A 63,458-nucleotide genomic window follows, 5' to 3' on the forward strand; every position below is an offset into this window, starting at 1 on the left:
AATGGCTTTGCATGGTTCGTGGCATATAATGAGGGCTCACATGCCAAGAGCTATTATTATTGTGGTGTGTGGATGGGGTAGGAGAAGATTGCATTGAATGAGAGCAATGATCCCCAACCAGGGAAGGGTCAATAAATAAAGCAAGAAAACTAAATGTAGTTAATCTCTCCAATTGTGCTGCCCAAATTCCGATCTTCCAAAATGGGTCACGAATAACCATCAAAATTTTAACACTTTTAGGAAGCTGACTTGCAGATGCTTGCCTAACTAGGTAAAGGGTAATGTACAATATCAATCGTCATCCACATTTGTCAAGTGCTTGCTTTGGGCCAGGCACCATCCTAAGGGCTTTACATCGATTATCTTGAGGAAACCTGGAAATAATTCTATGAGGCAAGTGCTATTATTATCCCCATTTGACAGATGAGGAAAGATGCACAGAGAGGTTAAGTGATTTGCCATAAGTTTACCCAGTTGGGATTAAATCCAGCAGAGCTCGTATTCTTAACCACTCTGCATACTAACTCTGTCTGGAGGTCTTTTCCAGCCTTGTGTAGAAAGGGGAAAATTGGATCCCACCCGTATGTCCACCAACAGGGGAAGGCTACATATTAAGCACAACCCTGCAATGGAATATTATATAGTCAGGAAAAAGCAGGAGGCAGATAGGTATGTTCAGGGCATGAAATGATGCCCACAATGAATTATTAGAAAACCCAGAAGAGACTGGGCATGGTGGCTCACACCTGTAATCCAGCACTTTGGGAGGCCGAGGTGGGTGGATCACTTGAGGTCAGGAGTTTGAGACCAGCCTGGCCAATGTGGTGAAACCCCGTCTCTACTAAAAATACAAAAAAATTAACTGGGCTTGGTGGCGCGTGCCTGTAGTCCCAGCTTGAACAGGAGAATTGCTTGAACCCAGGAGGCAGAGGTTGCTATGAGCCAAGATCACACCACTGCACTCCAGCCTGGGAGGCAGAGTCAGATTCTGTCTCAAAAAAGAAAAGAAAAGAAAAGAAAAGAAAACCTGGAAGAGCAATGTGCATCAATATATTCCCATGTTTGTATAAAACACAATTTAGCCTTTCAGCCCTTATGCTCAGGCCCACTCCAACACTGCGGAGTGTACTTTATTTTCAATAAATCCCTTCATTTCTTCGTTGCTTTGTTTCTGCCTTTTGTCCAATTCTTTGTTCAAGATGCCAAGAACCTGGACACCCCCCACCAGTGACATATTTTGGCGAGCCAGCCCGGAGGAAGGGCCGCTCAGGGAAAGAGAGCCCAGAAACCTGGCATACCAGCAAAAGGAGGCCATCAAGCTTCACATGATCATGCAACAAAGGCTCCAGCCAGTCCAGGCGAAGACACCACCCCTGGCCATAAAGAAGCTACCCTGCCTCCACTAGACAGAACAAGGTGAGGGTTCCATGATCCCCAATAGGTAGGGACTACGCCCCATGCCAGCATGAAGCAGTCGCAGGAAAAAGACCATCGGTCCCTCTGCCTCCCATGAAGATTTACGGGGACCACGATCACATCTCTTAGCGGGGAGATGAGGCAGGAAAATAGGGGCTGGAGGCAGGAAACATAAGGCCAATTCACACTTCAGCTCTGACAGGAAATAGCTTCTCCCTGAGTACATGACTTTGTAACTTTACTTCATTCTCTTCATTTACATAGGGCGTACCACAAGCAGAAGGTATTTAAACTCTCAAAAACTCTGTAATGGGGCCTTTGAGCCCCTATGCTCAGGCCTGCTCCCACACTGCAGAGTGTACTTTCATTTTCAATAAGTCACTTCATTCCTTAGGGAAAAAAAAAGCAATTAAAAAAATCAATTTACCTGTTTGTTGGTTCATAGAAAAATGTCTGGAAGGGTAAACACTAAACAATTCACATCGACCACTGGGAAATTGCGAAGGAGGAGGAGCTTCCATTTTTCGTTTTTACATTTTCTGTTGTTTGAAATGTTTACCACTAGTATGTATTATTTTGCAACTAACGAAAGGAAGAAGAAAGTGTGCAGTGAGCACCCGGAGCCCAAGGACCCAGCCCCTCCAGCTCTTGTCCCCTAATGTGGAGGCACCTCCTCTTCAGAGGCCTCCCGAATGTGCCCCTTGCACCTGGAGTCAGCTCCCTACTTCCCCTCTGTCCGCACTTCCCAAACCCACTCTGGTGATCACGGGCTTTCCTTGGCTTGGGTCTCTGGTCTGGGTCAAGGCATCTGCTCAGGTTCCTCAGTTAGAAGACCATGGTCCTCCCTTTGTGCTACCTCCCCAGGGCATGTGGGACAAAGTGACATCACATTTAGGCCTGTGACATCACAGGGCATGGATGACACAAGACAGATGATCTGGGAGATGACAGCAAGGAAGGGCTTGGCAGGCAGAGGCTGCTCCACGTGGGAACCTGAGGGAGTCTGTCCTCAGCCCACCTCCTAGGGCATTTCCTAGCCAAGCCAGGGAGCTTTCAGGATTGGAGACCTGGAAATCTCCAAGGCCATTTCCTTTTTTATTTTTTTCTAACAGAGAGGTTGTGCAAAGTGTTCTGAGAGCTGGGAGCAGAGTGTGATGCCAGGAGGGGGCACAGCTGGCAGATGGAAGCCAAAGGTGTGTGGGGAAGTGCCTTGGAGGGGAGGAAACTTCACTCGGTGCCCCTCACTTCCCTGTGATTCCCAGCAAGACAGCAGGGGAGGCGGGCTTGTGGCCTGGGGGTCTGAGAGGGCTCTTGCTTTTAGGGAGTAGAGTTTTGGTGAACTAAGCCCCTCCACTACGCTGAAGGATACTGAGGGGGCCACTGAGGAGTTGGGGGAAGGACTGGGAACAGCATGTGGGAAGAGAGAGCAAGAAAGAAAGAAATGAGGGGGTGGCTGTCGTAGTGGGGGAAGCTGACATGGCCAAGAGATGGCAGAGTCTGAGGTTTACCACTAAAGAGCTCTTGGCTACCTGTTGTGTGACTCTGGATGAGTTGCTAATAATAAAATCCACCACACAGGCTTATTGTGAAGACTAAATGAGATAAAGTTTATGAAGCCCCTAGCACAGTGCCAGACACAGCAAGAAAGCTGTTTGTAAAGGTGGCTATTTACTCTGTTCCTTGGACAATTCCAGCTGGAACCCTGTTACTTTATCTTCTATTCTGGGCATGTACAATGCAGAATTATCAGTTGTAAGCTACAAAAACCATTTCAGGAGGAGTTAAGCAGAAGGAATTTGTTTAAAAGATGTTAGAAAAGCTCGCAGGAGGTCTGAGAAGGCTGGAGAGCAAGGCTTGGAGAATAGGATGGATCAAGGGAGGCTGGAAGTAGACAGGACCATGGCCAAATATCACACCCCAGGACCAGCCCTGCACAGATTCTGCAGCCTCCCCTGAACCCCCTTCTTTCCTTCACTGCCCTGGAAGCCGGATGTGGTACCACAGCCTTTGTTGTAGAGAGGAGTTTCCACAGACCTGCCACCTCAGGACCAGTGGCTTTTTTTATTGTATTTTATTTTATTTTGAGATGGAGCCTCACTCTGTTGCCCAGCCTGGAGTGTAGCAGAGCCATCTCGGCTCACTGCAACCTCTGCCTCCCGGGTTCAAGCAATTCTCCTGCCTCAGTCTCCCAAGTAGCTGGAAATACAGGCACGTGCCACCACACTTGGCTAATTTTTGTATTTTTGTAGAGATGGGGTTCCACCATGTTGGCCAGGCTGGTCTTGAACTCCTGACCTCAAGTGATCTGCCTGCCTCGGCCTCCCAAAGTCCTGGGATTACAGGCGTGAGCCACTGCGCTCAGCCAGTGGCACTAGCTTCTGACCTGCTAGTCTACTGGGCTGCGGTGGAGATTAATGGCTGCTTGGGGCTTTTGTACCCTGGGCCAGACTCACGCACACCAGAATTTGTGTGAGGCCACAGGGGTTATGCCTCTTCTCATGCTCACAAGACCCGGCTTGGCAAGGAAATGTCCCAGGAGGTGGGCTAAGACAGACTCCCTCAGGTTCCCACGTGGAGCAGCCTCTGCCTGCCAAGCCCTTCCTTGCTGTCATCTCCCAGATCATCTGTCTTGTGTCATCCATGCCCTGTGATGTCACAGGCCTAAATGTGATGTCACTTTGTCCCACATGCCCTGGGGAGGTAGCACAAAGGGAGGACCACGGTCTTCTAACTGAGGAACCTGAGCAGATGCCTTGACCCAGACCAGAGACCCAAGCCAAGGAAAGCCCGTGATCACCAGAGTGGGTTTGGGAAGTGCGGATAGAGGGGAAGTAGTTTTTATTTTTTTCTAACAGAGAGGTTGTGCAAAGTGTTCTGAGAGTTGGGAGCAGAGTGTGATGCCAGGAGGGGGCAGAGCTGGCAGATAGAAGCCAAAGGTGTGCGGGTCACCCCTTCTGGGTGGGGACATCTGATCGACCTAGTCCATGTATGCCTGCATGAAGTGCTGGTGAGGGAGGTTGGAACTAAGTATTTGCCCATTTTGGCTTTTATAATGGGAGGTACCTTTTGCCTCCCTCAAGACTCATGTAGGGGAAAAGTTTCAGAGGCTGGGCATCCAAAAAAACCTGACAGATGTCTACATGGAAAACCAAAGTGAGTAGACAGAGGTCCCTGTCCCTGAGATGCTCACAAACATGTTGGGATCAGTTATGTGGAGGATGAGTCACAGCCCTAGGGGCTGAACTGGCAGAGAAACCCCAGGAACATGCCCCAGCCCATGGTGCACAGCCTGAGATGTCCCTGTATGTTCTGGGACACCAGGGTGGCGTGGCTGGGGTGGAGATTGATGGCTGGTTGGGGCTTTTGCACCCTGGGCCAGACTCACACACACCAGAATTTGTGTACGGCCGCAGGGGTGATGCCTCTTCTCATGCTCACAAGAATAATGACATTGCTCAGGCTAAAAAGCCACTTTCTGGCCTATGAGGCCTCCCTTTTTGTATATAGACATGTCTTTTCCTTATTTATTAATTTTTTTTAAGACAGGGTCTCGCTCTGTCACCCAGGCTGGAGTGCAGTGGCATGATCTCAGCTCACTGCAGTCTAGACCTCCCTGGCTCAAGTGATCCTCCCACCTCAGCCTCCTGAGTAGCTGGAACAACAGGCATGCGCCACCATGCCTGGCTAATTTTTGTATTTTTTGTAGAGATGGTGTTTCACCATGTTGCTCATGCTGGTCTTGAACTCCTGGGCTCAAGCAGTTGGCCCACCTCAGCCTCCCAAAGTGCTGGGATTACAGATGTAAGCCACCACACCTGGCCTAGTCATGCCTTACACCCATTTTGCTATGTCTATTTTTTTTTTTTTTTTAAAGAGACAGGTTCTTTCTCTGTCACCCAGGCTAGAGTGCAGTGGCGATATCCTAGTTCACTGCAGCCTTATATTCCTGGGCTCAAGTGATCCTCATGCCTCAGCCTCCTGAGTAGCTGGGACCAGAGGTGCAAGTCACCACGCCCAGCTAAGTTTTGTATTTTTTGTAGAGATGAGGTCTTGCTTTGTTGCCCAGGCTGATCTCAAACTCCTGGGCTCAAGAGATGGGTCTGCCTTGGTCTCCTGAAGTGCTGGGATTACAGATGTGAGCCACTTCACCTGGCCATGTGCTTGAATTATCTTTTGCCTCTTGGGGCCTCTAGATTAGAGGATAGAACTTTCCAGGGTCAGGAGATCTGAGATGGGACTTGGAGGAGGAAAACGTGTTTGCTGTATCTCTGTGAGATCAGCTGCCTGCTCTGTCCTCTGTCTCATTCCGTATCCTTCTATGTTGCCTGTTCTTGTCTCTGCCTGTTCCTGTCCCTACCTGTCACCATCACTGTCTCCCTGTCATCATCAATGCCTGTCTTCATCTCAGCTTGGCTCCCCTCCACAGAAGGCTCCCCTGTTCAGCCTTTGAGCCCTACTCTGTCCTCCCGTCCAGCCATCTGGGTACTTTGAGAACAGAAATAACAGCCCACCCCCGTCACACACACATCCTAAAATTCCAGTAGCCCCAGTTCACTGCAATCCACACCAGCAGATTGTCCTCCAGAGTTGCCACAGGTAGGCAAAGCTGAGTGGATAGTGCCCCCTTGTCAGACCTTGCAGGGCCCCCAAGCCTGCCTGCCCCCACTTCCTATCTGTGGCAACTTCAAATGTAACACCTTCCTGCCATCTCTCACTCCCACTGGGGCCTCAGCCACAGGCAGCTGTGGCCTGGCTGCCCACCTCCTTCCTTCCCAGCCAGGAGCACTGCTGCAGCACCGAGTGGAGAGCCCCACAGCCAGCAGCCCTTCGGGGGGCCACGGTATTTTCTTTGAGACCTGAAGCAGCGTTGGGAGGAGTGAGGAAAGAGGGAAAGGAGAAGGGGTTTTAGAGGGCTGAGACACTCACTGGAGTGAGGGTCTTAGGGTCTGAGGGGCATTTGGGATTCAAAGAGTGGTCCCTGAGGGGACGGGGAAGGGGTCTTGGGGCATTCACTGGGCTGAAGTGATCCCTGTGCTGTGTGGCCTGAGGTGGAAGATGGCAGAGAAGCCTGGTGCTGGGTGAGCAGACAGCTGGGCACTCGCGTCTCTCTCTGTCAGGCCAGTCAGGGGCATCCGGGGGCTTGGTCCACTCATTCAGGCTTTATTCCTGGTGAGAGCGCTGAGCTGGGCAGCCTGGGTGACACAACACTGAGGTGTCCTCAGCTGTCCAGAAGAGCTGTCTGGGTGAGCTAGGATGCAGGATTCCCCTTGGTGGGGGGCCTCTGGTTGGTAGAGTCAGGGACCCTTCTCAGCACAGAAGGGGGTGGCTTCTCTGTAGCCCTGAAGAATCTGGAATGTTCCCTCAGATCTCTGCACTTACTTGGAAGTAAGCTCCGTGAGGGCCTTCCTCTCCTCTCAAGAGAGCTCCGCTCTTCACTTCTGATTGGCTAATCTCCATTGATTGATTGATTGATTGAGACAGGGTCTTGCTCTATCCTCGCCCAGGCTAGAGTGTAGTGGTGTGATCTCAGCTCACTGCAGCCACAACCTTCCAGGCTCAAGCAATCTTCCCACCTCAGCCTCCCAAGTAGCTGGGACCACAGGCACAGGCTACTACACCCAGCTAATTTATTTATTTATTTTTGAACCGAGTCTCACTCTGTTGCTCAGACTGGAGTGCAGTGACGTGATCTCGGCTACTGCAACCTCCGCCTCTTGGGTTCAAGCGATTCTCTTGCCTCAGCCTCCCTAGTAGCTGGGACTACAGGCGTGAGCCACCACACTCAGCAAATTTTTTTTTTTTTTTTTTTTTTTTGGAGACAAAGTCTTGCTCTGTCACCCAGGCTAGAATGTAGTGGTGCTATCTTGGCTCACTGCAACCTCTGCCTCCCGGGTTCAAGCGATTCTCCTGCCTCAGCCTCCCTAGTAGCTGGGACTACAGGCGTGAGCCATCACACTCAGCTAATTTTTTTTTTTTTTTGGAGACAAAGTCTTGCTCTGTCACCCAGGCTAGAATGCAGTGGTGCTATCTTGGCTCACTGCAACCTCTGCCTCCCAGGTTCAAGCGATTCTCCTGCCTCAGCCTCCTGAGTAGCTGGGATTATAGGCGTGAGCCACCACACCCGGCTAATTTATGTAGTTTTAGCAGAGACGAGGTTTCACCATGTTCATCAGGCTGGTCTTGAATTCCCAACCTCAGGTGATCCGCCCGCCTCGGCCTCCCAAAGTGCTGGGATTACAGGCATGAGCCACCGCACCTGGTCTAATTTTAATTTTTGGATTTTTAGTAGAGATGGGGTTTCACCATGTTAGCCAGGCTGGTCTCGAACTCCTGACCTCAGGTGATCCACCTGCCTGGGTCTCCCTTTTATTTTTTATTTTATTTTTTTAATTTATTTTATTTTTTTTTAGAAGGAGTCTCATTCTGTTGCCCAGGCTTGAATGCAGTGGCACGATCTTGGCTCACTGCAACCTCCACCTCCCAGGTTCAAGTGATTCTTGTGCCTTGGCCTCCTGAGTAGCTGGGATTATAGGCATGCACCACCATGCCTGGCTAATTTTTGTATTTTTAGTAGAGATAGGGTTTCACCATGTTGCCGAGGTTAGTCTTGAACTCCTGACATCAGGTGATCTAACCGCCTTGGACTCCCAAAGTGCTGGGATTACAGGCCTGAGCCACCCCGCCCACCATATTTTTTATTTTGTAGAGATGGGGGTCTCACTATGTTGCCCAGGCTGGTCTAGAACTCCTGGCCTCAAAAGATCCTTCCTTCTCAGCCTCCCAAAGTGCTGGAATTACAGGCTTGAGCCACGGCACCTGGCCAATCTCTATTTAATCTTCCCACACCTACCAGGAGAGCATCACTGGCTTCTAAATGTCAACATTGAGAGAATCCTTACGCATCAACTAGACCAACCTTCCCATTTTGCGGATAGGGAAACTGAGTCCAGGAAGGGACATGAATAACTTGTGGTCATGCAGCATGTTAATGGGAGAGCCAGTCCTAGAACTCAGACTCCTATTTGGAGGACCTTCACAGCTTACCTCTAACTCTCCTGTTTCCCAGCAGGTAATGGGGATATGAAGGAAGAACCAGCTGCACAATTAGGTTGTTGTCATAGGCCCATGGCCCTGGGAGGTACAGGGGGCTCCCTGTCCCCTAGCCTGGACTTCCAGCTCTTCCGAGGTGACCAGGTAAGGTAGAACCCCAGCCTTACCTTTGTGGGTAGTCTGCTTATAGTAGGAGGTGACATTAGGAGGAAAAAGGGGAACGTCTGAAGGGACCTAGACCTCCTTCCCAGTCCGAGCACCCCCTAGCCCAGGCACATCATAGGGATGTTTCTTTGAGGAGCCAGACACCCTCTCCCCATGCCTCAGGGGCCCAGACTCTCCCGTGGGGAATAAGAAGCGGAAGCCTCGTGCAGTAGGCTTGGCTGCTATGACCATGGCCTTGGGCCTTAGTGAGCAGGGGCTCAGGGCCATCTTGTGGAGTTTATAGTCTTTGATGGGGATTTTCTTTGTGCTCAACTTGGTGCCATTCAAATTACAGTGATGGTCTGAGATACACTGGGGACCAGGGTGGTCAGAGGTACATGGGTTCGGGGCAGGGAGGGAGAACAGGGCTAGAGAGGGCTCTGGGGACAGGAGGAGGGCAATCTTGCGGTGGGTGGGAAAATCCTGGGGGAAAGAGATCTTTGGATGAGGGAAGAGATGCCATTTGAGTGACAGATATGGAGTGTGGTGGCTGTTTTAGCTTATTCTCCCCTTTGGAAAACAAAATAGGGGTGGGGTCCATCTAAGGGACCCATGGAGTCCCAGTAACCAGCCCCCAAGCCCCTTGCCCCTGCCCTCCAGGTCTTCTCAGCCTGCAGACCACTTCCAGACATGGTGAATGCTCATGGCCCATCCTGTGCCAGCTGGCTGTGTCCCTTGCCCCTGGCACCGGGCAGGTCTGCGCTGCTGGCCTGCCTACAGGACCTGGACCTGAACCTGTGCACCCCACAGCCGGCACCCCTGGGCACAGACCTGCAGGGCCTCCAAGAGGACGCCTTGAGCATGAGTAAGCCCAGGGCACCGGGCTGCACCTGCGCCTGGCAGAGGCTGGAGGGTGGGGGGCACTGCTAGTTTTGGGGATGCGTGGTGGAGAGGACGCAGTGTCACTGATGAAGACAGAGCTTAGGCACACTTTACTTCCACATTTTGGCCTTGGAGTTCTGGCCTGAGGGTGCAGGGGGCTTTCGAGTGGTGATACCTAAGCCAGAGAAGCTGGGCACTGGCTTCTCAGGCATGTGTGTGGGAGCTGATGTAGGTATAGCCAAGGTCATGGGGGTTGGGGATGGTGCTTTGTCTGCTTAGAGAGGTGTTTTTTGTTTGTTTGTTTGTTTGTTTTTGAGATGGAGTCTCGTTCTGTTGCCCAGGCTGGAGTGCAATGGCATGATCTCCAGTCACTGCAACCTCTGCCTCCCAGGTTCAAGCAATTCTCCTGCCTCAGCCTCTCGGAGTAGCTGGGATTACAGGTGTGCGCCACCACCCCCGGCTAATTTTTGTATTTTTAGTAAAGACAGGGTTTTGCCATGTTGGCCAGGCTGGTCTCGAACTCCTGACCTCAGGTGATCCACCTGCCTCGGTGACCCAAAGTGCTGGAATTATAGATGTGAGCCACTGCGCCCAGCCCTAGAGGGATCTTATAAAAGTACTGGAGGCCGGGCACGGTGGCTCATGCCTGTAATCCCAGCACTTTGGGAGGCTGAGGCGGGCGCATCACGAGGTCAGGAGATCGAGACCATCCTGGCTAACACGGTGAAACCCCATCTCTACTAAAAACACAAAAAATTAGCTGGGGGAGGTGGCAGGCACCTGTAGTCCCAGCTACTCGGGAGGCTGAGGCAGGAGAATGGCATGAACCTGGGAGGCAGAGCTTGCAGTGAGCCGAGATGGCACCACTGCACTCAGCCTGGGCGACTGAGCGAGACTCCATCTCAAAAAAAAAGCACTGGGCTGGGAGTCAGGGAATTGGGGTTGGAGTCTCGGTTCTGCCCTTTCTATTTCTATGGACTTGGACACAACACCGAGGTCTGGTTTCTTCATCCACAAAAGTGTGATCTCATCTCTGCCTGGGTTCTAGGTTTGTTGTAACACACCATTTCCTTATGTGACGATGACCCCCTGAAGGCAAGGACTCTCTTGCTGTGTCCTTTATTTCTAGGACCCCAGCACAGAGCACAGAGTGAAACAGCTCAGTGAGATTGATTGAGTAAATAAATAAGGATCCAACCAGAAGACAACTTGCTTTTTTTTTTTTTTTTGAGATAGGCTGGAGTGCAGGGACACAATCATGGCTCACTGCAGCCTCCAACTCCTGGGCTCAAGCAATCCTCTCCTCAGCCTCCTGGGTAGTTGGGACTACTACAGACACATGCCAGAAACACCCAGCTAATTTTCTTTCTTTCTTTCTTTCTTTTTTTTGAAACAGAGTTTCGCTTTTGTTGCCCAGGCTGGAGTGCAATGGCATGATCTCGGCTCACCGCAATCTCTGCCTCCCAGGTTCAAGCGAATCTTCTGCCTCAGCCTCCCAAGTAGCTGGGATTACAGGCATGTGCCACCATGCCCAGCTAATTTTGCATTTTTAGTAGAGACGGGGTTTCTCCATGTTGGTCAGGCTGGTCTTGAACTCCCAACCTCAGGTGATCTTCCCGCCTCGGCCTCCCAAAGTGCTGGGATTACAGGTGTGAGCCACCGTGCCCAGCCTTAATTTTCTTATTGTTTTGTAGAGATGGGGTTTTGCTTTGTTGCCCAGGCTGGTCTCAAATTCCTGGGCTTAAGCAATCCTCCTGCCTCGGCCTCCCAAAGCACTGGGATTATAGGCATGAGCCACTGCACCTGGCTGACAGTTTACTTTTTAACAGGTTTTTTATTTTAGTACTCTTTATCTAGAATAGCACTGTTTGGTAGAACTCCCTGCAATAATGGGAACATTCTATACCTGTGCTGTCCAATACTATACCTGCTGAGCACTGTAAATGTGACTGGTGCAACTGAGAATTTCATTTTTTATTAGAATCATTGTAATTAATGTAAATCTAGTCACGTGTCCAGTGGCTGCCATTTTGGACATAGCAGATCTAGCTTCACCCTTATGTGATCTTATCTGTGCCCATGGCACCTGGATTTATGTCTCCAGTTCAGACCTCTCCTTTAAACTCCAACCCAGTTTATCCATCTGCCCACTTGGCTTCTCAACCTGGGTGTCTAATAGGGACCTTGAACTGCTTTCTCCCCCTGAAATTGTTCAGCACTACAGAAATGCTAGCAGGCTCGCAGGCTGGAGGTCTTTCTCAGCCCCGAGCGGGGCAGGTTTGATGGAGGACAGAACTTCACCCCAGACTGTGGGGATCTGACCGCCTTCCTTTTCCTGCTTAGAGCATGAGCCACCAGGGCTGCACGCCAGCTCCACCGATGACAAGAAATTCACAGTCAAGTACCCACAGAACAAGGACAAGCTGGGAAAACAGCCAGAAAGAGCTGGCAAGGGGGCCCCCTGCCCAGCCTTCTCCTCTCATAACAGCTCTTCCCCACCACTGCTGCAGAACAGAAAGAGCCCCAGCCCCTTGGCTTTCTGCCCCTGTCCCCCTGTCAACTCCATCTCCAAGGAGCTCCCATTTCTCCTCCACACCTTCTACCCTGGATACCCACTTCTCCTGCCTCCACCCCACCTGTTCACCTATGGGTCCCTACCTTCTGACCAATGTCCCCACCTCCTCGTGCTGCCCCAAGACCCCTCCTACCCCACCATGGCTATGCCTAGCCTGCTGATGATGGTCAATGAGCTGGGGCACCCCAGCGCTCGGTGGGAGACCCTGCTTCCCTACCCAGGGGCCTTCCAAGCCTCTGGCCAAGCCCTGCCTTCCCAGGCCCGAAATCCAGGTGCTGGAGCTGCCCCAACCGACTCCCCAGGCCTGGAGCGTGGTGGCATGGCATCTCCAGCAAAGCGGGTCCCACTGAGTTCCCAGACAGGCACCGCAGCCTTGCCTTACCCGCTGAAAAAGAAGAATGGCAAAATCCTGTACGAGTGCAACATATGTGGCAAGAGCTTTGGGCAGCTCTCCAATCTCAAGGTATCTGCCTCCTGGGCTCTGCTTCTCCCCTCAACATCCTTCAGGGCCCCCCATGCATCCGAGTCTGCTTCTAGAAGCAAGGACCTCAAAGCTAGAAGGCACTCCTGGGCAACCTCTAGGGCCAAGTGACCTTGGATGGTTCATTTGGGTGGAGATATAGGATAAGACGGCCACCAAAGTCCTCGCCACCCTAGAGGACTGCCTATGAGATCATCTCATTTAGGTTAAAATGGGGAGACTGAGGCTTTTAATGGGCAGCGTTTGCCTAAGATTACTCTGATTTAACGGTAGTGTTAGGTTTAGTCTCTCAACATTTGCTCTGGACAAAGAAAGCCCTTTCCTGGACAATCATCCTTTCTGGACTCCCAGTTAAGCTTCTTATTTATTTTTTGGGGCAGTCAGATGAGGGAATGGGTAGATTTTGGTGAGTCTAGACCGCAGTCCGATGACCAACCTTTTTCAAGTGGGAGCCCACAAATCTGCGCGACCGCCGATGCGATTGGCCTCACCATCCGCACTGCCCAGCAGGGGGCGCCCAGGGGGCGCATCTCAGTGCTTTAGCAAATGCCGGAAACTGTGGGCTCGCTGGCTAGTTCTGAAGTTGAGGGCACATTGTGGTTATGGGGAGAAGCCCTACTGGATCCTGCAGGGCAGGAGTTCTTAAACTTTCATGAGCCTCAGACCACCTGGAGAGCTAGTAAACATGCAGATTCCTAGAGTTTTTGCGATCCTCCCACCTCAGCCTCCAGAGTAGCTCCCAGCCCCAGAGTTATCTTTTTTTTTTTTTTCCATATGGAGTATCATTCTGTCGCCCACGCTGGTCTCAAACTCCTGGGCTTAAGGGATTCTCCCACTTCATCTTCCCCAGTAGCTGGGACCAAGGGTGCACGCCACCACACCTCGTTAACTTTCAAATGTTTTGTGCATACGGGGTCCCAATGTGTTTCTCAGGCTGGTATTGAACTCCTGGGCTCCATTGATCCTCCCTCCTCGGCCTCCCAAAATGCTGGGATTACAGTCATGAGAGTGTGCCCAGCCCTCCCAGAGTTTTTGATTCAGCAGGTCTGGGGCCGGACTTGAGAACCTGCATTTCTAACATGCTCCCAAAGTGTGATACCAGCGCTGCTGGTCTGTGAACCACATTTTGAATAGCAGTGCTCCACAATATACCTGGGGTACCTCTTACCCCTGGCCTTCTGACCACTGCCATCTCCCCTACAGCGCAGCAGAAAGAGTAGAGTATCCTGGGGATGATGGGCCCTGAGGGAGATGACAGGGAGGGAGAGAGAAGTGGGCAGAGATTTGGAGAGGACCTCAGGCCCTGCTGGGGGTGCTGAGCAGTTGGCAGCATTTATCCCGCATCTGACTCAGGTCCACCTGCGTGTGCACAGTGGAGAGCGTCCATTCCAGTGTGCCTTGTGCCAGAAGAGCTTCACCCAACTTGCCCACCTGCAGAAGCACCACCTGGTGCACACTGGGGAGCGGCCCCACAAGTGCTCGGTGAGATCCTCCTCCCCCTACTATGTACTCCTATAGGCTGGAGAGGAGTTTTAGGCCCTTGGAGGGCTGGCACCTGCAGCCTTCATTCCCCAGTCCTCCTGAGCAAGTGGAGATGGGAAGGGGGAGTGAAAATTGAAAATGACTCCTCTCAGCCTGGAATGGGTAATACTGAAGGTCACTCCAAAGGCCTGCAGGAGGGAGAGAACAATGAAGTTGGAGGTCATGGAGAGTGTATGTATACCCATTATCTACCTCCCTGAGTTATTGGAGGAATTAATGACATAGTGTACCCAGAGTATCCAAATAGGAAAACTATTAGCTTGATGTCAGCTCCCTCATTCTGGGAGCCTGGCCACATCCCTCAGGAAATCAGAAGGGCAGGGGTTCTTTCCCATTTTACAGGGGCAGAAATGAAAGCAGTGCCATGATATGAGTCTGGGCTGCAAAGCCGGGCCACCTGTGTTCAAATCCTAGCTCTGCCTTCAACCTGCTGTGTGACCTTTGGCTAGTGGCTTCACTCCTCTGAGACTCTGCTTTCTTACTATAATGTAGGACTTGTACTAGTACTTAGTCATGCTTCCCTAGGGTCCTGGGGAAGACTAGATGAAACCAACTGCAGGCATGTGGCAGCCCCCTGTAAATGTTCATTACAATCCACTGAAGCTGCAGCTTCATACTTAAGAGTTCTATGTGATTATCTCATTCAGTCCACCATATCTATGAAGCTAGGTATTAATAACCAATGTTACCAATGAGGAGAGGAAGGCTCAGAGAGGAGAAGTTACTTTTACAAGGTCACACATGGAGTAAAGGACACTAACCCAAGTTGGCCTGGTTCTAATGTGCTAGATACCGTGGGTCCCAGGGAGAAATCACTGGAAAAGCTTCCAGGCCTGGAGGGAAAGAGAGGTGGGTCATGGGTATTTCCAAGATGAGGAGAGGGAGTAGAACGCCTGAGCCAGCCCAGAGGACAAAGCTGATGCCAGTGCTCGTTCCCGTCAGGTGTGCCACAAGCGCTTCAGCAGCTCCAGTAACCTCAAGACCCACCTGCGCCTGCACTCCGGGGCCCGACCCTTCCAGTGCAGTGTCTGCCGGAGTCGCTTCACCCAGCACATCCACCTGAAGCTGCACCATCGGCTGCATGCTCCACAGCCCTGTGGCCTGGTGCACACCCAGCTGCCCCTGGCCTCTCTGGCCTGCCTTGCCCAATGGCACCAGGGGGCACTAGATCTTATGGCGGTGGCATCTGAGAAACACATGGGCTATGACACAGATGAGGTCAAAGTGTCCTCGACATCCCAGGGGAAAGCAAGAGCAGTGAGCCTGAGCAGTGCCAGGACTCCCCTGGTGATGGGGCAGGACCAGAACAATTAAAAATGTTTCTTCTCTTCTGCTTTGAGGCTTTCTGAGCTTCAACAGTTTAGGTGTGGGGTGGGGGTAATGGGGGAAAGCCACTGTGTGTTTGCCAGACCTCACACTTCACCCGGGAGCAGCTCAGGGGACTCAGCCAGGAAGAGCCTGTGCTGCCTGTGTGTGCGGTGCGTGCCTGCAGCCATCTGCTTCAGCAAGGCTTGAGTTCCACTCCCCGTCTAGGACCAGGCTCTCCTCGTCTACTCACCGACGGACAGTCCAGCCCTCCAGCGCGCTGCAGGGTGCCGACCGTGCTGTCCAGCCTGGGCACATTGTCCTGTTCCCAACACCTGTGCAGAGGGTCCCGCTGCCCCCACTGCCTGGGTCTTACCGTTCCTACTGGCCACTTGCACCTCTGCCGGCACTCCCTGCACGGTCGTTGCGAGGTGGAGGGGGAGGGTGCCCCTCATTGTGGGTCTATTGAAGAAGGAGACTCGAGATATCAGGGTCCACTCACGACCCAGAAGCATGATGTCTTCTGTCAACCGGGTCTAGTTACCACAACACTGTGGGCTAACAGGGTGCCAGGCTCAGGGAAGGCGTGGAGGCTGCAGCCAGATGAGGGCTACAGGCAGAGAAGAACTGGCAGAGACCCTGGGGAGCTGAGGCCTGATGGCCCTTCTCCCTGTAGGCCCGCAGGATCCTCTGAAATGTACAAGGTGCTCCCCATCCCCACTCGAGTCAGAGAGGCCGCGCCAGGCGGAAAAGGGTATTGCCTGGGAGGCAGGAGGCCCAGGTTAGGATCACAATCGATGATAGTTGTTATTAAATAAGAGCGATTTGCGGACAGAGTGGGGTTCTCTGGCCAACTTCCAGGAGGTGGCACCGTCCGCACCCCATGGATTTCTGTGCGGCTTCCCCACCGCGGCGGTGACGGGATTCCCGCTCCCGGCCGTAAGTGCTTCCCACAGGGAGGAGCAAGCCCCACTGACCGTGGCAGAACAATGGCAGGGTGGGCTTCGGCCCCACCAGTAGCTAAGGTCCGGGTTCCAAGCCCACCCGTGTCACACTTTGGGCCCCGCGCGGGACGCCAACCACTCGCGTTAGACCCTCCCATTCGGCAAGACCACGCCCATTCCGAACCATCCACCCCTCCCCGCAACCGCCCCCCTTGTCCAGCTCCTCCTGCTCCTGGGGGATCCCCCTCGCTCGCTCAGCCCCGCCTCCCCGCCTCTGTTCGCCCCAGGCCACTTTCCCTGTCCGGCCTCCTGCAGGTCTTGCTCTCGGGCTAGCTCACCTGGGGCTGCGGGGGGCCCTGGCGCCTCCAGGGGCTTGAAGATGTAGCGCGGACCGGGCGGAGAACCACGCCCCCGGGTCGGGGGCAAGGGCTCTTGCCGAACGTCTGGGGTCTGCGGTCCGAGGAGAACAATGAGGTTGGGGGTCCTGGGGAGTGCCCCAGGGCACGGGCAGCATCTGGATCGGGTCACCGCCCGCATGGGCTGCGGGTGGGGCCGCTGTTTGCTAGGGGGGCGGGCCGGAGGAGGCATTTCTCCGCAAATGCAGCGGATGCGGGTAGCCCCGGCGGTCAGGTGCTCTGACGGCCGGAGCCCCGTGTCTTTCACTCGCCATGGCCGAGCGGTGCGGAGGCCCGGGGGCCTGCCTGGCCCGCCTTTTGGCTGGGTTAGGGGTCCAGAGGGAGCACAGAGGGAAAGAGATCTCGGAGGCCACATCCCGAGATAGGTGAGGAGAGATGGAGAAAGGCCGCGTGAGGAGCCTCTTGGCCCTAGACCGAGTGTGTGTGTGTGTGTGTGTGTGTGTGTGTGTGTGTGTGAGAGAGAGAGAGAGAGAGTAGTGATCAAATAAGCGTGTATGTGTATCTCTCGAAGTATAAAAATATATGTGTCTTGGGAGTCCGAGGCGGGCGGATCACGAGGTCAAGAGATTGAGACCATCCTGGGCAAACAACATGGTGAAACCCCGCCTCTACTAAAAATACAAAAATTAGCTGGGTGTGGTGGCGCACTCCTGTAGTCCCAGCTACTCCGGAGGCAGAGGCAGGAGAACCGCTTGAGCCCGGGAGGCAGAGGTTGCAGTGAGCCGAGATCGAGCCACCGCACTCCAGCCTGGCGACAGAGCGAGACACCGTCTCCAAGAAAAAAAAAAAAAATATATATATATATATATATATATATATGTATACACACACACACATATGTGTGTTTGTGTGTGTGTGTGTTAATGTACCACGATTTTGGATGTGAATGTGGAATGGTCCCTGTGCTCTTTTAAAACTTTACAACTTATGTGGACAATTTCCTAAGTCAGGCAGGTAGCCTGCAGACGACAGAGACAGTTTAAGGGCAAAGGCAGTAGTTCTTCCCTCCCCTATGGACTTTGATTCTCGCATCACAGCTGATGTCTTCATATCCCTTTGTCATGAACCTGACAGGTTCCGTCTGAGACTGTACTGCATTTGCACTTAGATGCCACGGAGAGGTTTTCCCTGTCGTCCCCACCCCTGGAGATAGTTCTAGATTGTAATAACAATAAGCCTTTATTTGCCACATGCTTCATACTTCACCTGGATTATCTCACATAATCCTCACAGCAGCCCTATGAAGCAGGTATCCCACATGATTCAGATAAGGAAATGGAGGTTCAGAGAGGTGACGTCACCTGCCCAAAGCCACACAGCTGGGGCGTGGTGTAGCTGGGACACAGGCTTTGGCAGTCTGACTTCAGAGCCCACATTTCTGAAGCTTTGTTGCCTGCAGGGACTGCCAGACTGCAAGACCCAGCTCCTAGCTGTAGGTGCCACTGGTTATATGACCCTGAGCAGATTGCTTCACCTCTCTGAGCCCGTGCACTGGTAGCTGATGTCTGAGGGGTTGTGTGTGTGTGTTAGAGTGTTGTGGTTGATCAAATAAGTGTGTATGAGGATCTTGAAGCATAAAAATATGTGTATCAATGTACCACGATTTTGGATGTTAATGTGGAATGCTCGCTGTGCTCTTATATCCTTTATGTATTTACTTATTTGTTTTTTAAGATGGAATCTTGCTCTGTTGCCCAGGATAGAGTGCAGTGGCACTATCGCATCTTGCTGCAGCCTTGACCTCCCCAGGCTCAGGTGATCCTCCCATCTCAGCCTTCTGAGTAGCTGGGATTACAGGCACATGCCACCACGCTGGGCTGATTTTTTGCAGAGAAAAGGTTTCACCATGTTCCCCAGGCTGATCTCGAACTCCTGGACTCAAGCAGTCTGCCCACCTCAGCCTCCCAAAGTGCCAGGATTACAGGTGTGAGCCACTGCACCTGGCTCTCTTTTCTTTTGATTTTTAAAAATTTTTTTTAAAAATAGAATCAGGGTCTTGCTCTGTCACCCAGGCTAGAATGCAGTGTCACTATCATAGGACACTGCATCCTCAAACTCCTCCTGCCTCAGCCTCCCAAGTAGCTAGGAACATGCGAACATGTCCACCCAATCTTTTTAATTTTTGTAGAGTTGGAATTTGGCTATGTTGCTCAGCCTGGTCTCAAACTCCTGAGCTCTACTGATTTGGCTTGGCCTCCCATCGTGCTGGGATTATGGGTTTGAGCTACCAGGCCCAGTCCCTTGTGCTCTTTTTTTGTTTTGCTTTGTTTTGTTTTGTTTCGTTTTTGAGATGGAGTCTCACTCTGTTGCCCAGGCTGGGGTACAGTGGCATGATCTCGGCTCACTGCAACCTCTGCCTCCCAGGTTCAAGCGATCCTCCTGCCTCAGCCTCCTGAGTAGCTGGGACTACAAGCACGTGCCTCCACGCCCAGCTAATTTTTGTATTTTTAGTAGAGATGGGGTTTCACCATATTGACCAGGCTGGTCTTGAACTCTTGACCTCGTGATCCGCCCGCCTCGGTTTCCCAAAGTGCTGGGATTACAGGCGTGAGCCACCGCGCCTGGCCCCTTGTGCTCTTTTAAAACTTTAAAATGTTTTAAACAGAAGGAAAAACATCCTGTGGAAGGCCAAGTCAAAAGGCAGGGAAGGCAGTATTGAGAATCCGAGAGCCCCACAGCTCCCCGGTCCTACATCCGTGAAGAGCATAGGGTGTGCTCTCATGCGTGGGTGTTTGTGTGTCTGCCCAGTTACCTGGCAATTTGTTCTGATCTTATCATGGCACAGGTGTCTTCAGCCTGCGCCACGGGGAGTGGGGGTGTGGTGGGGGCAAAATGAGGGCAGGGGTTTGTGCTGCTCTGTCACCCTAAAGAGAGAGGAGAGGAAGGTCCAGTCACCCTATGCCTGGAAGCCTGGGTGCCCTGGGGTGTCCACACCCTGCCAGTGCCCTGCCCGCCCCCGCCTGGAAGACACGCCCTCCCCCTTTACCCTGTCTGGCAGAAGCCTGCCCTATAGGCCCAGGCGGCACTGCCCCTCCCTCTCTGGACTTGGAGGTGCAAATGAGTCAGGGGTGGGGAGGGCCGGGAGGGGTTGCTCAGGCAATCCGCAGGGCCGGAGTGATGATTCTTGGCCATGCTACACTTGCTCTCCATTCTCACCCGCCCTGGGAATGGGACCCCGGTACCGAGGCGGGGGCCTCTGACCCCTGCTGATTGCTGGGGGTATGGAGTGTGCAGAGGAGGATCCGAGGCACTTTCCTACCTGGCCCCCATTCATGCCGTGGTGTCCAGCCAACCTTTGGAGTGGAGTCTAAGCAAGTCATTTCCCCTCTCTGGGCCTCAGTTTCTGTATCCGAGAAACAGGGGGCACTAATATCCACCTTCTAGGATTACTGTGAGGCTTAGGGGAGATCATGTAGGTATAATGCCTAGTGCCAAGCCTGGCACACAGGAGGGCCTCAGCAAACGGCCAACTTTTGCATTATCAGGGCACTGTCTTTCTCTGTATTCCAGCCCCATAACAGGTCCAGCCCCCATTTTGCAATCAAGCCCATTCCTGTCTCTTTCTTTGCCTCTGGGGGTGAAGTGGACAGCTGGGAGAGGGAACAGAGAGGAGGCTGCCACATAGACCTTCCCCAAAATGTGTTAGGAGTTCATCCTGCTGGGCTGTGGGCCCTGAAAAAAGGTTGGGGGAGAGGACTTCCGGGTCCAGACTGGGGGTGATGGTGTTGGCACAGGAGGAGGCTACTTCATTCTCTTCCCCCTGTGCTTCCTTCCCAGGCCTCGGGATGGCCGGAGCTGCTCTGACCTAGCCCAGGGTACCACCTGCAACGTCAGCCTCAAGGTAGGAGAAAATCCAAAGGGGAGTGGGGAGGGCAGGAGCTCTGGGAGGGCTGAGCAGGTTGTGAAAACCCGGACCAACAAGTCAGACAACCGGAGCTCCAGTCCTCCCTCTGCCACTGATCCACCATGTGACCCTGGGCAGATCATTCCCCTCCTTGAAACCTCAGTGTTCCCTTCTGCAAAATGGGGACAATAATGCTCCACTCTCAAGGCTGTTGTGGGAGATAAAGTAATGGATATGGGACATCCCGCATGGTTGGGGCCCGGACTTTCAGGAAATGTGACTTCCTAAAGCTGGGATCTTCTGGGGAGGGATGTAGGGGCAGAGGGGCCTCGCTTCTCTCCATTCTCTTCTTTGGCCTGACCGCCTTCCATCTTTGGTCCCTCTTCCCCACTTCCTGGCATGACCCCTCAGGGGTGAGGCTGGGCTAGTGGCTTAACCTCCTGCCCCAGTTTCCTCATCTGCAGTAAGGGCCTGAGCCCTGAATTGAACAGTGAAAAAGTGTTCTTCCCTTGGAGGAGTGAGGGCAGCCTCCTCTGGAGGTGGCTTAAGCAGCCATGTGTCTCTCTTGGGTCTTGAATACCATGAGTAATTGCCAGTGTTTAATTGCCTACTTGTCATGTGTTGGGTCCTCTGCATGGACTATTTTGTACCATCTGTACCACATTCTCAGGAGGCAGGTACTGTTATTATCACACCCATTTTCCACATGAGGAAACTGAAATGCAAACGGTACTGCAGCTATTATAGGAAGCAGCAGGGCGGGGATTCAAGCCCAGGTTGCCTCGATCCAAGCCTCCAGGTTCATCACTGTACTCTTGTCTCTTGAGGTGGTCAGCCCCTGGGGAATGAGAGGCTGCATCTGTTTCATAGACGAGTAAATTAAGGCATTTGGCAGCAAGGATCCCTGCTAGGCGGAATTTTGACCTCCTCTGTTGCCAAGGAAACAGCCCACCTTTTAAAACGGGTGGTTTTGGGGGCAGTGTCCATCTGGGTCTGGGGTGCTGAGCCCTCTCCTCTTATCCCCACAGCCAGGCTGGACCCCAGGGGAAGACAGCAGAAGAGGTCAGGTGTTGTCCCATTTCAGGGGAACCCTCTTCTCTGGCTCCCTTATATCCCAGGTACATCCTCCCAGGTGTTCTGTCTCAAGCTGGGAGGGTACAAGAGAGGTGGCCGCAGTCTCTCTGTTAGCTTGGAATGGGCAGAGGCCAAGGGCACTTGAGGCAGGCCTTCCCACCCAGCCCTCAGCCCCAGGGCGGGGAAGCACCTCAGGACTGCAAGGAAGCTGAGATCTCCAGCCTTTGGGGGGCATGGCCGACCAGGCCCTGGGTGCCTTGTCACCTGGGAGGGAGTGCGGCACCTGAGAGTTGGGAGCCCTCGCTGGCTTGCTGTGTGATCTCAGTCATGTCGCCGTCTTCTTTGGGCCCCACTTTCCTCTTATATAGAATGGGAAGGGGTGAGTTAAATGCTGAAGGGCCTTCCCAGAGCTCTGTCCCTTTGTCCAGCTCTGGTGGCCTTAGCAGCCTCTCCCTAGGGCAGCTTACCTTGGTGTCAGAGCCCTGTTCAGCTTCCTTGTGACAGGGAAGGTACCAGGTACCAGGGGTGCCTGGAGGGCAGGGGGAGCTGTCACTATGCCCCTGCCTCTCTCAGTGTCTGTCTCTGTTTTCACCCAGGCCCAAGGCCAGAGCTGCTCAGAATGGGACATCCATGTAGGGGACCATGATGATTTCTGGATTTGGAAGCAACAAGGAATCTCGGGGGGTCCTGCTCAGTCCCTGGGGCGCCTACAGAGGCCAGCGGTGGGCAGCGCCTTCGACCTGGCCAGCCATGCCTCCCTGGGGCCTGAGAGCCTGGCCCTGGAAGTGGCCTCAGGAGAGTCTGCTCGTGCCAGGCTCCCCCCATACCCAGGGCCTGCTCCTGGACATGGGGAGCAGGGATCCTCAGGCTGCACCTGTCAGCAGTCTCCACCCACAGCTTCAGAGGTCCCTCTGAGGCCTGAGCCACCCAGCAACCTGGAAGACGCACCCCTGCTGCTCCGCCCTGCATCCTTCCCCAGGGCAGAGGGGACAAAGGGCAAGCCCGCCGCCCCAGGGACTGCCTTGCCAGAGCCTGCCCAGACCCTACACACGCGTCCCTCTTCCAGGAGGACCCGCTACTACATCACTGTCACCCTGCTGGGGCACAGGCAAGCACCAGGGGAGGAGGGTGAAGAACCGGCCCAACCAGCTCCACACCCCTGCGGCCCTGAGGAATCCGAGGGCTGGTGGGAGCCTCCCCAGGGGCCACGCCCCATCACAGGGTGCCGGACGGCCCCGCCTCAGGAACCCCAGCTGAGAGCCCAATCGCATCAGGGGAGCACGGCCCAGCAGCAGGAACTCCAGGCTGGCTGGACACCTGGGTCCCCACGCAGACTGTGAGTAGAGGTCGGTCTCTGTGTGGAGATGGGAGGGGAGACTGGCCTGGCTGCCCTGTCTTGAGACTTTGCCTATTCCCTGGGCCTCTCCAGCTGTAGGCCCATTCATTCAGGACCCTGAGCCGACTCTGCCTTCCCTCCCTGCTCCAACCCTGCCTTCCTCTCCCTCCCTTTGCCCACAGGCTACCTCCTGGAACCCACTGCTTCTCACCCCCACTGTCCATCTGAGAAAGGGGAAAGCCTGTCAGGGAGTGGATGGGCAGGAAGGGGGGTTGCCTTCTTCACAGCACACACCACTCCCCAGTTCTGTTCAGGAGGCCACAGACTCAGCCTGGGAATTGGCACCCAGCCTAGGTGCTGGGTGTCCTGAGGCGAGTTGCTTAACCTCTCTGGGCCTTGAGTTGTTGAGAGGATTTGGTAGCTGAAAATGAGGAAGGAGGAGGTGGCTACAGGAATATATTTTGAACTCCAGAGACTGGGGGTGCCAAAATAGCAGGGATGCTTATTAATTATGTCTCAGTGACAGCAATAATTACCCCACCTGGCTCTGAGCTGGAAGCCAAAGGAGCAGGTGTCGAGTTTCCCAAGCCTAGTTTTATTTGTGTTGAAATGACTCTCCTAAATCTGCCTGGGGGGCACAGAGGTAGAAGGATATGTCCCCCAAAGCTCGTCAAGGAGGGATGAACATGGAACCTCCCAGGAATGACCCTGAAGAGGAAATGAGCCTGGGGTGGGGTTTTGAAGGGTGCTTAAGGATGATGGGGTGGCTGTCATTTGCAATTTGTTTTCTAAGCATGATTTTATTTAATCTTCCCAACCATCCCATGAGTAGGGACTGATCCCAACCCCTGCCACCTAATTCTAGGAGGCTCTGAAAGTCACTTGCTCAAAGTCAACTAGAAAGTGAAGGGGCTAGAATCTGAACTTAGTTTTCTATAACTCCAGTGCCTGTGCTCTAACCACTGCACCATCCTGCCTGGAAGAAACCTCTTTGGCCCTGTGCAGAGAGTGGAGGGTTGGGTGAGGTTGCTGCGTGGGCTCCAGGGTTTTCTAGGCTCCCATGGCGGTGGATTGGGCAGCATTGTAGTAGCAGAGGCAGAATCAGGGATGCCGGGGTCCTCCAAGCAGGGGTCAATGTGACTGCTTCCATGCCAAGAAGGAGATGCAGGACCCAGGCTGGCTCTGAGACTGCTTGGATGCCCCAGAAGTCAGGGGCTGGGGGACAAGGGCTACAGAGAGAGGGAAGAGGGGTGGAGGAGGCTACCTTGGAGAGGGGGACGGGAAAGAGAAGTAGGGTTAGCTGGGGAGAGGTGGTTTCTATCTGCCACTACCTGGGTATTTTGGGCCCAGGTGGATAATGACAGACTCAGGTGGGAGGCTAGGGCTCACTTAGAGCAGGGGGCAGGTGACCTCCAGAAACATCATCCTTCTATGTCCCCTTCCTGGGAGAAGGTTCTCTGGGCCAAGATTGGCAAATATGGGAGTCGAGAAGTGAGACATAGCTGGGACTGCCAGTGGGAATGTGTAAGATACGTGTGCGCCAAGCGTGTGTGTCCACGTTCAGGGGTAGGTGAATTTCAAGGGGAAGAGAGCTTGGGGCTGTGAATTGACTGCGTGTGTATTGTGAATGTGTGCATGTGTGTGTCACTGTGTCTGTGTTTCTGTCTGTATGTGATTTGTGTGTCTGTTGTGGCTCTGAGTGCCTGTGCGTGTTTGTATTTCTTGGGTGAGTGTATATTTGTGTGTGTGTCCCTGGTTGTGTATGTTTTTATAGGCGTCTAGGTGTATCTTTGTGCCTGTGTGATTGTGGGTCTGTGTCGGTATCTGTCTGTGTGTCTGTGCCTGCGTCTGTGTGACACAGCATGTGTTTGCCTGCATGTGGGCCTGTGGACTGGTTTGGCCTAGTTTGGGGGTGACTCACAGGTAAGTGGAGAGAATCCAGGACTTGTTGGGTTAGACAAGGCTCTTTCCCACACTCCCCCCGCCCCCTCCTCAGCCTCTCCCTTCCCAGCTCCACACGCCTTGTTTGGAGGTCACAGGTCACGCGTGCCAACAAATCCACTTCTGGTCTGGGGCCCTGCAGAAGAAAGGGCTCTGGGAATGGCCCCTTCTGCTGGCCCAGGAGAGGCATCCTGGGTCATTGTATTGGGGTATGTCTTCAGAGCAAGGACAAAAGGGGGCATCTATAGGCAGGCACATTCCAGCAGAGTCTGAAGGACATTCTAGCAGTCGTGACTGTTCAGGGACGGGGCAGGTGAACTGTCAAGTGGTGACCTCCCTGTCCCTGGAAGTATGCAGGCAGAAGCCAATGACCACATGCTTGTGGAATGACTGGCTATCAGGGGTGTTGTCCAGGGGTTGGGCTGGTTGAGAAAGACGTTAAATTCTGATTGGTAGGAGGTCATCGACAATATCTGATCTGATGATCGGCCGCTTCCTTTAACATTGCTCTCCTGTCGCTTTCCTGATGCCTATGGCGCTTTCCAAATGTCCCTGTTTTTATGTCTAATTCCTTGGCCCTTGGTTTCTTAATATGCCACCTTTCATGAGAAAGTTGGCTCTGGTTCTGGTTGAGTCTAGCCAAGGCCTAGCATATCCCTTGATACAATTAGCACTGAATGAGTGAGTAATTGAATGAATGAATGAATGAATGAGTTAGAGCTCAAGCTTTGCCACTTACTATAAGCAACATCAGAGACAAGGAAGCTCGGAGAGTGGAAGGCATGTGGACACGGGCTTAGGAGGTGCTCAGCGAGGGCGTCAAACTTCATTTGGGCGGAGTCCCAGCGAGGAGGGCAGGGGTTGCATGAGGAAAAAGGGAGCTCCCTAATGGGGACAGGGGAGTGGGCTGGGGCCTCAGTGAGAGGCTAAAATCCAGAGCCTTTGGTGTCTGGCTGTGTACTGCTCTCAGGAAGCCCTGGCCTGGGAAAACGACCAGGGCTCTACCTAACCCCTCCACCTTCCAGTCCCCCTTGGACCCTGTCCCTGACACTGTCATAGCCACCAGCAGTCCTGGAGTCAGGTCAGGCTTCCCGGGGCCTCAGTCTCTTTCATCTCTGCCCCTCATAAAGCCTGAGTCACTGCTGTGGCCACAGGGAAGGGTCAAAGTTCTGAATTCCACCAGCTTCTCAGGAAGGAGGACAATGGGAAATGGGGGAGGGGAGTGGGGGCAGTGGGTCCATTTCCTGCCCAGAGTCAGGTCTCTTGGGGAGGGGGGGGTACCTCATGGAGAAGGCCCAAAGACTGGGGCTGAACAGGCTGGCCTCTCTGGGGTTCGTGGGGTCTAAGAATAGGATTGCCCTGGTCAGTGTAGCTTGGAAGTCAGGGAGTGGGGGTGGAGATGCCCTCCAGGACGGACGTGGCTCCCTGTAAATGTAAACCCCCAAACCAGAGACTCAGTTATAGGATACATATATTAGGGAGTTTGGTATGGTGAGTGAGCACTTAGGGTTGGGGTTCAAGTCTTGTTTCGGTTACTCTGTGACTTTGGACAAGTTTCTTAACCTCTCTGAGCATTTAAAAAATCTCATCTGCAAAATGGGAAGGTATGATCTAATTTATTAATAATTTATTCTTTATGAGGTCTCAAGCTCCTGGGATTCTTCTGAGGCTTCAATGGGACAATGAATCTAAAGCACTTAGCAAGGTGTTTGGCAGAGTCAGCCCTCCCCAAATGGCTGTTGTTGTTGTTGTTGCAACTATTAAAACAGAGAAATTCACCTGAGAGTTCCTAGGGAGCTTAGTCTATTTTCTGTTGCTTATAATGGAATACCTGAACCTGGAAGCCCAAGGTCAAGGGGGTGCATCTGGTAAGAACCTTGTTGGTGATTCTCTGCAGAGTCCCGAGGGGGCTCAGAGCATCACATGGCAGTGGGGCTGAGGTGCTAGTTCAGGTGTCCCTTCCTCTTCCTATAAAACCACTGGTCCGGTCAGGCACAATGGCTCACACCTGTAATCCCAGCACTGTGGGAGGCGGAGGTGGGCAGATCTCTTAGGCTCAGGAGTTTGAGACCAGCCTGGGCAACATAGTGAAACCCCAACTCTACAAAAAATACAAAAATTAGCCAGGAATAGCGGTGCAGGCTTGTAGTCCCAGCTACTCGGTGGGCTGAGGTGGGAGGACTGTTTGCGCCCAGGAGGCAGAGATTGCAGTAAGCTGAGATTGTGCCACTGCACTCCAGCCTGGGCAACAGAGCAAAACCCTGTCTCAAAAAAAAAAAAAAAAAAAAAAAAAAAAAAAAGCCTCTAGTCCTACTCCCATGATCACTCATTAATCCATTAAACCATTAATCTATTAATCCATGAGTATATTAATCCATTCATGAGGCATAGCCCTCATAACCCAGTCACTGCATAGAGGCCCCACCTCTCAATATTACCACATTGGGGATTAAGTTTCAACATGAGTTTTGGAGGGGACAAATATTCAAGCCATAGCAGAAGCTTAGAAGGTCTTCTTTGGCAGGTGTTAATATTATCCTACATTTAGTAAGGGAGGCTATGGAGACCCAGAGAGATCAAGGAAGAGTCAGAAAAGAAACAAGACCCAGGCCCCACCCCTCCAGGACGGAGGGTGAGACATGCTCTGCTGAGGATGATCACAGGAGCAGCTGGACATGCCCTAGAGCCGTGGCCTGGGGGTAGGAGGGAGGATGCCTGGATATGAAATCAGAAGATGGGAATTTAAATCCCTGCTTGACAACCTCATAGCCGTGTCATCCTGGGCCAGTCACTCCTCTTCTCTGACCCTTGGTTTCTTAACCTTCAGTAGGGAAAAAATCACAGAGGACAGAATCGAGGGAAGAGTGCCTTGTAAAGCCCAAGTGCCCTAACGGAGCCAAGGGGCTCCATTTATTTACTTTTTTTTTTAATTTTAATTTTGAGACAGAGTCTCGCTCTGTTGCCCAGGCTGGAGTGCAGTGGCGCGATCTCAGCTCACTGCAACCTCCGCCCCCCAGGTTCAAGCGATTCTCCTACCTCAGCTTCCCAAGTAGCTGGGATTACAGGTGCCCACCACCATGCCTGGATAATATTTTTATTTTTAGTAGAGACTAGGTTTCATCAGGTTAGTCAGGCTGGTCTCAAACTCCTGACCTCAGGTGATCGGCCTGCCTCGGCCTCCCAAAGTGCTGGGATTACAGGCGTGAGCCACCGCACCCAGCCTTATTTTTGTTTTTATTAAAAACTTTTTTTAGGCCGGACGCAGTGGCTCACGTCTGTAATCCCAGCACTTTGGGAGGCCAAGGCGGGTGGATCACTTGAGGTCAGGAGTTTGAGACTAGCCTGGGCAACATAGTGAAACCCCGTCTCTACTAAAAATACAAAAATTAGCTGGGCATGGTGGCACATGCCTGTAATCCCAGCTACTCGGGAGGCTGAGGCAGGAGAATCACTTGAACCTGGGAGGAGGAGGTTGCAGTGGGCTGAGATCGTGCCACTGCACTCCAGCCTGGGCGACAGAGCGAGACTCTGTCTCAAAAAATAATAACTTTTCTTAGCGATAAGATCTCTCTGTCACTCAGGCTGGAGTGCAGTGACACGATCATAGCTCATTGCAGCCTGGGCTCAAGTGATCCTCCCACCTCAGCCTCCAGGGTAGCTAGGGCTACAGGCACACACCACCATGCTGGCTAATTCTTTTAATTTTTTGTAGAGACTTGTAGAGTCTTTTTATGTCACCTAGGCTGGTCTAGAACTGCTGGCCTCCAGCAATCCTCCCATCTCTGCCTCTCAAAGTTCTGGGATTACAGGTGTGAGCCACTGTATCCAGCTCTGAGAGGCTCCATTTAGACCTACACTTGCACACAGACCTGCCCCTGTGCTCTGGAGACCATCAGCAGGTGCTCATGCCCGTACACACGTGTGCACACCTGCTAACATTTGGTCACAAATCTCCAAGGTGACAGCAGAAAGTTGATGAGCCAGCAATTTAGGTTATAAGGCGAGCATTTTGGGTGTGGTGGCATGTGCCTGTAGTCCCAATTACTTGGAGAGTTAACACAGAAGGATCACTTCAGCCCAGGAGTTCAAGGCTACAGTGAGCTACTGCACTTCAACCTGGGCAATAGAGCAAGACTCAGTCTTATAAAATAAATTAAAATAAAAAGATAAAAAGTTAGGCCAGGCACAGTAGTGGCATATATCCGTAATCCCAACATTTTGGAAGGCCAAGGTGGGAGGATCACTTCAGTCCAGGAGTTCGAGACCAGCTTGGGCAACATAACAAGACCTCAAAATACAAAATAAAAACTAGCTGGAGCTGGGCACGGTGGCTCACACCTGTAATCCGAGCACTTTGGGAGGCCAAGACGGGTGGATCATGAGGTCAGGAGATCAAGACCATCCTGGCTAACACGGCGAAACCCCGTCTCTACTAAAAATACAAAAAAATTATCTGAGCATGGTGGCGGGCACCTGTAGTCCCAGCTACTTGGGGAGGCTGAGGCAGGACAATGGCGTGAACCAGGGATGTGGAGCTTGCAGTGAGCCGAGATCATGCCACTGCACTCCAGCCTAGGTGACAGAGCGAGACTCTGTCTCAAAAAAAATAAATAAATAAAAATATAAATAAATAAATAAATAAAAACTAGCTGGGTGTGGCGGCATGTGCCTGTGGTCCCAGCTACTTGGGAGGCTGAGGCAGGAGGATCACTTGAGCCCAGGAGTTCAAGGCTGCAGTGAGCTAAGATCATACCACTGCACTCCAGCCTGGGTAACAGAGTGAGATCCTGTCTCAAAAAAAAAAAACAAAAAAAAAACGCAGGGGTAGGTTTCATTGTTTCTCTTACTGGACTCTGGAAAGACTCCAGTTTTGTGGCTGAGGACCCTGATGCTTGAACAGAAGAAATGGCCAGTTAGTGAGCAGCTAAGGAACCCAGCTCTGCTTGAGGCCAAAGCCCATCTTCCCTGAACAGAGTTAGAAAAATGCTTGCCCAGTTTTCGGCTTTCTAGTTTTCAGCTCCTGGGGGACTAGACCTAGGGCTCTGTGGGCAGAGTCCCAGCCCCCCTATAGACCTGTGGGTCAGCTGCATCTTCCCTTCTGCCTTCTTCCTTTTCTTTCCTTCTGGGCTCAGTCCTCAGCTTCACCTTTGAAGGACCCTGACCTAGGAGATCACCTGAAAGTCAGGGAGAGGGATGGATGAGGGGCTCTGATCAACCAAATCAGAGCTGAGACTACCATGCCCATTTCACAGATGAGAAAGCAATGGCCCAAAAAGGCCAAGCGATTTGCCTGAGGTTCCCAGCCTGACTTGGGTAGGGGTGGTTATTCTGCACTTTAGGAAGCCACTCTCACCACCCTCTGACCCTCATCTCTCTTATTCCTCTGCAGGGAGCTGGACCACAGTGGGACAAGGACACCTCCAGACAGGTTGCCAGGGCCCCACATGGAGGAGGCAGGTGGGCCTATGGCCCGGGCCAAGGCCCGAGTGGTAAGTGCCACATTGACATGGCGGCAGCGGCCCCCCACCCAGGAAGAGATCAAACATGGTTTTCACAAGGTGTCCCTGGTGTCAGGGGCCCAGATGGAAGCCCCGCAGAAGGAGATGTTTGAGTTCAGCCGTCGAGAGGAAGTGGAAGTCAATGGCTTTGCAACACAGGAAGAAGAGACTGTGAATTGCCAGGGCCCTCAGGATACAGCTGGCTCCAAGAACTTCCAGAGCCATGGACCCATCTTTTCCAAGAAGTACATACCACCTCCCAAGGAGAAAAGGCCTGAGGGGAGGCTGAAGGAGGCTGTGGACCAGAGTGATGGCAGCCGCCAAGCTCCCAGGACTGAGCCCCCATGTGTGGGAGCTATGGCCAGGACTGAGCTTTTGGTTCCCCTGCCTGGGCCCCGAGAGCCAAGTCCCCACCCAGGTGTAGGTCTCACCAGTGGTAGCTCCCGGAGCCTTGAGGAATACCGAGTGACACGCACTGTGCGGACCACCACAGTGGTGGGAGGTCATGTGGACCGGCGGGTGAGCAGCTCTGTGACTGTGAGGCCAGTGTCCTCAGGCGAGGCCCTGCCACGCGGCCGTCAGGTCGCCCGCATGGTGCCGCCAGTGGTGGTGGGCTCCCCACCAGGCTCGCCCAGCCGCAGCCAGGCTGTGAAAGTGCTAAGTAACCTCGTGCCTGCTGGGCACAGCCCCCCTGCCAGTCACCTGCCCAGGCCCACGGCTGGCGGGCCAAGGAGCACAGGTCTGGGCAGCACAGTGGGGGCAGCCTTGAGGCAGCTGCCTGAGACCGGGACAGCAGAGCTTAAAAACAGCTCTGCCCTGGCCTCTACAGGCATCCCAGCCAGTGCTCACCTGCCTAAGAATCAGGATGCCCCTGCAGCCTGTCCGGACAGAGACCAGGGCAGAGCCCCGGATGCCAGGGCCTGTGAGCTCCGGCAGGTGCTGGGAGCCCCCAGTTCCACTGAGCTCCCTCTCCAGACTTCTCAGGGTCAAGCATCAGTCCCCTCCTCTCCCAGACTCGAGACCCATGTCCCCTCTCCTGGCCTAACTCACCCTGCAAAGCAGCCTGTGGTGCCCACTCACCCCAGGGCCCAGCTTACTCCCCTTGTTCTGCCCCCTAAAAAAAAGGAAGGGCCCGTGGACCCCCCTGCTGCCACCATCCTGCCCATGGTGAGGAGCGAGCATGTGACAGTCCCTGGACAACCTCCTGCTCCATCCACTACAAGAAGGAAGGATGTCCCCAGCCCAGGAGGTCTTTCTGCTCCATCGTCCCCAAGGAATAAGTTTGTTCAGAACTCTGAAAATGTCCCTGTCCTCCCCTTTACCCAGAGGGAGGTGGTGCGGGGCCCCGGTGCTCCTGCTGCCTCATCCCCCACCCGGAAAGAGGTCGTGAAGGGCCCTGGTGCTCCTGCTGCCTCATCTCCCACCCGGAAGGAGGTGGTGCAGGGGTCCAGTGCTTCTGCTGCCTCGTCCCCCACCTGGAAAGAGGTTGTGAAGGGCCCCGGTGCTCCTGCTGCCTCATCTCCCACCCGGAAGGAGGTGGTGCAGGGGTCCAGTGCTCCTGCTGCCTTGTTCCCCACCCGGAAAGAGGTCGTGAAGGGCCCCAGTGCTCCTGATGCCTCATTTCCCACCTGGAAAGAGGTTGTGAAGGGCCCTGGTGCTCCTGCTGCCTCATCGCCCACCCAGAAGGAGGTGGTGCAGGGGCCTGGTGCTCCTGCTGCCTTGTCCCCCAAGTCAACTGAGGTTGTCCAGGGCCCAAAAGGCAGCACTAGCATCCAAAAAGAGGCTGTCCAGGGTATTGCAGGCAGCCTTGCCCCGCCCCTCACCAAGGAAGAGACTCTTCAAGGCCCAATTGCTCCTGCCACCTCACTCCCCAAACAGGATAAGGGGGTCCAGGACTCTGAAGGGAGCCCCATCTCATCTCTCACCCAGAAAGAGGTTGTGCAGGACCCTGCTGCTCTCCCTGCCCCATCTTCCTCAGTGGACAGGGTGTCCCCCAGCCCAGGAGGCACCCCTGCCCCAGTGCCAACAGGAGCAGAGGCCAGCACGGAGTCCCACCTTGTCTCTGATCCCACTGAGGGCAAGACGTGCACAGAGACATCAAGGGAGGAGGATGAGGTGGCCCTGGCCGCTGACCTGGAGATATTCCTGGATACCCTGCGGAGCATGGAGCCCCCTGAGATCCTCCGCACTCACCGGCTGCCACGAGCCCCTCGCTCCTCCTACCTGTCCATGTACGCCACACTGCCTGCCATTGAGGAGGACCAGCTGGGGCCATGGGTGCTGGGCCCCGGCCCCCAGGAGGTGCCTTCACTGGAAGAGAAAGAGGAGGAGGAGGAGGAGGAACCAGAGAACCCCTATCTGAGTGACGATGAGAAGCTCCAGCGCAGGCAGGAGAAAGCTGGGCCCAGCCCCTCCAGGGACCTCCACCCTGCCAGACCCACCCAGGTCTCCTGCTCTCCTCTGGAGATGATGAAGAAGCACGTAGCAGGAACCAAGGGCCCCCACTCAGAGCTGGGATTGGAACTGCAGGGAGGCAGCAGGCCCACTTCCCGTCTCGGAGGCAGCCTTCTGTTCGGCAGTCTGGTGCCTGCCACCAAGGAGGCCTCCACCCCGGAACCGCTGGGCACAAAACTATCTGCTCTGCTGCCCCATGGGGCACCAGGGCTCAGGAAGGTGGCAGGACAGTTGCCCCTGCTTTGCAGTGAAAGATCATCCCCAACGGAGAAGCTTGCCTGTTCCCTGCCCCTGGAGGGGTGGGTAAGTGAGGCCTCGGGTGGGCAAGGGAGATGCCTGGCCTCACCTGGGTCAAGGCTTGAGTGGTGTGAAGAGAGTGGTGCTGGGAGTCAGAGTCTGGGGGCAGAGGCTTCTGTCTGAAGTCTGGTTCAGTTGACCTGTGCAAGCCACATCTCTCTGGGCCTCAATCTCCCTATCCCTACTGTGGGAGGTTTGTACTGTGGATTCCAAAGGGTGTGGGGGCTCCAAGATCCTGGGAGCTGAGGAAGGCGGGTGATGAGCACCAAGCTCCTGGGACAGGGTGATGAGGCCCCTGGGGGTTGGGAACAAGTGTGAGCATCTTCTATGCGCCAGCTCCTTGGGGGTGGAGGTTAATAGGGAGGATGTGGGATCCTTGGAATGGCAGGTTGTGGGGAGGCAGAAAAGAGGTGACCCCACAGGACTTCTTTATCACCTGCCTCCGTTTCAGAGCCCAGCCTTAAAGACCCAGGGCAAGCCGAACACCAGGCCTGGAAAGGTAGGGTTGTGGGGGCAAGTGGGTGGGGGCAGCAGGAGGCAGGGGCCTGGGGTCAGGGCCTGACGACCCCTTCTGTGCCTTCTCAGGTGATCTTCTTCTCAGAGTCTGGCTGCCAAGGCAGTAGCAGGGAGGTCTGGGGAGACATCGTTGATGCCTCAGGCTGGGCCCCCGTAGCCTCCATAAGGGTAGTTCGAGGCTGGTGAGTGGGGAGTGCCCAGCAAGGCACTTGGCTGTGAACCTGGGGGGATGCAGAGGGGAGTGAGGAGTGACCAGTCCAGCCTGGGAGAAACCCCATCAGCTACCCAGCAGCCCTGGGCACATCCTCCTCCCCATCTGTGACCCTGGAATCTCTGTGCCCACAGCTGGGTGCTGTACGAAGAGCCAGAGTTCCGGGGTCAGAAGCTGGTCCTGCCTGAAGGAGACATGGAACTCAGAACCCCAGGGACAAAGTGGAGTCCCCAAGGCATCGGCTCCCTAAGGAGGGTTGTCTGGGTGAGTGAGTTGGAGGTGGGAGACGGCCTTGAATGCCTAGAGTTGAAATCCCCGAGGCCAGGAGCAGTGACTCACGCCTGTAATGCCAGCACTTTGGGAAGCCAAGGCAGGTGGATCGGCTGAGGACAGGAGTTGGAGACCAGCCTGGCCAACATGTGAAACCCCGTCTCTACTAAAAATACAAAAATTAGCCGAGTGTGGTGGCATGCGCCTGTAATCCCAGCTTCTCAGGAGGCTAAGGCAGGAGAATTACTTGAACCCGGGAGGCAGAGGTTGCAGTAAGCCTGGATTGCACCACTGCACTCCAATCTGGGCAACAGAGTGAGACTCCGTTTCAAAAGAAATTCCTGGCAGAGATCTTATGGGATAGTGGGCAGAGGGGCTTAATGTGGACTGGTCCGTAGATTCCTGACCGTGGAGCTGACTGGGGAAGAAAGAGATTCTGGGGAATGGGCAGCCTGGCTTGAGGAGTCAGGGCCCAGGCAGAGGCCAAGCTCAGCTTGGGAAAGCAGCCTGGGGAAGTTTGGGTGGATGCTCAAGCAGGAACGGGACAGAGCAGCAGAGACAAGGTGGGAGTGGACGTGGGGGTTACCTGCCCCCCAGGGGCCAGCATGCAAGCCCCCAGTCAGACCCGAGGTGCCAGGCATGTTTGCTCATTCATTTGCTCACAGATGCTCACTCATGTCTAATATGTGCCAGGCACCGGTGCCAGGCAATAGGCAGTGGGGGGAGATCTCCTCTTTGCCCTTCAGGACTTACAGTCAAGCTAGGCTGTGAGGATTGGGTTTGGAGCAGGGACGCCATATAGCCAGACTAGGGATTTATAAACATCCCACTGGCTGCCAGGTGGAAAAAAGAGGGATCCTGGAGGCAGGGAGACCACGAAGGGCTGTGATTTCCAGCCAGGGGTACCTCTAATTTTTGAGGAAGGGCTGTGTGGTTTGAAAAGTTAACATTACAATTTCAAAGGCCAGGCGCAGTGGCTCACGCCTATAATCCCAGCACTTTGGGAGGCCAAGTTGGGGGATCACCTGAGGTCAGGAGTTCAAGACCAGCCCAGCCAACATGGTGAAACCCTGTCTACTAAAAATACAAAAATTAGCCAGGTTTGATGGTGGGGGCCTATAATCCCAGCTACTCAGGAGGCTGGAAAATCGCTTGAACTCGGGAGGCGGAGGTTGCGGTGAGCTGAGATCATGCCATTGCACTCCAGCCTGGGCAACAAGAGTAAAAAAAAAATTATAATTTCATGTGCTGTGCTGTGAAAACAACAACATTGTTTTCACGGCACAGTAATAAACTACTGAAATTAAGCTTGACACGAGAAGGAAGAGCAATGACTGTAAAAGCAGTGTCTATCAGGCATTTTGGTTCTTTTGGTTTGTTTGATTTTTTGATTTTTTTATTATTTATTTATTTTTTGAGACAGAGTCTCGCTCTGTCTCCCAGGCTGGAGTGCAGTGGCACGATCTCGGCTCACAGCAGGCTCCGCCTCCTGGGTTCACGCGATTCTCCTGCCTCAGCCTCCCAAGTAGCTGGGACCACAGGCACCTGCCACTATGCCCGACTAATTTTTTTTGTATTTTTAGCAGAGACGGGGTTTCACCGTGTTAGCCAGGATGGTCTTGATCTCCTGACCTCGTGATCTGCCCATCTCGGCCTCTCAAAGTGCTGGGATTACAGGTGTGAGCCACTGCACCCGGCCTGATTTTCATTTCTAATGAAAGAATGAATAACTGAGTCCAGAGCTGTTGCAATCTTCCTGGTAGGAGATGATGAGCGCTCATTAGGCTTAACTAGGACAGTGGCCCGGGAGGAGGGGATAGTTTACAAAGCCTCTCCAGAGGCTGGACGCGGTGGCTCACGCCTGTAATCCCAACACTTTGGGAGGCTGAGGCAGGTGGATCACCTGAGGTCAGGAATTCAAGACCAGCCTGGCCAACCTGATGAAACCCTGTCTCTACTAAAAAAAATACAAAAAATTAGCCGGGCATGGTGGCGGGTGCCTGTAATCCCAGCTACTTGGGAGGCTGAGGCAGGAGAATTGCTTGAACCCGGGAGGCAGAGGTTTCGGTGAGCCAAGATCACACCACTGCAATCCAGCCTGGGCAACAAGAGCAAAACTCCATCTCAAAAAACAAAAACCAAACAAACAAACAAACAAACAAAACAAAGCCTCTCCAGAAACACACAAATGTTTGTGGACAATTAATTGTGAACTTCTGACAATAAATTTGTCTTCATGTGGGAGGTAAAGGCTTTGAAGTCAGATGTTTCTGGATTCCTTTGATTCATTCAGCATTGATTAGGTGCCTGTTGTATGCCAAGCACATGGGAGGTGCTAGGTTGCAACAGTGAACAAAAACTATACTGCTCTGCTACTTACAAGCTGTGTGACCTTGGGCAGGTTGCTTAACTTCTCCGAGCCTCACTTTCCTTACCTGTGACTGGATGAATAATGCCCACTGGGAGGACTAAATGAGATAGGGTAGGACATGACCTTAGCACAGTGCCTTGCATGCAGTAGATGCTTCGTACATATTTGATGAATGAGTGAGTGAATGAAAATGGTCCTGGTGGGGAAGAAACACTCAGAATACAAAGAGGATCTGCTGCTTCCTGGGATGACGTGCAGGCAAAGCCAGTCTGGACAGAGGCAGGAACCGTACCTAAAGAAGGAGTCAAAGTTGGAACTCAGGAAGTGGCTGTCCATCTTGCCCATCCTCCGACCAGGCTGGAAGTCAGGCTACCCAGAGGCAAGGCTATGGGCCTGGCACTTTGCAGGTTCTCCCGGGAACTTCTGTCCCAGGTCCCAAAGGTTCAGCAAGGGACCAGCACAGGCTTTGGTCTCAGGCTTGGCTGGCTGACCTTGCAAAGACCACCCTAGTCACTTTCCTGGTCTCTAGGGGAATGGCTACAAAGGTTTTCTCAGAAGCTATTTGGAGCCTTGGCTAAATGGACTTGGGGAAGCGGGGTGTTGTCCAAGGGGGGCTATTTATATATCTTTTCTTTCTTTTTTTTTTTTTGTTTTGAGACGGAGTTTCACTCTTATTGCCCAGGCTGGAGTGCAATGGCGTGATCTCGGCTCACCGCAACCTCTGCCTCCCAGGTTCAAGCAATTCTCCCTGCCTCAGGCTCCCGAGTAGCTGGGATTACGGGCATGCCCAACTAATTTTGTATTTTTAGTAGAGACTGGGTTTCTCCATGTTGGTCAGCTGGTCTCGAACTGCTGACCTCAGGTGATCTGCCCGCCTCGGCCTCCCAAAGTGCTGGGATTACAGGCGTGAGCCACCACACCTGGCTGTTTATCTATATTTAATTTTCCCCCTCCTTCCGCAGGACTACAGCACCCCGGAAATCAGCCTCTTCTCTGAGGAGGGCCTCAAGGGGGAGCAAGTGAAGCTAACAGAGGCCTTGAAGAATTCCCAGGGTCTGGAGAAGCCCCTGCAGGTGGCATCTGCCACCGTCTCTGCAGGACTGTGAGTCCGGTCTATTCTAGAATCCCCTCATTTGACATTCACTGTGCTGGGTGCTGGGGACACAGAGGTGACAGAACACAGTTCCTGCCTTCAGGAGTGCTCAGTCCACTGGTGGGGACAGGCAAGTAAGCAGACAATAGCAATTCAGATTTTTGGGGTGAGGGAGCACAGAAAAACACCATACCATGAGAGGCAGAGTGTGGAAGTCAGAGAAACCTTCCTGGAGGAGGAGACACCATGCTGGGATGAGTTGGCCAAGAATCTAAGCTCCATGAGGGCAGAGATTGTGTATGCTTGTTCACTACTGTATCCCTGATGCCTGTAGCAGGGTCTGGCACAGAGCAGATGCTTCTAAGTATTTGTCAATTGAATAAATGGGGAAAAGAGTATATCTGGCAGAGGGAATAGCACATGCAAAGGCCCAGAGAGGAGACAGCTAAGCTTCAAATTTTCAGTGTAGCCAGCGTAAGCAACAAGTGGGAAGAACTGAGGCCCAGGGAGAAGGAAGAGGCCAGATTGCAGAGCCTCTTTGCATAGCCGGGCTTTATTGTGAGGCTAACAGGGAACTACTGGGGTTGTTGAAGCAGTTTTCCATGCATGCTAGAGAAAAATGCTCCAGCTGCTGTGTGAAATTAGAGAAGGCAAAGCCAGAGGAAGGGAGACCAATGTGGCTACTGCAAGAGATTATACGAGACTGATGGGAACCTCCCCAGAAAACCTCCTTTTCCACTCTAAACCTTCCCTCCCGCCCACCAATCTGTGTCCCTTGAAGTCTGGGGTGCAGCAGCCTCTCTGCTTTCCCCTAGGTGGCTACTGTACCCCAAACCATTATTCGAAGACACTCCCTACATCCTGGAACCTGGAGAGTACCCCACCTCAGAGGCCTGGGGCACATCGGACCCCAGCGTGGGCTCCCTGAAGCCCATGAGATTGGTAAAGAACAGGGCACACCCACAGGCCAGGAGGTCTAGGCTCTGCCCCTGGTCCCAAGTAGCTGGTCCTGCAGTCTGTGGGAAGGGATGGGGGATGAAGTGTAAAACAGCACCCCTTGGAGACTGCTTCCTGGGAGCTTCTATTGGGAATGGGAGTGGGAGGAGAGGGAGGATTAACCTAAGAGGTAGGGGAAAAGGGAAGACATGGGGTTGGGGTTCTCAGGATCAGAAAAATCCTAGATCCGCAGCCCCATCTGTCTTTCCCATCTCTGGGCTGGTGTCTCAGCTCTGTCTCCTCTGCAGGGCTGCCCAAGTGTGGAGAAGCCAGGGGAGCCCAGGGTAAGAGTCTGGGCTTAAGAGCCAAAGAGGGCCTTTGGTGGCGGGGTGCAGGTGTTTGGTTATCGTGGTCTGGACAGGAAATCCAGAGAGGAGGGCACTGGGGGCCAGAAGCAGGGTCTGGGGGGATGGGACCTGATGGGCTCACTGGGAACTGGCTTTTGATGTGTAAGAAGGTCAGAGGTCAGAGTAGAGATAGGAATTGGGTAAGGGGATGGAGTTCAGCAAGGAGGTGGGAGGGCTGGGGGGTGCCACATTGGCCTGATGCTGGGCAGAGCCATTCCTGAGCTGGCTGGGTGTGTTTGGGTCCAGATGACTCCTGACAGCCCCTTTCCCCCAGGCTGTGGTGTATGAGGCCCCAGGCTTTCAGGGCCGCAGCTGGGAAGTGAGCCGAGACATCTACAACCTTCAGCAGCCAGAGGACAGCCAGAGCCCCCACCTGGCCTCTGTGGGGTCCCTGAGAGTTCTCGGGGGCTGGTGAGAACTCAGGACCCTTCCTTCTATTTCATCACCTCTGGCCTTTACCCTTGGGAGTGGGGAGTGACCTGGGCTGCGTAGGGGTGGGGACAGCTGTCTCATTCACCCATGGGCCTCCTATGACTGAATCTGCCTGTCTGTCCTCCTGCTTTTCCCAGCTGGGTGGGCTACGAGAAGGAGGGCTTCCGGGGCCACCAGTATCTGCTGGAGGAGGGGGAATACCCAGACTGGTCACACTGGGGAGGCTATGACGAGTTGCTGACCTCCCTCCGGGTCATCCGGACGGTAAGCAAAGGCAATTGGCCCATCCCTCTGCCTCTGGCCACAGCCAGACCTCCCCCAGTACAGTTTGTGGAGGGAAGAATTTGTACCCCCTCTCCGTGTTCTCCCTGTAAGTGTTCCCAGAGGCCTAGCCTCTCTTCCCCTGCTGCTCTTCTCCAGGTCGTACTGACAGCCTCACCCCTAATTCCCCGGGTGGGCTGTGACCCTGGGGTCTGGGCACTCCCAGGGGTTTCGGTTTGTGGGCGGGAGAGACCTGACTGTCCCTGGGGACCCAGGACTTCGGGGACCCGGCCGTCGTGCTATTTGAGGCCATGGACTTCGAGGGGCACGGCGTGGAGGTGAGCAAGGCATTGCCGGATGTGGAGCTGGTGCAACACGGCCCCAGCACACAGGCCATCCACGTGCTCAGCGGCGTGTAAGTGACCCGGGCTCCGGGAGCGGGGCAGGCCCGGGCGAGCCGGGGGCGGTTCCAGGAGAGGTGCAGGCTCCGTCCCAGCTGACCCGTGCCCCGCCCTTCCTGCAGGTGGGTGGCCTACCAGGAGGTGGGCTTCTCCGGGGAACAGTACGTGCTGGAGAAGGGCGTGTACCGTAACTGCGAGGACTGGGGCGCTGGCAACAGCACCCTCGCCTCGCTGCAGCCGGTCCTACAGGTACGTGCCGGCCGCGGGGGGCGGGGCCTCCCCCGGTGGCGGGACCTGGAGTTCGGGTGCGCCCCGCCCCCACGCAGAGGTAGCGGGCTGGAGGACCTGCCTGGGCGCTTGGGGCGGGGCCTTAGAAGGGGGCGGGGCCGAGGGCGCGGCCGCCGGGTGGGCAGTACTGAAACCTAGAGAAGACAAGGCTAGGGGCCGGCACCCTCCCTAATTCTCGATTCGGTCCCTGCCTTCAGGTCGGGGAGCACGATCTGCACTTCGTCTCAAAGGTAAGGCAGGGACTCCGCAGGGAGCCGCTGGGCTCACGTCTCTCCCCTCATTTCAGACCTTTCCCCTCCCCGCTGTTCTCGGCCCCACTCCATCGCCCTCCTTCCCCTCATCTCCCCTCTCTGCCTCCAGATTCAGCTTTTCTCCCGCCCCGACTTTCTGGGCGACCACTTCTCTTTCGAAGATGACCAGGCCGCTCTGCCCGCCTCCTTCCGACCTCAGTCCTGCCGGGTCCACGGCGGCAGGTGAGAACGTGGAGGGGCGGAGGGCTGGGGGCGCTGGGGCAGAGGCGGGGCTGCAGGAGGAGAGTCTTTCAGATGATTTCCTTCCTTTGGCTACCTTGCGATGAGCTGTTCTGTCTTGCGCAATTTTAAAACAAAATAAGGTTTTAATGGAAAATGTAAAACTGTAGATTGTATAATATAAAGATAAATCTTGTTTCCTCTATCCGTGTGCTCTTTTAAATTTTCGGTGGAGTATTTTAAATCCCTGACCCAACGTAAAATTTCATGGGTACACACTTTAACGTGTGTCTCTAATATGAAAGAACATTTTCCCCACGTAGCTACAAGTCATTATCACATCTAATAAAATTAATAACAATTTATTCATATTACCCAATACGCAGTCCGTGAACAGATTTCTCCCATTGTCTCAAAAATGCCTTTGTGAAATTAACTTGTTTTTCTCAGCATCCAAATAAGGTCCTTGGGCCGGGTTTCCTCATGTTGGCCAGGCTGATCTCAAACTCCTGGGCTCAAGCTATCCGCCACCTTGGCCTTCCAAAGTGCTGGGATTACAGGCATGAGCCACCGTGCCTGGCCGACCCCAGTAGGTTTTTTTGTATTGTTTTGTTTTGTTTTGAGACAGAGTTTTGCTCTGTTGCCCAGGCTGGAGTGCAGTGGCGCGACCTCAGCTCACCGCAACCTCCGCCTCCCAGGTTCAAGCGATTCTCCTGCCTCAGCCTTCCCAAGTAGCTGGGATTATAGGCATGGGCCACCAAGCCCGGCTAATTTTGTATTTTTAGTAGAGATGGGGTTTCTCCATGTGGATCAGGCTGGTGTTGAATTCCCAACCTCAGGTGATCCGCCCACCTCGGCCTCCCAAAGTGCTGGGATTACAGGCGTGAGCCACTGCGCCCGGCGACCCCAGTAGTTTTGATAACTTTCTTGATATAATAAGATGCTCCAGGATCATTTTGTACATTTTTTTTTTTTTTTTTTTTTGCTCCAAATCTAGAATTGGCTATTTGCCAAGGAACCCTGGTTCTTTTTAGTGGCAAATGGTAGAAACCAAAATCTGCATGCTAGGTGTTTCAAAGTTATAATGCCCTTATTACAACTAATAGTAAAAACCACTGAATGCTGTTGGGAGTTTCCTGTTTTTTTTTGTTGTTGTTTTTGTTTTTGTTTGTTTTTTTGAGATGGAGTCTCCCTCTGTCGCCCAGACTGGAGTGCAGTGGCACTGTCTCGGCTCACTGCAACCTCTGCCTCCCCGGTTCAAGCAATTCTCCTGCTTCAGCCTCCCGAGTAGCTGGGATTACAGGCACCCGCCACCACGCCCAGCTAATTTTTGTATTTTTAGTAGAGATGGGGTTTCATGATGTTGGTCAGGCTGGTCTCAAACTCTTGACCTCACGATCCACCCCCCTCGGCCTCCCAAAGTGCTGGGATTACAGGCATGAGCCACCGTGCCTGGCTTCTTGTGGTTCTTTTTGTCCTCAAGATATTCACCTATAACCTATTTGTTATATATTAGTTCAAATTACTGTGTCTTAAACACATTTGAAATAATACTTTTGTGTGTGTGGTTATGTCACCAACCTAATATACAATTAGGTTCATTAATTTATTTTCAGTTTTAAGGAATATTTTTCATTTTTATCTATTTCTGGATTTGTTTTTGTTTTTGTTTGAGACAGGGTCTCACTTTCTTATTCAGGCTGGAGTGCAGTGGTGTGAACACAGCTCAGTGCAGCCTTGACCTCCTGGGCTCAAGGGATTCTCCTACTTCAGCCTCCTGAGAAGCTGGGACCATAGGTGCACGCCACCGCGCCCGGCTAATTTTTTAACTTTTTTGTAGAGATTGGGGTCTCACTTTGTTACTTAGGCTGGTTTCAAACTTCTGGGCTCAAGCAATCCTCCCTTCTTGGTCTCCCAAAGTGTTGGGATTACAGGTGTGAGCCACTGCACCTGGCCCTAGTTCTGTTTTCCTATGAATAATTACCATGAAGCTGGGCACAGTGGCTCATGCCTGTAATCCCAGCACTTTGGGAGGCTGAGGCAGGAGTCCAGGAGTTCAAGAATCACCTGGGCAACATAAGGAGACCCTGTCTTGACAAAAAAATTTTTAATTAGGTGGATGTGGTGTCATGCACCTATAGTACTACCTACTCAGGAGGCTGAGATGGGAGGATTGTTTGAGCCCAGGAGTTGAAGGCTGCAGTAAGCTATGATCACACTACTGCACTCCAGCCTGGGCAACAGAGTGAGATCTTATCTCTAAAATAATAATTATTACATGAAATATTTACATGGTGCCTTAGCTCAGGCTGCTATCACAAAATACCACAGTCTGTGGTTTAAATAAGAGAAATTTATTCTCTCACAGTTCTGGAGACTAGGAAATTCAAGATCAAGGTGCTGGCCACTTCACTTCCACAGTGAGGCCTTTCTTCCTGGCTTGCAGAAGGCCACCTTCTTGCTGTGTTCTCATGTAGTGAAGTGAGAGAGTATGAGCTCCTGTCTCTTCCTCTTCTTTTTTTTTTTTTTTTTGAGGTGGAGTTTCACTCTTGTTGCCTAGGCTGGAGTGCAATGGCGCAATCTCGGCTCACTGAAACCTCTGCCTCCCGGGTTCAAGCAACTCTCCTGCCTCAGCCTCTCGAGTACCTGGGATTATAGGCATGAACCACCACACCCGGCTAATTTTTGTATTTTTAGTAGAGATGGGGTTTCTTCATGTTGGTCAGGCTGGCCTCGAACTCCCGACCTCAGGTGATCCGCCCACCTCGCCCTCCTAAAGTGTTGGGATTATAGGCGTGAGCCACGGCACCCGGCCTCTTCCTCTTCTTTTAAGGACACTAATCCCATCATGGGGTCTCACCCTCATGACCCCCTCTAAACCGAATTACCTCCTAAAGGTCCCACCTCTGAATAACATTACATTGAGGGTTATGGCTTTAGCATATGATTTTGGGAGGACACAGACATTCAGCCTATAACAGTTCCAAAGCCAACAGCTTTCATCTCTGTTCCTGCCAACTTTTTCCCTCTCTCCCCCCGTTAGAAATCTTTTTTTTTTTTTTTTTTTTTTCTGGTGTTTGGTGTATTCATCCACTGGCTTTTTTGTTGTTGTTAAGATATAAGCAAATATACACTCATAAATTTCCATATAACTATAGAAACCAAATATTTATATTTTGTTTTCCTTCTCCTCCATTTTATTACATAAAAGGGGACATACTATAACTGGGTTAATATAATAAAAAAACACTAAATTGTACACTTTAAAAGTGTGAATTTTGGCCAGGTGCAGTGGCTCATGCCTGTAATCCCAGCACTCTGGGAGGCCGAGGTGGGTGGATCACTTGAGGTTAGGAGCTTGAGACCAGCCTGGCCAACATGGTGAAACCCCATCTCTACTAAAAATACAAAATTAGCTGGGTGTGGTGGCGCATGCCTGTAGTCCCAGCTACTCGGGAGGCTGATGCAGGAGAATTGCTTAAACCCAGGAGGCGGAGGTTACAGTGAGCTGAGATCGCGCCATTGCACTCCAGCCTGGGCAACAATAGGGAAACTCCATCTCAACAACAATAACAACAACAAAAAGTGTGAATTTTATGGCATGTGAATTATATCTCAGTTTTTTAAAGGAAGTTTGCTATAAGCACTGTTATGCACCTGCTTTTTTCATCTGTTTGGAGATCACTTTATATCCCTTTAAGAGCTCTTTTTCATTCGACTTAACTGCTGCATTATACTCCACTTTTTCTTTCTTTCTTTTTTTTTGACACGGAGTCTCGCTCTGTTGCCCAGGCTGGAGTGTAGTGGCGTGATCTCAGCTCACTGTAAGCTCCGCCTCCTGGGTTCATGCCATTCTCCTGCCTCAGCCTCCTGAGTAGCTGGGACTACAGGTGCCTGCCACCACGCCTGGCTAATCTTTTGTATTTTTAATAGAGACGGGGTTTCACTGTGTTAGCCAGGATGGTCTCGATCTCCTGACCTCGTGATCTGCCCGCCTCAGCCTCCCAAAGTGCTGGGATTACAGGTGTGAGCCACCGCGCCCAGCCCACTTTTTCTTAATTTATTCAGCTCCAATCCCCTATTGATGGACATCTGGGCTGCTTCCCCCCTTTTCTATTGCAGAAGTGCCATAATGAATAGCCCCCTGCATGTGTTATTTCATGTTTTCAAAGGGTGTCCTTGGGATGGATTCCTAGGTATGAGATTGCTGAGTAATTACTTATGGAGTTTTGCCTAATATTGCCAAATTCCGCTCCATAGGGGCAGTATGATTTCATTCAGTCTTTTCTTAGGTCTGACCTCATTCCCTGCTGCTGTAGTGCCTGTTCATCCCACCTCCCCTGGGACAGGGGATCATGATCAAGTCTGCATTCCCTCTTCTGTATCTCAGGGGAACCTGGGCAGGCCAAGGACAGGTAGGCTCAGATACCCTCCATTTCTTCCCCTTCCCTAGCTGGATCCTGTTTGATGAGAAGAACTTCGAGGGTGACCAGCACATTCTCTCTGAGGGCGAGTTCCCCACTCTCACGGCCATGGGCTGCCTAGCCTCCACAGTCCTGGGCTCTCTCCAGAAGGTATCCCTGGTGAGTTTCCATGTCTGGTTCCAGGCAATCCCGGAAGGAGAAGTTGCTGCTGTGGGAGTTCTGGACACAGAACCTGTGTGCTGGTGCAGGGGTTGATTCCAGTGTTTTTAGAACCGCCCCAGGTCCCCTTGACTCTGGGGCTGTAAAGCCAGTTTAGTTTGCTAGATCTTCATTGAGCACCCACTGAGAGAGGACCTGGGGACATGGAAAGAAATCAGACACAGCCCTGCCTGTAAGGAACCCATGATCCCATAGACATAAAGATTACATGCAGAGTGGTGCATCCAGATACAGAAGTGGTGCGGGGACGGTGGGACTAACACTCAGGGCTGGGTGGGGCAGGGGCCAGTGCTGCCAAGGTGATGTTCCATGCAGGGAGGAGTGACAGGACCAGCTAGAAAGATGGCCCTGCCAGCCACGGACCAATGAGAAGGGGCAAGGCAGTGGGGTTGCTGCTACAATGACCCAGAATGAATTGTGATGTCCTCCACCTAGGAAGAGATGGATGGAAGTGACGGGGCCACAATAAGGGGCTAGCATCTGTAGGACTTGGTGACTGATTGTGTGGCCAGTGGGGGCAGTACCCAGTCAGAACAGGTGATGCTTACCGAGTGCATAGTATGTGCCAGGTGGTGTTTAAAAGGCTTTCCACCAGCCAGGCGCGGTGGCTCCTGCCTGTAATCCCAGCACTTTGAGAGGCCGAGGTGGCTGGATCACCTGAGGTGAGGAGTTCGAGACCAGCTTGGCCAACATGGTGAAACCCCATCTCTACTAAAAATACAAAAATTAGCCTGGTGTGGTGGTGCACGTCTGTAATCCCAGCTACTTGGGAGGCTGAGATAGGAGATTCGCTTGAACCCGGGAGGCAGAGGTTGCAGTGAGCCCAGATAACGCCACTGTACTCCAGCCTGTGTGACAGAACAAGACTCCATCTCAAAAAAAACAAAAAAACAAAAAAACAAAAAAACGGCTTGCCACATATACTAAAGCCTTTTAATCTTCTCCACAATGCTGAGAGGTGTGTTACCATTATTATCTCCCTTTTCCAGATGTGGAAACTAAGCCACAGGCTCCAGGTCACATAGTTGGTAACAGGCAAAGCCAGGCTCTCCCCCAGGCAGCTGGTTCTGGGGTCCAAGTCCCTTGCAATGACACTCTGGGCTCTGAAGACAAATAAACCTGGTTCTGAAGCCCAGCTTTAGGGCCCTGAGCAAGCGATTTACCCTCTCCAGCCTGTTTCCTCCCTCTTAAGTGGGGGATAATAATAGCTTCTACCTTATAGGGTTGTTGAAGAGTTATAATGAGATCAGGTAAAGTGCTTAGCATAACATGGCCTGTAGTAAACCCTGATGAATGTGAGCTGCTATTATTATCAGTATTATTATTGTTGTTATTGTTATCATGAAGATGAAAAGGAGAAATCTAGAATGAGGCCAGGTGCAATGGCTTGTACCTATAATTCTAGCACTTTGGGCCGGGTGTGTTGGCTCACGCCTGTAGTTCCAGCACTTTGGGAAGCCAAGGCGGGCAGATCATGAGGTCAGGAGTTTGAGACTAGCCTGGCCAACATGATGAAACCCCGTCTCTACAAAAATTAGCTGGGCATGATGGCACGTGCCTGTAATCCCAGCTACTTGGGAGGCTGAAGCAGGAGTATTGCTTGAACTTAAAAGGTGGAGGTTACAGTGAGCTGAGATTGCGCCACTGCACTCCAGCCTGGGTGACAGAGTGAGACTCCATCTCAAAAAAATAAAGTAAATAAATTCTAGCACTTCAGGAGGCTAAGGCAGGAGGATCACTTGAGCCTAGGAGTTTGAGACCTGCCTGGGCAACATGGTGAGACCCTGTCTCTACAAAAAATTAGCTGGGCATGGTAGCATGTGCCTGTAGTCTCAGCTACTCAGGAGGCTGAGGTGGGAGGATTGCTTTAGCCCAGGAAGTCGAGGCTACAGTGAGCCGTGATTGCACCACTGCACTCCAGCCTGGGCAACAGAGCGAGACCCTATCTCAAAAAAAAAAAAAATCTAGGCTGGGCATGGTGGCTCACCCCTGTAATCCCAGCACTTTGGCAGGCCAAGGAGGCAGATCGCCTGAGGTCAGGAGTTTGAGACCAGCCAGACTAACATGGCGAAACTCTGTCTCTACTAAAAGTACAAAAATTAGCCGGGCATGGTGGTGTGTGCCTGTAATCCCAGCTACTCAGGAGGCTGAGGCAGAATTGTTTGAACCCGGGAGGCAGAGGTTGCAGTGAGCCAATATCGCGCCACTGTACTGCAGCCTGGGTGACAAGAGTGAGACTCTGTCTCAAAAAAAAAAAAAAAAAAGCCTAGAATAAGCCCTAGGTTTCCATCCTGGCTCAGAGTGCCAGGTTAGTTCTGAGAAGTGCTATTTACTGGAGAGGAGGTTTGAGGGGGAAACTGGGGACCCAGCCTAGCGCTTACTGCCCCTGAGAATCGGGAGCACTCGGCTGGCAGCGTCCAAGAATCAGTGTCCCTGCAGAACTGAGCTCAGGAGGGAAGAAGGCCTGACATACAGATCTGGGAGTCGGGGTGTCTGGGATTGTGGGGCTGCGTCTGGGACTTGGGCTCTCAGAGCCTCACCCTCTTCTGTCTCCTGGGCCCCAGCACTTTTCAGAGCCTTCCATTTTCCTGTATGGACTCGAGTGCTTCGAGGGGAAGGAGATCGAGCTCAGCAGGGAGGTGCGGAGCCTGCAAGCCGAGGGCTTCAACAACCATGTGCTGTCCGTGCGGATCAAGGGGGGCATGTGAGTGCTGAGGGGAGGCATGGGTGCGGCGGCTGCTGGTGGGGATGAGTCATGGCAAGACGGAGATCATGGGGGTCTCTGGCCTCTTTCCCCTCCCCACTTTTCCCCCACTCCCCTCCAAGCCAGGAAGGAGGGAGAAGTGCAGACTGAGAAGGGTCACTGGCTCTCAGGGCTTAGACCCCAGCTTGGTGGGCTTCTCAGGATCCTACTTTACCCTGAAAACCCCAAATCTACTTCCCAGCCTCCCTCTCCGCCCTGGGAACCCTATTCCAGGCAGAGGAATCCCTGCATGGGAGAAGAGGAGGTGGAGAATGTTTTGACGTCTGTGTCTCCTCCTCCACCTGTCTGTCTGTCTGTGTGTCTGTGCTCTTCTCTGTGTCCCTGACACCTGCTGGGCCCAGTTGGGTGCTATGTGAACACAGTGACTTCCGGGGCCGCCAGTGGCTGGTGGGAAGCTGCGAGATCACCAACTGGCTGACCTACAGCGGCACCCAGAGGGTGGGCTCCCTCTACCCCATCAAGCAGGTGGGTAGCGTGGCTGGAGCTGAGCGTGTCTGGGGCTGAGCGTGTCTGGGCAGGCCTTTCTGGATGAGTGTCTAGCTGTGTGTTTCCCAAACACAGCATTTGTGTACTTTTGTCACAACTTTTGCCACATCGTCATTTCTCTTGAGCCATTGTCTACTTAATATTTTTCTCTAGATTAACTCTCTTTTAAAAAGTCTTTTAATTAATTTTTATTTCTTAAAAAAAGCTTTTTTTTCTCTTTCTTTTTCTTTTTTTTTTTTTTTGTGTGACAGAGTCTTGCTCCGTCACAAAGGCTGGAGCGCAGTGGCAACATCCTGGCTCACTGCAGCCTCCACCTCCCGGGTTTAAGTGCTTCTTGTGCCTCAGCCTCCCAAGTAACGGACCACAGGCACGTGCTACCACGCTCAGCTAATTTTTGTATTTTTAGTAGAGGCAGGGTTTCACCATGTTGGCCAGGCTGGTCTGGAACGCCTGACCTCAAGTGATCCACCTGCCTCGGCCTCCCAAAGTGCTGGGATTACAGACGTGAGCCACCATGCCCAGCCCTTTTGTTTTATTTTTTTTTGAGATGGAGTTTTGCTCTTGTTGCCCAGGTTGGAGTGCAGTGGCACGATCTCGGCTCACTGCAACCTCTGCCTCCCAGATTCAAGTGATTCTCGTACCTCATCCTCCGAAGTAGCTGGGATTACAAGTATGTGCCACCACATCTGGCTAATTTTTGGGGTTTTTTTTTGTTTTTTGTTTTTTGAGACGGAATCTCGCACTGTCACCTGGGCTGAAGTGCAATGGCGTGATCTCGGCTCACTGCAACCTCTGCCCCCTGGGTTCAAGCAATTCTCCTGCGTCAGACTCCCAAGTAGCTGGGATTACAGGTGCCCGCCACCACACCTGGCTAATTTTTTGTATTTTTAGTAGAGACGAGGTTTCACTGTAATTGGCCAGGTTGGTCTCGAACGCCTGACTTGTGATCTGCCCACTTCGGCCTCCCAGAGTGCTGGGATTACAGGCATGAGCCACTGCGCCTAGCTAATTTTTGTATTTTTAGTAGAGATGGGGTTTCATCATGTTGGCCAGGCTGGTCTTGAACTCCTAACCTCATGTGATCTGCCCACCTTGGCCTCCCAAAGTGTTGGGATTACAGGCATGAACCACTGTGCCCAGCCCCAGCCCAGTTTTTATTTAGCTTTCTGAGTCTGTGCTTGTGCCTTCAACACTTTCATAAGGATTTTTAGCTGCTGCATAAGGAAAGCAGGCTTGATCCTGTCACAAACACATTTAGCATACCTGGAACCACCATAGGCCCTCCTGACATGTTTTTTGTTTTGGACAATCTCATAAGAACTTTAGACCTCACAGCATGAACCCCTTGAAGTCTGCCTGGGCACATGCCACATGCAGATTTTGGTGCTTTCCCAACTTTGTAGGTATAGAGGTCAACAATTCTATTACCAGGGGCTCAGGACAGCCTAGTTTTATTAGAGGCTGTACCGTAGGAAAGCCTATGACAATATGTCAAACGCTGGAACATTCTCAGTACCTCTAGACAATATCCCCAGAAGAGGAAAAAGAAAAAAATCACATTTTTAAAACTTTATCCTTGTCCTAAGGAATAATATCCTTAAAGTCATGAGTTTGATGTGTACATATGATTTTCTTTTTCTTTTCTTTTTTTTTTTTTTTTGAGACAGAGTCTTCTTGCTCTGTCGCCCAGGCAGGAGTGCAGTGGCATGATCTGGGCTCACTGCAAGCTCCGCCTCCCGGGTTCATGCCATTCTCCTGCCTCAGCCTCCTGAGTAGCTGGGACTACAGGCACCCGCCACCATGCCCGGCTAATTTTTTTGTATTTTTAGTAGAGACGGGGTTTCACCATGTTAGCCAGGATGGTCTCAATCTCCTGACCTCATGATCCGCCCGTCTCAGCCTCCCAAAGTGCTGGGTTTACAGGTGTGAGCCACCATGCCCAGCCTGATTTTTTTTCTTAATAGATGTAATAAATACATTGCCATTAATTTTTCAAAAATGAGTTTATAGGCTGGGTGCAGTGGCTCACACCTGTAATTTCATCACTTTGGGAGGCCGAGGAGGGAGGGTTGCTTGAGCCCAGGAGTTCGAGACCAGCCTGGGCAACATGGCGAGACCCCATCTCTACAAAAAATACAAAAGAAATGAGCTAGGTGTGATGGCTTGTGCTATAGTCCCAGCTACTCGGGAGGATCACCTGAGCCCAGGAGTTTGAGGCTACAGTGAGCCATGATGGCTCCACTGGCACTCCAGCGTGGGTGACAGAGCGAGACCCTGTCTCAAAAAAAAAATAGTTTAGCCACATAGAACTGAAAGTGATCTCATGGACCACCCACTGGTAGTAAGCATACTTCACTTGGGGAAGCACTGCCTGCATATGTGTTTCTGTATGTCCGTGCCTGCATGTCTGAACATCAGTATCATTAATGCACATGTGCAGATAAATGGTAAGGCCATGGGCTCTGTGTGTATGTGTGTGTGCATGCATGTTCCCATCTGAGGGTATTTCTGTGCTCATCAGGTTATTTGTGTCCATGCATCTGTGTGCTCTGGTGATGACCTGTGTGTGTGTGTGTGTGTGTGTGTGTGTGTATCTGTGGGAGTGCATTCATTTTTTTAATTTTTATTAATTAATTTATTTTTGAGATGGAGTCCTACTCTGTCACCCAGGCTGGAGTGCAGTGGTGTGATCTCGGCTCACTGCAACCTTCATCTCCCAGGTTCAAGCGATTCTCCTGCCTCAGCCTCCCGAGTAGCTGTGATTACAGGCGTGTGCCACCACACCTGGCTAATTTTTTTGTATTTTTGGTACAGACAGGGTTTTGCCATGTTGGCCAGGCTGACCTCGAACTCCTGACCTCAGGTGATCCACCCGCCTCGGCCTTCCAAAGTGCTGCTATTACAGGCTTGAGCCCTCGCGCCCGGCCGGGATTGCATTTATGACTGCGCATGCTTGTACTTGTGACACCATTGACAGTGTGTGTATCTTTGTATAAGGATATTTGTCTAGTTCTTGTATTCAAGACTCATAACATCATTGCTGGGAGAAATCTTGGAGATTATCTCCACCCCTCACATTTTACAGATGGGGAAATAAAGGCCCAGAGAAGTGGACACGGATTTGCTCTGCAATCTTGGGCAAGTACTGTACCTCCTTAGAACTTCGTTTCCTCATCTTTAAAATGAGGATAACACGTGTCATGGGTCAGTTTTGAGGATTGAAGATAATGTAGGTAAAACCCTTAGAACAGTGCTTGAGTGAGTCAGCTCTCAACAAACGTTAGCTGTGATTATTGTTATTACTATTATTACTTTTGCTGCCATCTAAGAGCTCCAGCTGATTTATGGCAGAGCCATGTCTGATGTCTGACAGTCCAGTGTCCACCCCGTCAGGAACCCTCTTCAACACAGGTGTGTGTGCATTTCTTTCTGTAAGTGTGTGTGCACATCTGTATGCCCACACCCATCCACGCTTTTAGCAAGCAGAACTGCCTGGTATGGAGTAGACTGCATGGATCTATGGTTAGAACATGTGAGTTGGATGGCTGCATATATCCATGTGTTTGTGTCTTCTGTGAACTTCTGTGCCATCATGTGTACCAGAGGTGTATCTGTCAGTTTGTCCCTCTGCACACATCTGTGGGTACCTCTATGACCATGGAACTGTGTGTGTGTGCGTGTGTGTGTGTGTGAGAGAGAGAGAGATACATGTGCTCTCCGTATGTGTGTGTAAAGAAGCAGTGACTTAGAAATAGAGTCAAGGAAGATTTGGGGACAGGAAGGAGGGCTTGGGAGCCTGATACTGGAGAGTCTGGAGTTGAGGGTACTGGGGGCCCAGGTCATCCCTCCCCGGCACCCCTGACTCTCAGCGTCTTTCTGCCACCAGCACCGGGTTTATTTCCGCCTCTGGAATGCAGCACTGGGGGGATTCCTGGCAGTGCCGGACCACGTGGAGGACATGAAAGCAGGCCGTGTGGTGGTCGCCGACCCCCGAGCTGGAGGTAGCTGCATCTGGTACTACGAGGATGGGCTGCTGAAGAACCAGGTACTGATACAGGGGCTGGCACAGGGACACCCTGGCCCTAGGCATTTGCAGGTCTACTCTGGGGAGTCCCAGCCCAATCAGGAACACAGAGGGATGCACACAGAAGCCAGGACCCTGGGGAGGGGGAGAGTGCAGACTGTTCTCCCTGGGCAAGTCATGCTCTTCTCTGGGCCCCAGTCTGTAAAAACAAGAGCAATGAACTGGGTGTTTCTAAGGGACCTCCCAGCTCTGATGCCCATGACAGAACTTGAACGCTATTAATAATGGTAGATTTGGCCAGGCATGGTGGCTCATGCCTATAATCCCAACACTTTGGAAGGCCGAGGCAGGAGGATTGCTTGAGGACAGGAGTTTGAGGCCAAACAAAAAATTAACTGGTGGTGGTGCATGCCTGTAGTCTCAGGTACTCAAGAGGCTGAGGTGGGAGGCTTGAGCCCAGGAGTTAGAGGCTGCAGTGAGCGAGGATTGCGCCACTGCACTCCAGCCTTGGTGACAGCACAAGACCTGGTCTCAAAAAAAAAAACAAAAATAAAAATAAGAGAAAAGGTAGATTTACTCCACACACATTTCTTGAGCACCTACTATGTGCTAGGCTCTGTTCTAGATGCTGGGGATACAGCAGTTATAGACAGAATTGACACCTGCCCTCCTGAAGCTTACATCCTAGTGGGGAGAGATAGACAGAAATAACTTAAATGGGCAGGATATCTTAGTGTCTTACAGGATGAAAGTTCAATAGAGGAAGATAAATCACGAAAGGGGAATAGGCCAGGTGCAGTGGCTCACGCCTGTAATCACAGCACTTTGAGAGGCTGAGTGAGGCAGGAGGATCTCTTGAGCTCAGGAATTCAAGACCAGCCTGGGCAGCATAATGAGATGCCATCTCCACAAAAAATAAAAAAACTAGCCGGATGTGGTGGCATGCACCTGTAGTCCCAGTTACTCAGGAGGCCGAGGTGGGAGGATTACGTGAGCCCAGGAGATTGAGGCTGCGGTAAGCTATGATCACACCACTGCACACCAGCCTGGGCAACAGAGGGAGACTCTGTCTCAAAAAAAAAAAAAAAAGGAGAATAGAAAGTATCAGGTATGGTAGGGGAGCCTTTCCGAAGAAGATGACATTTGAGGGAGGCAGCCGTGCAGATATCTGAGGGAAGAGTGTTCCAGGCAGAGGGAACAGCCAGTGCAAAGGCCCTGAGGAAGGAACATGCCTGGGATTTTTCTGGGCTAGCAAGGCTAGCTGAGTGGCTAGAGTGAGTTGAGTGAGGGGGAGGTAGCAGGAGATGAGGCCAGAAAGGTTATAAGGACTGTAGGTCTTTGTAGGCCATTGAGAGGTTTTGTCTTTTCCTTAGAATGAGAGAGATGGCTGACCACATGCCAGGCTCTGCATTGAGTTCATCACACAAATGCCTCCTATAATCTTTAGTCTAGAGTACCGTGGGGCAGGTCTTTTTATACTCCCCATTTTACAGGTGAGGAAACCAGAGCATAGAGAGGTTAGGTAATTTGCTGAAAGTCACACAGCTAGTAAATGTGTAGAGACTTGTCTGATGCTAAAGCCTATGCTTTGGAAGCCAATCATGGAAGGATTCCTGGAGGAGTTAATATTTTTCCAGCCCTTTTATGTTTGCTCACACTGAACCCTCACAAAAGCCAGCATTTGGGGATTCCCATCCCCAAGGAAACTGAAGCTGAGGAGGATTAAGAGACTTGCCCAGGGCCACAGTCCCTAAGAGCCAGGATTCGGAGCAGATGGATCAAGGGTTTCTTGGGTACAGTAGAGTCCCTGTGGGGAGGAACAATGCCTGATGACCTCCTGGGGCCTCAGATGGCCCCCACCATGAGCCTACAGGTGATTGGACCCCCTAGCCCAGGCTCCAAGGTGGTGCTGTGGGCTGAGAGCCGCCTGCCGCGCCAGACGTGGAGCATCAGTGAATCGGGCCACATCTGCAGCCAGATGTTCGAAGGCCAGATCCTGGACGTGAAGGGTAAGGTGGGATGTATGGGGAAGAGGGCTCCTGAGGGGGCTGAGAGCCATGGAATCCCAGCTCTCTCTGACTATCTCCCTATCTTTTAATCCCCATCCCACCCCCAGGAGGCCGGGGCTACGACCGGGACCACGTGGTGCTATGGGAGCCGGATGAGGACAGGGCATCCCAGATCTGGACTATCCATGTGCTTTGAACCTTTTCCCCTCACCCTCCAGCCCTGGAGGCTTTTGCTGGGATGAATGTTTTTATAGGGTTTTTGTTGTAACATAAGCTATTTTCTAATATGCTGCCAGGTACCCTTGTCTCTGTGCACCTTGATATTTCGGGGTGGGGTGGTGATTTGTTCACTTGCCTTCTTCCCTGACGCTCAGGCTGGCTTCTTCCCTCCAGGCCCCAGCTTTGGGGTTCAGATGTTAGGCCTCCTTCTGCCATCAGAGGGCGCCCTGGGACCAGACTAACTGGGGAGTGTAGTCTCGCGCAGCCACCCAAATGAAGTGTTGTGAGAGCAGGCTCTGAGCGAGGTGGGGCCCTAGGCTGTGCAGACACAGACACAAACTGAGCCTTTCGGTCCCTGTCCTTAGGGAACGCACAGTCCCACAGAGGATCCTGACAGGTAGGGTGATGCATCCATGAGAAGGGAGGAAAGAAGTAGAGGGACTCACACAGCAGGAACATCACCCCCACAAGTGCAGGGCAGGCTGAGATGTCCCTCTGCACACATCAGGGACCTGCAGCTGAGATATTAGGGTGGGAAGGAGTTAGCCAGGCTCCAGGAGGCAGAGAAAGAATATTCTAGGGATGCATACAAGTCCAGGGTGAAAACGTGGAGGTTAGTGTGATGGGGGTGCAGTGGGCCAGGCATGGGAGGTGAGTGTGAGCCACACCCTGAAGGGCTGTGCCCCCAGGGCTCTGCTACACTCACCCCAACTCTGGTCTTAGAGAAGCCAGGACAGGGCATCCAGGTCTCTAACCCAGCTCAGAGAGGGCAGGACATAGAAGAGGGGGAGCTCCCTCAGTCCCTGGAGGTCCTCAAGGAAGAAGCCAAGGTGGGAGGGGCCCTTGGGGGGGTGCCCTGGGGCTCCCTTCCATCTCTGCAGCACCACCTCCGATGCCTCAAGCCCAGGAGGGTGGGAGTGGTCAGAGCAGCTGCTTGCCCTTCCTGCCTTCCCAGCCCCTGGGCCAGCGTGGGAGGTAGACAGCCACCCATCATCCTTCTCCAGCCCCAGATGCCTGTGGGGCTGGTTTGCTGGGGATCTAAATACCTTGTTGAGGGGTGTCCCTGGGACTGGGGATTTCCCTGGATCTGTCATTCTGAAGATACCCAGGTAGTGGGGTAGGGGCTCTCTGAGCCTGGGATGTCCAGGGTGGTGGCATCTCTAGTACCATCTTTCCCAAACACCCAGGGAAGGGTGAAGCAAACGCAACTGCAGGGTTGGTGAGGCTGCCAGGTTCTGGGCCTTGTCCCTGCAATGTGCTTCTAAGGGGAAGGGCCCTCAGCATTGGAATTTAGGTGGGGAAGCTGGGGGCTGCTCCCTGGTGCCAATTTCCCTGCTGATGGGGACATGGGAAACTCCCTGGTGCTGCTGCACAGCTGGCTCTTGGGGCGTAGGGATGTCCAGTAACCACAAGCAGGACCCCACTGCAAGTACAAGGGTAACTTTATTGACCCCCAGCTGGGCACTGCTTGGCCCCTACATCATTACCCCCCTATTTTGGCTGTTGCCCCCATGGCACTGCCTGTCAACTTCTACAACCTGGTGATGTCTGGCATCAACCCCTCCCAAAGATGGAGGGGATTCTCTTGCGAGTGATGGTGGCAGCTGTTTCGGGGGCACAGGGCTAAGGCTGAGACCTGTCACCTCAACTGAAGCAGAAGAGGTGGATTATGGCATTGGCCACGAAGAAAAGGAAAATGCCTCCGCTCATGTTGCTGGATGCTGAGGGGCTGCTGGTTTGGCTGGTGTCGTTTTGTCCTGAGAGTCCAGTTTGTATCTGCAGGAGGAGAAGTGGGATAAGCTCAGGGGACTTTTTTTTTTTTTTTTTTTTTTTTTTTTTGAGGTGGAGTCTCGCTCTGTCACCCAGGCTGGACTGCAGTGATGCGATCTCGGCTCACTGCACCCTCCACCTCCCGGGTTCAAGTGATTCTCCTGCCTCAGCCTCCTGAGTAGCTGGGACTATAGGCACGTGCCACCACGCCCGGCTAATTTTTCTATTTTTAGTAGAGACGGGGTTTCACCATGTTGGTCAGGCTGGTCTCGAACTCCTGACCTGGTGATCCACCCGCCTCGGCCTCCCAAAGTACTGGGATTACAGGTGTGAGCCACCGTACCCAGCCCTCAGGGGACTTTTGAATAGCGTGTTTGTTTAAAGATGCAGTCCCCTTTCTACCCTCCCTGCCCTCCATCCGCCCACCTCCATAAAACAGTCCTCAGTTCTGCCCCATGTGACCACTACTTCTTCCACAAGGTCCTGTCAGGAAGTTTGGCTGCTTCCTGCTTTGACACAGGCAGGGACAGAGGTGATCACTGCCCCTGCCCCCCCCCTTTCACAGAACCTTTCTGTTTTTTTGAGATAGAGTTTCGCTCTTTTGCCCAGGCTGGAGTGAAGTGGCATGATCTCAGGTCACTGCAACCTCCAGCCCTCAACCTCCCGAGTAGCTGGGATTATAGGCACCCGCCATGACACCCAGCTAATTTTTTTTTTTTTTTCCCGAGACAGAGTCTTGCTCTGTCGCCCGCCCAGGCTGGAGTGCAGTGGCGTGATCTCAGCTCACTGCAAGCTTCACCCCCAGGTTCACGCCATTCTCCTGCCTCAGCCTCCCGAGTAGCTGGGACTACAGGCGCCCGCCACCACGCCCGGCTAATTTCTTTTTGTATTTATGGTAGAGACGAGGTTTCAACGTGTTAGCCAGGATGGTCTCGATCTCCTGACCTCATGATCCACCCGCCTCAGCCTCCCAAAGTGCTGGGATTACAGACGTGAGCCAGCGCGCCCGGCTCGCCCAGCTAATTTTTGTATTTTTAGTAGAGACGGGATTTTGTCATGTTGGCCAGGCTGGTCTTGAACTCCTGACCTCAGGTGATCCGCCTGCCTCGGCCTCCCAAAGTGCTGGGATTACAGGCGTGAGCCACCGTGCCCGGTCACAGAACCTTTCTTTTCACCTCTCCCCAGCCACCAGCCCTTCTGGCATAGAGGGAGACAGGGGAACCCTGGCCCTTGACCTTCCTAGCCTGGCAAAGGGCTTAGCTTCCCTGAGCCTCAGTTTCATCTTCTGAGTGGGGAGAAGTTCATCACAGTTGTGAAGGTCACATGAGCCAGGGCTGAGTGAGAAAGCACTTGGCAAAGCGTGGGTGGCTGGATGTAGGGTGGGGAAGTGGCCAGATGGTGATCGAGCTGTCCTTAATGCTTGATGGAGCTGCAACTAGAACTGTTCTTGATGGAGATTAAGCTAGTTTTGATGGTGATCAAGCTGTTCTTGATCAAGAACTTGATGGCTCCGGTCTGCTGTACTGACTCCCCTCTGGGCACCTGGGATGCTACCAAAGCTGCCTCCTGGAATAGCAGTCGCTTTTGAGACTCCAGTTGTTTCTGAAATGGGACAGTCCTGTCTTCTTTGCATTCCTGAACATCCAGGCTTCTCTCTGGCAGGGGAGTGGGGGTTGGAGTGTCCCCTGTCACCTCCATAACCACAGCAGGCTCCACTTGGACATCTCCTGGCCTCTCCCCAAAGGACCATCTCCCCAGACTCCCTGTGGGCCGATGCCTTCCTCACTCAGGGTTGTCTTCCCAAGTCTCTTAGTTCTCTATTATTCCACAACACCCCTTGGGTGCCCCAATGCGCCTAGCACCCTGTAAGTGCTCCCCAGCTGTGGATACAGGTTTCTCTCAGGGCAGCCCGCAAGCAGTGCAGCCCCAGCCAGAAGAGCTGGAAGGCTGGGCGGCCAGGCCCGCTGTGTCCCCAATTTTCCTGTTGGAGTCCATCTGCTGTGCTCTCAGGAGAGAAGGCTGGGTCTCTGGGAGCTCACATCCTGTATGCCCTCCCTCCATGCCAAGCAACTTTGGGGAGTCCTGGCAGTGGTGCCAGGCGTTGCTCTTACCTGTACCATAACCAGGAGGCTGATGGTGAGTAGGAGGAAGAGGAAGCGCTTCATTTTGGTAGGATCTTCGTGGCTGTCTTGGTAGCAGCTTTTTAGGTGATCTCAGGGCTGTCTGGAGGCTTCTTTTGGTTGAGCTGCTTTTGAACCAGGAGGCAGAGGAGGCGGGGTGAGGTAGGGAGAGGAAGGAGGGCTTACAAGGTGGAGGAGGGGTGTGGCTTCCTTTCTGCAGATCTGGGGGTGGATAATACCAGGCCCTAGGTTCTAAGGCCCTGGCTGGGGGAGCAGGCTAGATTGGAGATTGGAGATAGGGGAGAGGTCAATCCAGAGGCAACAGTGGGAGTAAGTAGGGCCCGAGGCCTGGAATCATGCATCCTGCAGGCTGAATCCTGGTTTAATCACTGACCAGCTCTGAGACCCTGGGCCAGAAACTCTACCTCTCTGACCCTTTAACAAAAGAACTGCCGGATTGCATGTAATAATAACCAATTTAAAAAGAGCCAGAACATAGCAGATATTCCGTAAATGAGTTTGTTGTTTAAAGAAGATTGGGGCAGGGTATAGGAGCTGAAGGAGAAGGGCTGGGATAGATTTATGTTTCAAGGGAAGGTTGTAGATGGGCTGCAGGTTCTGAATGAAAGCTTGGGAAATGTTTAGATTGTGGAAGGGTTGATGGATTTCTGTGAAGGTGCTGGAGGTGAGGAATCAGGAAGCCTGGTTTCAGTTGGGCTTTCCCTCTCTAGGCCTCAGTTCCTCATTTCAAGGAACTGGGAAGACTGAAATAGATTATTTCTGAAGTTTGTTAAAACCTAGTGTTTTGTTTTGTTGTTGTTGGTTTTTTTGTTTTTTTTTTTTTAAACAGAGTTTTGCTCTGTGCACTGGCATGATCTCGGCTTACTGCAACCTCCACCTCCTGGGTTCAAGCAATTATCCTGCCTTAGCCTCCCACATAGCTGGGACTACAGTGCGTGCCACCACGCCTGGCTAATTTTTTGTATTTTTTTTTTTTTTAGCGGAGACGGGGTTTCACCATGTTGGCTAGGCTAGTCTCGAATGCCTGACCTCAAGTGATCCACCTGCCTCGGTCTCTCAAAGTGCTGGGATTACAGGCATGAGCCACTGCGCCCAGCCAAGACCTAGCATTTTGTGATTTGGGTAGAGAAAGTAGCAAGCAGATGGGTTGTTTGTATTAGCTGAGGATGAATGGGAGGGGAGCGAGGGAAGGGACAAGTGGGTGACTAAGCTGCAGTGGAAGGGGACTGGGGTGAGGGAGTGGCTGTGAGGGCCCAGGGAGGGGTGGGGGGATGAGAGGAATCCCAAAGCTGCCTGGATAGTGCTCCATGCTTTATGCATTCCCTCACTTGATACCCTCTGTGGTGCTCTGCAGCAGGTGTTATGTTTATCCCCATTTGACTGGTAAAAAAACTGAGGCTTAGATGTTAAGTGACTTGCTAAGGTCGTAAATGGTGGAGCCAGTCTCATTTGACCTTGAATCCAGGTCTGTCTGAAGCCACAGCCATGTACGTAACCTCTGGGGCTGCCCTAGAATTCATCCATTAAGTCTTGATTCCCTGCCACTCCCGCCCCCTCCCCTACACCAACTCCCCCCAGGCCCCAGGAGTTGGTCACCACAACCCCAGCTCTGGCCCACTCTCCCTTCACACTCTCCCTTCCTTAGTCTACTTTAGGCCTCATTTACATGCTAGGTAGTAAAGGGAAAACTCCCCTCACTTCTCTTCTATTGTTTTGGGCCTTGTGTTGCAAGCCCAGGGGAGATCTGGCTGAGGCTGAGTCCAAAGAAAAACAGAGGCCGGGCATGGGGGCTACGCCTGTAATCCTAGCAGTTTGGGAGGCTGAGGCGGGCAGATAACTTGAGCACAGGAGTTTGAGACCACCCGGGCAACATAGGAAGGCCCCATCTCTCAAAAAAAAAAAAAAAAAAAAATTAGCCGGGCATAGTGGCACAAACCTATATCTCAGCTACTTGGGGGCTGAGGCAGGAGGATTGCTTGCACCTGGGAGGTCCAGGCTGCAATGAGCCATGATTGTGGCACTGCACTCCAGCCAGGGTGACAGAGCAAGACCCTGTCTCAAAAAAAAAAAAAAAAAAAGGGCCGGGGAACAGTGGCTCACGCCTGTAATCCCAGCATTTTGGGAGGCCGAGGTGGGTGGATCACCTGAGGTCAGGAGTTCAAGACCAGCCTGGCCAACATGGTGAAACCCTGTCTCTACTGAAAATACAGAAATTAGCCAGGTGTGCTGGCACATGCCTGTAATCCCAGCTACTCGGGAGGCTGAGGCAGGAGAATCACTTGAACCCGGGAGAAGGAGGTTGCAGTGAGCCGAGATCGTGCCATTGCACTCCAGCCTGAGCGACAAGAGAAAAACTCCATTTCAAAAAAAGAGAAGAGAAGAAAAGAAGAACTGAGAGTCAAAGCTGATGAGAGAAAGCCAGGAAGTGGAGAGGGAGGGGCAGGGAGGGAGAGAAGAGGGAGGAGCCCCCAGCCATCCATCACCCTCTTTCCCCATCCCTGCCCTTTCACCCAGAGGTCTCTCCTCACCCTTGACTCAAGTTCTCAGCTGTCTTTGGTGTGCCTGTGGGGGTGAGTGATTCTGGGGTTCATGAGAGTCAGGGAGGTGTCCTGTGCCAGAAGGGCACCAGCCCAGAAGACAGGATACCCGTGTTGAAGTCTGAGATTACTCCGCTGAAAATGAGCTCCATCACACTGTGCAATCTTCTCCCCTCTTACAAAGAGGCAGCCAGACAGGACGAGCCTGGGGCCAGCCGTGTTATAGTTTCCCATGCTGGAGATGCATGCGAGGATACTAAATGCCAGACTCTTATTTGTAAACATTTTCTTGCAAACCTCAGAAGCTTCATTTTCACCTCCTGACACCCTGAGGAGTATCTTCTACAGTCCATGTATTTCCTCTGCAAGGAAAGCCCTTCTCCAATTATTTTACCTGGCAAATTCTTTTTTTTTCCCCCTTGAGACAGGTTCTTGCCGTTGTCACCCAGGCTGGAGTACAAGTGGTGCAGTCATAGCTCACTGTAACCTCGAACTCCTGGGCTCAAGCAATCCTCCCGCCTCATCCTCCTAAGTACCTGGGACTACAGGTGCATGCCACCATGCCCAGCTAATTTTTGGGGTGGTGGAGGGTGGAGTTTTGCTATGTTGCCCAGACTGCAAACTCTTCTTTATTCTTCAAGATTTAGCTTAGAAGCCCCTTCCCCAGGGAAACTTTCCACTTTCCCTAGGAAACTCAAAGTTCCTAAATGTTCGAAGGGCCCTTTCTGTTGACCTCTGTTCTAAAGATTGTGTCTACCAAGAATATGGTCTGTCCCTTGTGGGTTGGGACTAGATTTTGTCACTTCTCTTACTCAGCGAAGCACAGAACATGGCACAGTGTAGGTGTCAGGGACTGCCGGAAGAATGAGTGCGTGTATTCATCTAGATCTATTCCCACCTCCGAGCCTAGTAGTCCTGCATTTATTCATCCAGTAAATATTTACTATGGGGCAACAGTAAAGTCAGTACTGAAAAGTTACCAATGCAGAAAAGAAATAAGGGACTGAGAGAAGCAAGCCCTTTATATGGAGCTGCTTTCCTCCTAAAAGTATGCCACTAGCAGAGGGGACAACTGAGAAACTGAGCTGAGCTTTCTCACCTTCACATACTTACAAATGTATGGGAGAAAAACTATAGTTCTAGATCCTCTAAGAAAGGGGAGCCCTGACAAACTCCCCCCACCTAGGCTTTGGGTTGGACCACGGGGAGTGAGAGTAAACAGGAAACAACAGCCCAACCCTCAAAGAAATTGAAGACAACATGACCAAAAAGCAGAAACAGATAATAGAAAGTTATACAAAAGATCCAGATAATGGAATAGTCAATCAAATTTTCAAATAACTATGCTTACTATACTTAAAGACATTTTCCTCTTCTGCCCTCTGAGCAGCAGGACAAGATTGAGAACTAGAAATTATAGTAAAGAACCGGACGGGCGCGGTGGCTCACACCTGTAATCCCAGAACTTTGAGAGGCTGAGGCAAGTCGATCACAAGGTCAGGAGATCGAGACCATCCTGGCTAACACAGTGAAACCCTGTCTCTACTAAAAATACAAAAACTTAGCCGGGCGTGGTGGCGGGCACCTGTAGTCCCAGCTACTCGGGAGGCTGAGGTAGGAGAATGGCATGAACCTGGAAGGCAGAGCTTGTGGTGAGCCGAGATCGTGCCACTGCACTCCAGCCTGGGCGATGGAGCAAGACTAAGTCTCAAAAAAAAAAAAAAAAAGAAAAATAATTATAGTAAAGAACCAAATGGAAATTCTAGAACTGAGAAATATGGTAATAAAAATTAGGAACTCAGTGGATAGGTTTAACATCAGATTGGGCACAACTGAAGTGAAAATTAGTGAAGTGAAGTAAAGATTGTAAGAAAATATTATTAGAGCAGAATGTGTTTATTGGGTGCCTGCTGTGTACCAGGTACTGAACTAGGCACTGGGAATACAGCAGTGACATAAAGACACGGTCCCTGGTATTATGGAGCTGATATTTGAGTGGGGGAAGACTAA

General features: G+C 52.5%; 3 protein-coding genes and 1 pseudogene across 12 annotated transcripts; 2 read left to right on the top strand and 2 right to left on the bottom strand.

The window, feature by feature from the left end:
• Nucleotides 1–2,367: 2,367 nt before the first annotated feature.
• ZNF683 (zinc finger protein 683) lies at nucleotides 2,368–15,420 on the top strand. Of its 6 annotated transcripts, XM_055388716.2 has the most exons (8): nucleotides 4,044–4,352; nucleotides 4,497–4,569; nucleotides 6,149–6,256; nucleotides 8,483–8,610; nucleotides 9,271–9,475; nucleotides 11,836–12,530; nucleotides 13,902–14,030; nucleotides 15,033–15,420. In XM_055388716.2, the coding sequence occupies exons 2-8, from the start codon at nucleotides 4,557–4,559 to the stop codon at nucleotides 15,402–15,404; spliced, it is 1,650 nt and encodes a 549-aa protein (XP_055244691.2). In that variant the 5' UTR covers nucleotides 4,044–4,352; nucleotides 4,497–4,556; the 3' UTR covers nucleotides 15,405–15,420. The 6 variants fall into 6 exon arrangements, with proteins under 6 accessions (XP_055244699.2, XP_055244706.2, XP_055244691.2 ...); XM_055388724.2 differs by lacking the exons at nucleotides 4,044–4,352; nucleotides 4,497–4,569; nucleotides 6,149–6,256 and adding an exon at nucleotides 2,368–2,609; XM_055388731.2 differs by lacking the exons at nucleotides 4,044–4,352; nucleotides 4,497–4,569; nucleotides 6,149–6,256 and adding an exon at nucleotides 2,368–2,609 and having other exon boundaries at nucleotides 8,486–8,610.
• A 5,113-nt stretch (nucleotides 15,421–20,533) lies between these two features.
• Nucleotides 20,534–55,080, top strand: CRYBG2 (crystallin beta-gamma domain containing 2). 5 transcript variants are annotated; one of them, XM_063701449.1, is made up of 21 exons: nucleotides 20,534–20,596; nucleotides 22,270–23,019; nucleotides 30,340–33,205; nucleotides 33,651–33,698; nucleotides 33,785–33,897; nucleotides 34,061–34,190; nucleotides 37,530–37,669; nucleotides 38,476–38,602; nucleotides 38,905–38,940; nucleotides 39,278–39,414; nucleotides 39,573–39,699; nucleotides 39,972–40,111; nucleotides 40,220–40,346; nucleotides 40,583–40,615; nucleotides 40,746–40,858; nucleotides 45,309–45,438; nucleotides 48,063–48,202; nucleotides 48,604–48,727; nucleotides 52,635–52,793; nucleotides 54,622–54,781; nucleotides 54,889–55,080. In XM_063701449.1, exons 3-21 carry the CDS (start codon nucleotides 30,395–30,397, stop codon nucleotides 54,975–54,977), a joined length of 4,884 nt encoding a protein of 1,627 aa, XP_063557519.1. In that variant the 5' UTR covers nucleotides 20,534–20,596; nucleotides 22,270–23,019; nucleotides 30,340–30,394; the 3' UTR covers nucleotides 54,978–55,080. The 5 variants fall into 5 exon arrangements, with proteins under 5 accessions (XP_063557519.1, XP_055244675.2, XP_063557524.1 ...); XM_055388700.2 differs by having other exon boundaries at nucleotides 20,540–20,596; nucleotides 22,270–23,009; XM_063701447.1 differs by lacking the exons at nucleotides 20,534–20,596; nucleotides 22,270–23,019 and adding an exon at nucleotides 26,280–26,554.
• Nucleotides 49,903–50,255, bottom strand: LOC101124261 (large ribosomal subunit protein eL34-like; annotated as a pseudogene).
• A 1,344-nt stretch (nucleotides 55,081–56,424) lies between the features above and the next one.
• On the bottom strand, nucleotides 56,425–59,040 carry CD52 (CD52 molecule). The gene is made up of 2 exons (XM_004025228.5): nucleotides 58,882–59,040; nucleotides 56,425–56,776 (listed from the first exon to the last, which is right to left on the bottom strand). The coding sequence occupies exons 1-2, from the start codon at nucleotides 58,933–58,935 to the stop codon at nucleotides 56,645–56,647; spliced, it is 186 nt and encodes a 61-aa protein (XP_004025277.1). The 5' UTR covers nucleotides 58,936–59,040; the 3' UTR covers nucleotides 56,425–56,644.
• Between the last annotated feature and the right edge of the window lie 4,418 nt (nucleotides 59,041–63,458).

Source organism: Gorilla gorilla, chromosome 1 (assembly GCF_029281585.2).
Source record: "Gorilla gorilla gorilla isolate KB3781 chromosome 1, NHGRI_mGorGor1-v2.1_pri, whole genome shotgun sequence".
Lineage (NCBI taxonomy): Eukaryota > Metazoa > Chordata > Mammalia > Primates > Hominidae > Gorilla > Gorilla gorilla.

What these genes read in the sequence shown, in the direction of transcription:
- ZNF683 (XM_055388716.2), top strand. An exon ending in AGCTCTTCCGAGGTGACCAG is followed by an intron (nt 8,611 to 9,270) that starts GTAAGGTAGAAC and finishes CCTGCCCTCCAG; the next exon opens with GTCTTCTCAGCCTGCAGACC. An exon ending in AGAGGACGCCTTGAGCATGA is followed by an intron (nt 9,476 to 11,835) that starts GTAAGCCCAGGG and finishes TTTCCTGCTTAG; the next exon opens with AGCATGAGCCACCAGGGCTG.
- CRYBG2 (XM_063701447.1), top strand. Translation starts at nt 26,439, where the DNA reads ATGGTGAGTGAGCACTTAGGGTTGGGGTTCAAGTCTTGTTTCGGTTAC. An exon ending in ATAAGGGTAGTTCGAGGCTG is followed by an intron (nt 33,898 to 34,060) that starts GTGAGTGGGGAG and finishes CTGTGCCCACAG; the next exon opens with CTGGGTGCTGTACGAAGAGC. An exon ending in ATCCACGTGCTCAGCGGCGT is followed by an intron (nt 40,112 to 40,219) that starts GTAAGTGACCCG and finishes CCCTTCCTGCAG; the next exon opens with GTGGGTGGCCTACCAGGAGG.
- CD52 (XM_004025228.5), bottom strand. Translation starts at nt 58,935, where the DNA reads ATGAAGCGCTTCCTCTTCCTCCTACTCACCATCAGCCTCCTGGTTATG. An exon ending in GCCTCCTGGTTATGGTACAG is followed by an intron (nt 56,777 to 58,881) that starts GTAAGAGCAACG and finishes CTCCTCCTGCAG; the next exon opens with ATACAAACTGGACTCTCAGG.